This window comes from Eleutherodactylus coqui, chromosome 1 (genome assembly GCF_035609145.1).
Source record: "Eleutherodactylus coqui strain aEleCoq1 chromosome 1, aEleCoq1.hap1, whole genome shotgun sequence".
NCBI classification, from domain to species: domain Eukaryota; kingdom Metazoa; phylum Chordata; class Amphibia; order Anura; family Eleutherodactylidae; genus Eleutherodactylus; species Eleutherodactylus coqui.
This window is the reverse complement of record NC_089837.1, coordinates 78,143,791-78,215,879: the sequence shown is the minus strand read 5'-3', so window position 1 is coordinate 78,215,879 and position 72,089 is coordinate 78,143,791. Positions and strand designations below refer to the sequence as shown.

The 72,089-nt window shown below is 45.8% G+C and overlaps 2 protein-coding genes across 3 annotated transcripts; one reads left to right on the top strand and one right to left on the bottom strand.

Moving 5' to 3' along the window:
• Nucleotides 1-35,389: 35,389 nt before the first annotated feature.
• CMPK2 (cytidine/uridine monophosphate kinase 2) lies at nucleotides 35,390-42,677 on the bottom strand. Of its 2 annotated transcripts, XR_010791278.1 has the most exons (6): nucleotides 41,873-42,677; nucleotides 40,645-40,756; nucleotides 37,930-38,131; nucleotides 37,614-37,847; nucleotides 35,518-36,522; nucleotides 35,390-35,444 (listed from the first exon to the last, which is right to left on the bottom strand). XR_010791278.1 is itself a non-coding variant. In XM_066597587.1 (5 exons), the coding sequence occupies exons 1-5, from the start codon at nucleotides 42,617-42,619 to the stop codon at nucleotides 36,402-36,404; spliced, it is 1,416 nt and encodes a 471-aa protein (XP_066453684.1). In that variant the 5' UTR covers nucleotides 42,620-42,677; the 3' UTR covers nucleotides 35,513-36,401. The 2 variants fall into 2 exon arrangements, 1 of the variants encoding a protein (XP_066453684.1); XM_066597587.1 differs by lacking the exon at nucleotides 35,390-35,444 and having other exon boundaries at nucleotides 35,513-36,522.
• Nucleotides 42,678-46,301: 3,624 nt separating this feature from the next.
• Nucleotides 46,302-55,714, top strand: RSAD2 (radical S-adenosyl methionine domain containing 2). Its single transcript, XM_066589221.1, has 6 exons — nucleotides 46,302-46,667; nucleotides 48,672-48,833; nucleotides 49,494-49,723; nucleotides 50,410-50,559; nucleotides 52,306-52,338; nucleotides 54,411-55,714. Exons 1-6 carry the CDS (start codon nucleotides 46,361-46,363, stop codon nucleotides 54,573-54,575), a joined length of 1,047 nt encoding a protein of 348 aa, XP_066445318.1. The 5' UTR covers nucleotides 46,302-46,360; the 3' UTR covers nucleotides 54,576-55,714.
• The last annotated feature ends 16,375 nt before the right edge of the window (nucleotides 55,715-72,089 follow it).

Here is a 72,089-nt window from a genome sequence, read left to right as displayed (position 1 = left end):
ATCCGTCACTGTGTCATTCCCATCACTTTCCTGAATTGCCCAGATTTTCACACATGAAAACCTTAGCGAGCATCGGCGAAATACAAAAATGTTCTGGTCGCCCATTGACTTCAATGGGGTTCGTTGTTCGAAACGAACCCTCGAGCATCACGGGAAGTTCGTTACGAATAACGAACACCCGAACATTTTGGTGTTCGCTCATCTCTAATAAGGACATGTAAAAGAGGTGCAGTAACAACTTGGTTCAAAAGAAGTGTATCCCGCGTCTCACTATCACCAGTCTAACATTTGAAAAAGTAATTCATATTGTTTAACTAAGTTAGGCCTCCTTCCCACGAACGGATTTCTGCCGCGTGATACGCGGCGGAAATCCGCTGCGTTGCCCACAGCTATTAGGTTCTATTGAAGTCAATGGTAGCACAGCGGAAGATAGCATGAAACCGCTTCCCCGCCTACCGCCAGCCGCGTCATGTGAAGCTGTGGGCGTGTCATATGACGCGGCCGTCGCGTCACATGACGCTGCGGCGCGTCACGCGCTCTGTTGCGCATACGCGCCGAAGCATCATGCGGGACGTAGGGCGCTGGATCCGCAGGTAAGTATTGGGGTCTCTGGGGGCGCCGTGACCCGCCCATCACGGCCATGTGAAGCCGGCCTTAGGCCTCCTGCACACGGGCGGGTCGGACCCCGCATGCAGGATTCCTGCAGCAGAGTTCGACCTAGTGCCCGGCCGGTGACCCCTGCGTACCTGTCCGGCATCTTCTGCAGGCGCTGCGGATGTGCCTGCTGGCGCTCTGCAATGCTTCCTGCGATACTTCCACAGTGCTGATTGTGGAAGTGCGATGACGGATGGCTTCCACTGACTTCAATGAAATCCGGCCGTGCTGATCCCACACAAAATTGCAGCATGGTGCGATTTCTCACATGCGAGCGGAAAATCGCTATCGATTTCCGCTTGTGGGCTTGAAATCGCGTTTTGCTGTAGCATGCTATGGGCTGTATTTGCTGTAGAATCCAGAGGCGGAATCCTGCACCAGATTTCGCAATGCAAAAGCCGCCGTATGCAGGCGGCGTTAATGCACACAGTATTAACACCTTAACGGCTGATGGCGGCCTCAGGGCGATTTTGCGATTTTAACATTACAAGTCCCATAGACCCCTGCAGAAAAAAAAAAGGCTGCAAATGTTGCAGTGAAAAAAAACTGTAGTGGGCAGTCACCCTTAAGGGGCTTTATTCTTATGCAATCACCTTATTAGGCTGCCTGCCACTGGTCTTTCATGCCAGGAGGATTGGATATTCGGCTGTTGAATAATAGCCTGACACTTGCTCAAACAGCGGGGAGCGGAGAAACCTACAATCCCTGCTGTTTAACCCTTTACATGCCAAACGCAATGCAACCACAGCATTTCAAAGGGCTGACAAACGGGGTTCCCTCTCTCACCCATCAGAACCCGCGATGTGAATGTTGGGTCCTGATGGGTTGCTATGGCACTCGGAGGCTTAAATTAAAAAAACATGATAGGATTGCAGACTTTGTTAATCTTGCACAAATAATCAAAATGGTATATGTTCCAGAAAAATGGATAAATCAAGACTAGAGTTCATCCCGCAAGAAAAGAGGACCTCATCGAGCCATGTCGATGGAAAAATAAAAATGCTATGGCTTTTGGAATGTGGCAACACAAAAGCAAAAAAAAATGTTTTTAGTGTACAAAATAGCAAAACATAAAAAACTGTATAAACTTTGTATGACTAGAATTGTACTGACCAGAGAACAATCTTATCATCACACTGAACGCCGTAAAAATGAAATCCAATATACAAATAGCAGAATTTCTTAAAAAATGTTTTCTTTTTCCCCCAATACCCCTAAAAAAATTATAAAAATTAACAAACTTGTCTGCTACCGGTATCTTTTGGATTAATCCAATAAATAGTGTCCTGTACTCTTCCGCTCCTCACTCTGGTCCATGATACGGACCAGCGTACAACATGCTGTGATGGTCCGTGTGAAAAAATGCCTGTGTGTAAATAGCTCAATTGGCCGTAATGGGTCCGTGCGCCCTCCGTGGAATACACAGACGGTGTACAGATGAAGTATAGGTACGTCATGAGCCCTTACAGCTGGACTAGGCGTTCGGCAGATATAGCTGATCATCTGCTTGTGTGATCAGCTGTGTTTATTCAGCAAGACAGGGGCCGACCATTGAGGCAGTGAGGGCTGCGAGTGGCCTGTAGTCCGCAGGTTGTACATCCCTGGACTACATGAAGCCTCATTAGTGTGGATCAAAGTAGCCAAACCCAAACTGATCGTAAAAATATGGGCACCCAATGCTCGTCCTCCGTTTCGGCAGAGAAGCAGTTGTACATTAATCCTTTAAGGTCCAAATCCCACTAGTGAAAACACAACCATTGGTTATATGGTTTTGTTTTCATCAGCGGTCTACTCGCCTGTTAATACTGCCGAAAAAAGATAGGACTTGCAGGAAAGATAGGGCAGGACCCATCTTTTGCAGTTTTTTTTCGAACTAATGCACTATGGCGCAGAGTTTGAATGGGCCAAGAAAGAAAAAAAAAAAACATGAATGCGCAATTCTGCTCCATAGCGTTGAGCATGGTTTCGCACAAGCCTGTGTGTTTTCGCTCTCAATCGATTTACATGGCGTAAAATTCCATTGGTGGAAAGCCCCTTTAAGAGCAGAATGGAATAAAAAAAATACCTGTATACGTGTCTGTTTTGTCATATTTGTGTTATCTTTCACAGTAAAAAAATATGCAAATAAGGAAAGAAAAAGCGCCTCCACAGCACCACCTGCTGGAAAGTGACTTACCTATACGTCAATGGGCGCATTTCTAAAACTTCTTACAGCTGTTGTTGCGCAAGCGGGTGTTTGTGTCAAAATTTGCAACTTTTTAGCTGTTTGTGCAAGCCACAGCACCTTTCGAAAAAGTGGGTGGGGTTTGTCTGAAAAGGGAGTGGGCACCCAAGACCAACAGATTCATATAGAATTTACGCACAGAGGTGCCAGTATGCAGCTAGTACATGAAGAGGCCTGCGCCTCTCTGTGTATTCAATGCATCGTGCGCCGTGGGAAATTATACTGAGACCAAGTTGGAAACGTCAGTTTGGGTAAATTTCTTCCAACGTTCGATCTCTCAACAAGCCTTGACAACATGATTAAGGGCAGCTTCACACAGGCATATGCGCAATTGCGCAAATGCCTCAGCGTAAATGAGTCTTCTTTGTGCGCATATCAGCTAGTTTGCTGTAATTTTTGTGCCCCGGGCATGGCTTTTTACGCGCAATTGCGGCTGCAAATCCATCCTGTGTGAACCCAGCGTAATCTCTCTCTCTCTCTCTCTCTCTCTCTCTCTCTCTCTCTGCAGCCCCCTTTCCCAGGGAGCATGGCGGGGCCTATATAAGATGCCTTCCGACAACGTTGTGCTCCTCTCAAGGAGAAACTTTATTTCCCTGGAAAAATGTGAAATTGCAAAGTTTTGCCATGTCAAAAAACCACAAATCCCATGCAGCTGTATGTCCCTCTATGACTGCATGTAGCACATAAGGGGCACGTATACAGCAGCCGCATGGTGCACAACGCTGATGGGATGTTAAGAACAATGTAATAGTTACCTTTCATGCATTTTCTTCACCTAATCTCTGTGTCACGCTTCATCCACGCGCCATCTATCCCCGCCTGTCCTTTGTCTGCATATGCTGCCATGTAATTGATTTATGTCACTTCTCCCTCTGAATTACAGCGCTCCTTGTACCCTGGCAGCGTTACGCATCTACATGACATTACCTCCGATGACATCATCGGCCACAAACTATTTCTCCCTGTATCTCTTTAGAGTCTGATCCTACTGGAATTGTGTCATTTTGTAGTTTATCATTATTGTCCTGTTGTGTGTGGAAGAAATGTATTCTCTGTGGCCAGTGTTGTCTCGTAGGTAATTCTTCTCCATAAGGCCAGTTCTCCGGAGGGCCGCCCTACGGCCATTATTTGGGAGAAGACTTTTCTACATCTATTTTTTTCTTTTGCTGGTCTCTGAATATGGGTCGCTCATCTCTTAGTGCCAGACCACCCTCTGGTCAACTGGAATTTCCATTACACCCCTATCTTATGTGCTAAACCACTTCCCAGGCCTCTCACTAGCAAAGCCAGACTCCTACTGTACAATGATGAAGGGCAAATACCCTGAAACAGCTGTCTGTGCATGGAGTCTGGCTTAATCATTGTTACAAGGCTTGTATAAAGAGTCTGACTTTGGCTTGAAGGAATGCTGCCTTCCAATAGGTGGCACTGTGGAGGTATTATTCCGTCTCCCTTATTTACAGACCATTTCCGTAAATGTCAGTGTTGCGAATGTCCTAGCACAGGTTGTGGATCGGGTGGACAGGATTGGAACAACAGGCTGGCAGTCGAAAACTACTCTAGGCTAGCTTTGAAGTCACTATTCCTGAAGGTATCTCTAAGTACAGCCACTGATCAGGCCGACATAGGGAGATTTTAGTCCAGTCAGGCTCCAAACGAGGTCTGCTTGTTCTGCAGGGCGGCCTTCTCAGTGGCTGAGTGCTATCTTTGCATAGTAAATTTGCAGGTTCCAATCACTTGATCAGCAGGTCAGAGATCGGCTGCGTTCCCTTTGTAACAGATCTGCTTGACTGTGAGTTAGTTTAATGCATTACATATGCCGTATTTAACACTTCGATTCCCCTAGCTGCTTCCATGGCCGACCTAACTGCCAGCCTCACAAACAGCCAAACATAAGTGATACAACATTTTGATTTACTAATATTAATGTTGTACAAGTTAACATAGATAAATGGCACAGCTTTGCATATTGCAAGAGCACTTCCACCCCAACTAGAATGTGTGCTAGACCAGTCAGTAGACTTCGTCCTCAGCTAGGGCATGTGTCAGGCTACTCCTTGTCCAGCTGTCACATGTGTCTGACCACTTCCTCCCAATATAGAATGTGTGCTAGACTACTTTCTCCCAGCTATTAAATGCATCTAAACACTTTCTCCCTAGCTATATGTACTACACCACTTCCCACTTCCTCCCCAGCCATATTATGTGCCAGAACACTTCCTTCCCAGCTAATATGTGCCAGTCCACTTCCTCCTCAGCTTCCATGTGTCAGACCACTTCCTTCCTAGCTAAAATTAGTTCCAGCGCACTTCCTTCGCAGCTATCACATATACTTGACCATTTCCTCCTCAGCTGTTATATGTGCTAGAACACTTCCTTCTCAACTAGAATGTGTACTAGGATACTTTTTCCTGCTACTTTTTTTCAAATGCATCAGAACACTTCCACCCCACCTGTCATATAGCCCATGACACTTCCAGCCCAGGTATCGTATAGCCCATGACACTTCCACTCCAGCTATCTTATAGCCCATGACACTTCCACCCGTTATCGTATAGCCCATGACACTTCCACCCTTTATCGTAAAGCCCATGACACTTCCACCCCAGCTATCGCATAGCCCATGACACTTCCACCCCAGGTATCATATAGCCCATGACACTTCCACCCCAGCTATCGTATAGCCCCTGACACTTCCACGCCAGTTATCGTATAGCCCATGACACTTCCACCCCAGCTATCATATAGCCCATGACACTTCCACCCCAGCTATCGTATAGCATATGGCACTTCCACCCCAGCTATCGTATAGCTCATGACACTTCCACCCCAGCTATCGTATAACCTATGGCACTTCTACCGCAGCTATCATATAGCCTATGACACTTCCACCGCAGCTATCGTATAGCCCATGACACTTCCACCGCAGCTATGGTATAGCCTATGACACTTTCACCCCAGCTATCGTATAGCCTATGACACTTTCACCCCAGCTATCGTATAGCCTATGACACTTCAACCGCAGCTATCGTATAGCCTATGACACTTCAACAGCAGCTATCGTATAGCCCATGACACTTCCACCGCAGCTATGGTATAGCCTATGACACTTTCATCCCAGCTATCGTATAGCCTATGACACTTTCACCCCAGCTATCGTATAGCCTATGACACTTCAACCGCAGCTATCGTATAGCCTATGACACTTCAACCGCAGCTATCGTATAGCCTATGACACTTCAACCGCAGCTATCGTATAGCCTATGACACTTCCACTGCAGCTATCGTATAGCCTATGACACTTCCACTGCAGCTATCGTATAGCCTATGACACTTCCACCCTAGCTATCGTACAGCCCATGACACTTCCACCCCAGCTATCATATAGCCCATAACACTTCCACCCCAGCTATCGTATAACCCATGACACTTTCACCCCAGCTATCATATAGCTAATGACATTTCCATCCCAGTTATCGTACAGCCTATGACACTTCCACCCCAGCTATTGTATAGCTAATGACACTTCCACCTTAGCTATCGTACAGCCCTTAACACTTCCACCCCAGCTATCGTATAGCTCATGACACGTCCACCCCAGCTATCATATAGCCCATAACACTGCCACCCCAGCTATCATATAGCCCATGACACTTCCACCCCAGCTATCGTATAGCCCATGACACTTCCACCCCAGCTATCGTATAGCCCATGACATTTCCACCCCACCTATCGTATAGCCCATGACACTTCCACCCCACCTATCATATAGCCCATGACACTTCCACCCCACCTATCATATAGCCCATGACACTTCCACCCCAGCTATTGTGTAACCCATGACACTTCCACCCCAGCTATCATATAGCTAATGACATTTCCATCCCAGTTATCGTATAGCCTATGACACTTCCACCGTAGCTATCGTATAGCCTATGACACATCCACTGCAGCTATTGTATAGCCTATGACACTTCCACCCCAGCTATTGTATAGCTAATGACACTTCCACCCCAGCTATCGTATAGCCCATAACACTTCCACCCCAGCTATCGTATAGCTCATGACACTTCCACCCCAGCTATCATATAGCCCATAACACTTCCACCCCAGCTATCATATAGCCTATGACACTTTCACCCCAGCTACCATATAACCTATGACACTTCCACCCCAGCTACCATATAGCCCATAACACTTCCACCCCAGCTACCATATAGCCCATAACACTTCCACCCCAGCTATCATATAGCCCATGACACTTCCACCCCAGCTATCTTATAGCCCATGACACTTCCACCCCGGCTATCGTATAGACCATGACACTTCCACCCCAGCTATCATATAGCCCATGACACTTCCACCCCAGCTATCATATATGCCAGAATACTTCCTCCTCACCTATCCTCCTCCTTTGTCCAGGACGAGGACATCCCCAGCTTTCCTTTGTAATACTCGTTCCCCAGTTCCACAATTCACCCCTACTCCTACCCCTGCTTTATTGTCTGTGGCATCTGTTGCCAAACCAGCGTATGCTGTGGTAATCGTGAAGGGCTGAAGTCTCGACCATACCACACTTCAGTAGAGCATTAAAAAAAAGCACTTTCTTTTTTTCAATATGTGAATTTAACCCCTTAAGGTCCAAGCGCGGTAAACATGTAAAATATAAATATAGCAGATGTATAGAGCAGGATTAAAGCCTCCGTTTCTTCAATCAAGAAAGAGCTGGTTGGGTCCTCAGCTGTTGAGCACAGCAGAGAACTCATTGCAGAAGGGAGTAGCTTTTTTAACCACTTCTGCCTACTCCTTTCCCAGATACATAATGCTCAATGAGCTTTATTGCCTAAAGAGTGAAAGTGGAAGTATTACTATGCAACCTGGCGATCACATGACCACCATCTGCCCTCTGTTACAGCAGAGCTGCAGGGTCTTAGCAGATCCTGATCAGCTTTGCCAGTGACTATTGTCACTACAGAGAGATATTTTTCCCTGTAACTGGGGCTCCTATGGATGCCCCAGTTACAGTGAAAAACTATGAATGTCCCCCAGGGGTCTTATATGATGTCATGGGGGATGTAGATGGTAAAAAAAAAAATCTGGTTACAGAAAGAAGTTTAAAAATGTACAGAATAAAATAAAAATATATACATGAAAAAGAAAATGACCCAAAGCCGACGCCAAGCTACTATACAAATTACATATCGAATGTCCGAAACAAAATAAGAAACCCGTTCCTGTACTTTATTTTAGTGTAAGGCAGGGTTCACACAGGGCGGATTCCCGTCGGAAATCTCGCGGTTTGGCCGCAGCAAAAACCGCGAGATTTCCGCCGGGAGAACCGCCGCGGTTTAAGCCGCGGCGGCTTTGAAGCGGCTCGGCCGCATGCTTTTCCGTTGCGGCCGGCGCTCCCATAGAGGAGAGCGCGGCCGCGACGTAAATAAACAAAAAAGGAAAGGTAAACAGACCTGCTCAGTCTTTGGAAACCGCGGCTGCGGCGGCCGCAGCCGCGGTTTCAACCGGATTTACTGCAGCGGATTAGCCGTCCCGTGTGGACGAGATTTCAGAGAAATCTCATCCACATGGCTGGCTAATCCCGAGATTAGCGGACGCGGGCGGTTTTGCCACGGGCGGATCTGCTGCGGCAAAACCGCGGCAAATCCGCCCTGTGTGAACCCAGGCTAAATATACTAATTTTTGAAAAAATAAACAACTATAAATTAAAAAAATAATAATTGTTTTTAGCTTTTTACCCCTAACAAAACTAAAATAATGTGAAAGAATAAAAAAAAAATTCACCCTATATGTCCAGGGAAGAAAAGCGCAGCAAATATAGTTCGGGTAGCTGAAGAAAGAAAATAGAGCAGTAAAACCGCCATATGGGTAAAATCCCTAAAAAGTGTCTGGTCCTTAAGGTATAAAAGACCTCAGTCCTTAAGGGGTTAAATGACAGGCCTATTACTCCTGTAGTCCCAAATATCTCTGAAACACCTCCACTGCACCCGGAGAGGGATGCCACACACCATAATGGGTTTTTCCTTACTGGGGCTTGACTTTACAAACTCAGGTTGCAGAATGTGTTACGGAGATATTCCTGAGGCTTTTGGGGATATTTCAGCAGGATTTAAGTTTATGGTTTCCAAAAATTGTAATAACTCTAGAAGGTGTCAGAATGCGTCTTGTTATTGCAGATGGCTTCAGATGGAACAAAGAAGGGAATGAGATTACATTTTAAGGGATATTCCCATTAATGTCATATCACTAGGATATCACTTCCTGATCGGTGGGGGTCTTACTGTAGAGACCGCCAACAGTCCTAAATATGATCGCTGCAATGTGTATAGGGAATAGGTTGCAGCACTAGGGGCTCATTTACACAGGCGTGTTGGTGCAGCGTAATATGCAGTGAATAGAGCCCATTGATTTTAATGGGTTCGTTCACAAGAGCGTATTTTTTCATGCAACGAGGTGCTGATGATCACGGGTATGCGCAGTGTTTAGCGCATACCCGAGCATGCAGATGTGCGTGTTTGCGCACCTCCTATAGACCTCTATGGGGCTCTTGGGTGCGCAAATACGCATATATTAGATAGATAGATATCACTTTCTGTAGTGGAAATAGCCTTTAAAATAACTTGATCCTGTCTGTTAGGGCGACTTCACAGGAGCGTATGCGCGAATACGCTCACCTCAGTAAATGAGGTTGATGCGGTACATTGTACGCATGTCTGCGCTTAGTACTGGACTTCTTGCGCATGCAGGGCAAGTTCATACAGGTTTACAGTATAAGGCGAGTGAATGAGGTTTAGGCTGGGCTGGCCGGATTCCACATACGGGAGGCCGACAGCAAATTCCAGCTGTGAGCCTGACCGGCGACCTGTGTTACCTTCCTCTCTTGTATTGCAGATGACCGCAATACAAGGTTTATATTTCCTGTGACTTCGCTTAGCGATGATGTGTTTACCTGCGCAGCGGGCGATACGCAACGTTAATTACATATGAGCTGTGGGTTGGACTGCCTCCATTGACTTCAATAGAAGCCATCTGCGCAGAAAATTAGAGCATGCTGAGATTTTTCTTCCACTCACAAGATACGCAATTCGTATCCGTGAGTGTGAGCGAAAAAGCGATTTTACATGCTTTTCAATTCCCACATTTTGCTGTGGATCCTCCATGTGGATTCCGAGTGCAGATTCCGCAATTGGAATCCGTCTGTGAGCCCGGCCTTAACAAATCTGTTTCACACATCATGAATTTCTTCTGTTGCAGAAAAGCTGAAAATGTGAAAATACTGCGGTCTTGAAATCCGCAGCGCGTCTATTTATGCTGTGGAAACCGCGCATATCAGACGCCAATTTTCTTCATAGAGATCAATTGAGAAACATAAAATCTGCACCAAAATCTACGAATAATGTTACGGAAATGTCCTAAATCTACTTGGAAAACTGCGTTTGTTGACGTTTAAAAATATAGTTTGTCAGTGTGACCTCCGTGCGGGAACTACCGCTACCGGATCACAAAAATACAGCACATTCCGCAGCAGACAAAGGTAACTACATATACACAAATCCACAACACAAAACAGTCAATTCCGCAAAGTTCGGTAAAGGGTTTTAACGTTCCAGGCAAAAATACTATCTTCAGCATAGATCATCACTAGGTGATCAGCCGCCTCTCGAAACCCCAGTCAGTGAGCTAATCAGGCGCTGGGAATAAAGTAGAAGCTGATGCTCCGACCCTACGTAGTGGCCAGCACTTGTAACTGCAGGCTGGGATATCATTGATTTCAATGGAGGCTGCACCTGTAATTACAAGAGCCGGCCACTACATAGGGTCGGAGCAGCTGCTTCTGCTCCAACCCTGTGTCTCCAACCCTGTGTATCCTAGCACTAATAGCGGCACCTGATCAGCTGATCGGTTGTTTCACACATCCCCTTGTGTATTCACGCACTTCGCATAGATTTCTATGAAGGCCTTTGAAGCGCAAAATGCAGGAAGATAGAGCAAGGGCTAATTCGAGTGCAAGACACGTTCAACGGGTTCTATAGATTTATATTTGCCCAACAGAAAATAATATCAATGAATACAAAATACGGAGGCAAAAACAGATACATATAGGTTGTGCCATGAATTTCAAAAACATCCAAGAAAAACACCCGTGTGCAATGAATTCTGTTTGGAGTTTATGAAAAGGAAAAATCCTAATAGAGTCTATTATGGGGAGGATAAAAAGGAGAAACAAAAACACAGACAATATAGTAATAAAGTTGGTCGGTTGGTCACGCAGCAATGAACAATATTATAACAAAAGCCCCCAATTCCAATTCTATCCGTTCAGTCGTGTTCGACTCTTGGATACTCTGTAGTTACCTAATGTCCAATTTCTGTGTCCTTCTTGATGTGTCTTTTGTCTCCCCGTTTCCTTCCATTCCAAGTAGCATCTCTTCTCCAATGAATTCGCTTTCATCACGTGTCCAAATAAGTCAGTCTCCGTCTGGTGGTCTTGCCTTCCAGGGACACCTCTGGGTGATCCAAGCTGTCATAGGCAGGGGCGTACCTAAGAGCTCAGGGGCCAGGGTGCAAAAGTTCAGTTCGGGGTCCCCCCTGGACCTCTACCCCCCACTCCTCCATACCCATATCTAGATCGTGCTGGAAACATGATCTAGCCCCTTGGCCAGAGGCGTAACTTGAAGCTTCTGGGGCCCAATGCAAAAGTTGTAACAGGGCCCCCAACTATAATGCTTTATTCATACTACTAGGCTTACTATATGGAAAAGTTAGGCCTTATGGGGCCCCCTAAGGCTTCTGGGCCCGGGTGCAACCGCATCCCCTGCATCCCCTATAGTTACGCCCATGGTCATGGGGATTCACTGAAGTTCTTTCTAACACCACAACTTGAAAGCATTAATTTTCCTCTGTCTGTCATCCTCAACAACAAAAATCTAAATGGAGTTAAATCATCATAATTACAATCCTCTAAAACACAACTTCAAGAGTGGAAAGTTACCACTAGGGGGCCTTAACTCCATTTGGATTTAGGGCAGCTTCACGCGGACATATTTGCATGAGTGATACGCAGAGAACAGAGCCCATTGATTACAATTGGTTCGTACACATATCTGTATTTTGCACGCACATTTCGGTCGTGCAAGAAAAGATAGAACATGCTCTATCTTTCTGCGTATTTGCGCACCGAAGGTCGCCATAGAAGTCAATTGGTGTGCACAAAGAAGATGCGTGAAACACTGTGGAATTCTGATGGAAAAACATATCTGGAACTTATTAGACTAATTAGCCATTCGTCTTTGCAATTGTTTCGGACAGTACCAATAAACTTTCTGAAGATGCAGTGTTCTCGAGACCAGAGGAAAAGGCCTGTCGCCCAGTCCTTGGCTGGAAGCGTGACAGCAGCACGAAGGTAGCCTGCAATGTAGCCGTTGGTAAGACAGGCTACCCTGCTTCATAACAGTGTGCAAACAGAGAAAGCAGTGCAATGCTAGGCTACTTCCCACCCAAGTCCCAACTTTATGGTAACTTTTTGCCACCCCACCCGGATTGTTCAGACCTCGCAGACTCAAGAAAGGGCAGGCATGTCTCTCACAAAGTTTTCGGAGGCGCAGAACATTATCTGTTTAAAAATTGATTAAAAATGTGTTTTTTTTTATTAAAACAAAACCCATCCCCCCCATTGGCCCTTCCTAAAATAACAAATGAAGGCATACTCAACTCTCCTGTGATCCCAGGACTCAGTTGACAGCCGGTGGTGACATTGGCAGTGACTTCCAGGTTGACAGGCCGGGTGGAAGCATGTGACCACTGCAGCCAATCAGAGGCAGCAGCATCACCGTCAGCACTCCTGGCATCGTATGGTTGTCATGATGCTAAGTTTGGGGACTTGAAGCTGCAGCCTCTGATTGGCCGCAGCAGTTACTTGCATCCGCCCATCCATGTCCCCGGAAGTCAATGTCGGCTGACTACCGGGGCTCCAGGAGGGGTTAGTATGCCCTTGTTTGTTATTTCCCCCCCAGCTAGTTAGCTGTTCTAATGACGAAACCCCTTTAAGATACATCCAGGCACGAAGTTTTTGAAGGACTTTTGCATGCAGAATAAAAGACATGAGTGATACAATTATTTGTGTGTTACTACTTTAGTTACATTGTGTTTATTTATAATTGCTACTTAGATAGAAAACATTTATTAGTAATCAATGTAGAATTCCATATAATTCCTAAGGGTTCACTTACTTTTTCTTGCATCTATGAATGTTTCAGGAGGGAAAACCTCCTGTTACCTGTAAAGACCCCTCTGCTTTATGAGCCGGTCTGGAGAGCTGCTGGTCCACCTGCCCATCCATGCATGACCTGGTCGGTCATGCAGTCCTTCACTTGGCAGTGGCTACTGTATGGGAATTGCATTGCTAGACCTGATTTCTCCCTCAGGGTTAGACTTAGGCTGGCTTCACACAGTTGTATACGCAAAAACTCTTGCGACAGCATGAATTTACCTCTTCTTCCCTGCTCTATGCCCCAAGAGCTCCCACTTTTTGCAAACGCCATTCTGATAATTGTCTATCCTGTATATGCAGATTTAGAATTGTTTTTACCCTATTAAATACTAACATGTTCACAAAAATGAGGTTAGTCGCTCTACATCAAAGAAGGGAATTTTGCTACGCTCTGCTTACAGTGTTGTGTGTCTTGGCATCGTGCACCAGGAGGTTCTGACATGTTGGGTCATCTTTCTGAGACTTTTCTATGGATTTAATCCCGTATATTACATTTACTAACTTGTGGGAAAACTGTAGCTTTTTATCGCCATCTAGTGGTTATGTCAGTATACTGTATTCTTCATCAGTCCTAAGGAAAAACACAGATATCATGGTGTTACAACATGTCGGCAAACTGCTCTCCTTAACATCTTAAAGGGGTTGTCCGGCACTAAAATATGGATGACTTAGGCCGGCTTCACGCGTATTTGTGGGCTGAACAAGTCTTTTTTGTGCTTGTATCTGCGTATTTTACTGTACTTTTTCCGCCTGCAAGGCATGTTGCGGGAAACAAATACACAGCGCTGTGTACTTTTTCCTATGGAATTATGCCGTGTTTCACATCTCCTTGTGTAATGCGTACACATTTGCGCACCCTTCATTGACTTCTATTGGGACCCTTTGGCGCGCAAATACACAGAAAAACAGAACATGTTCTATTTTTTTTGCGCGCAACCGAAATGCACGTGCAAAATACAAAAATGGGAATAACTCATTGAAGTCAAGGAGCTCTATATTCTCTGCTTATTGTGTGCACAAATTTTGTGTATGCAACGTCTGTGTGAAGCTGGCCTTATCCTTAGCAGAGGTCATCAATATCAGTTTGGTGGGTGCTATGGCCTCTTCTCTGGCCACATCCATCCATCACATGACCTATGTGCAACTCAGTTCCATTCAGGTGAATAGGATTGGGCTGCCATAGCAGGCACTGCTGCAACAAAATATACGGAGGCAATGGCATAGCTATAGTAGTCGCAGTGGTCTCAATTGAACCGGCCACTAAGCAAGGGGGGCCCAAAGGCCACAGTGTCAGGCTGCTGTCCCTAGCACCCCAAAACTTTGTGCATCTGGAAATAACTTTACTACAAGCGTTGGGGCAGAGGGGCACAATACATACACAGAGGACCACAGCTACAGTGGGGGTATAGAGGGCTCTAATTATTCTGTGGGGGTACAATTACTGTCAGTGGCACTAGAGAGGGGGCACAATTATTCTGGGAGGGACACAAAAGGCAATAATTACGCTGGCCAGAGGCTGCAGAAGGCTAAAGTTACACTTTAGGAGGCCAACAAGAAAGTAAAAATATTTAGCATAAGGAGGTAAAAAAAGTGGTACAATTACTTTGTGTAGGGGCACAGAGGGGGCACAATTATTCTATGAGGGGCCGCAGAGGGTCACTGTTAATTTCTGGGAGCACAGATGGGGAAATGCGTGGCTAGCTATGGCCTCTCCTGAAAAAAAAATCAACCCTTTGGCAGGGTGGGAGAAGTGGGTTGGGTTCCTCATTCTGAAAGGACTTGTGTCAGAGGATATAACCCCTTCATGTTCTTGGGAACATAGCAGAGTCATGCACAAAGTGCCTTACAATCCCTATGGGTCCTTACAATGGATTACTAGGTATTTCTATAGCTTTCACTGCGTTCCCCGTGGCCGGATTATCCAGTGGACAGGCAGCCTTACAAATAAGTAGCGTGTCTATTAGTTCTTTACAACTGAATCTTGTCTATGCCTAGCCAATAATCTGGAATACGATATTTCAACTCCTATTATGTCCCATTGATGCCAGATGAAAGGAACCGAACAGTATATCTATGGAGTACTACCGTGTTTCCCTGAAAATAAGACCCTGTCTTATATTAATTTTTGCCTCAAAAGAGGCGCAAGCTCTAATTTTCAGGAGATGTCTTACTATACTTACTTAGCAGACTCGGTCCAGGGCCCTTCCACTGCTCTCCGGAGCTCTAAGGCGCTGAGCCGCGGCATTGATTGGCTAATTCAGAAATCCTGCTCCACAACGTGATGGCTCTCATTGGTTCATCCAGCGCTGCATTTATTGGCTGAGCAGAGCTCGAGAACCAATCAGAGCCATCGCTTCCTGGAGGTGGAATTTATGAATCCCATAACCAGGAAGTGATGTTTTGTGGGCTAATGAGGACTGCAAGACAAACGGCAGAGCTCCGGACAGCAGCTGGAGGACTGGGAACGAGCCTGCTAGGTAGTTTTTTTTATGTAATGCAACTAGGGCTTATTTTCGGGACAGGGCTTATATTTCAAACTTCCCAACCTCCAAACATTGTAATAGCCATACTAGTCATCCATGGACTACTAATGTATAGACCCTTATTGGTGACCGGTCCTCTACCGAGCTGCACAGTCCCAGAAGATCACATCTACTTTACAGCTCACGGATGAGACCTTGAGTAATTCTGATAAGGAGTCACCTCTGTTTCTCCTGCTATAGTTGCACCGACTAACTGCTTGATCCAACATTATGGGTGTAATTGCAATGTTGACCACTAATTGAAATGTTGCATCTTTTGTTGGGTCGGGAGGGGTATCATCTCTCCTTAAAGGGGTTCTGTCACTAAAAAGAAAAATGATCTACTTACCTATTCCTACCCCATCAGTCTACTTACCAGATCTTCACCTCCCTTATCTTCTCCTGTCTCCTGCAGTCCAGGGGGTCACTTCACCTCCACTTGCCTGATTCTGCTCCTTCCTGTGAGGTTAGTACATTAGGTTGGCAGTCTTCCAATGTACATTAGTCACAGCTCACAGGCCAGCAGGAGGACAGCCTATCTTCTTCAGAGATTGCTCATGCGAGTTGTCTCTGAAATAGATTACAATTCCTTCCTAGGCAGTGAAGCTACAGCACAGGGATGTGACCTTCACTGACCCAGCAGGAAGGAGTTTGTGATAAAGCAGCCTTCATAACAAGTTGGTCCCAGCCTGCAGTGAGCTGACCTGGGGCACTGGAGAAGCTCAACCAGGAGAAGATGTGATAAGGAGACTGACAGGGAAGGAATAGGTAAGTTTAGATAATTTTTCTTTTAATGACAAAACCCCTTTAAGGAGACACCTAGGAGGTGAATGAGAAGACTTATAAATCCATCCATGCTGCTCTGGGAAATATGCAAATAAGGAAGATGGTACAATACCTCTGCAGCGCCACCTGTTGGAAGGCAGCATTCCTGCAAGTCAATGTCAGATTTATAACAATGATCAAAGAATTGTGTATGGATTCTGGGTTTTGGTCAGACAACTGTTTTGGGGTATTGCTCCTCATCAGTGTGTAGTAGGCTTCTGGCTTGGCTAGTGAGAGACCTATGATGTGAGTTGGGAAGGGTATCCTTTCTCAGAAGACTTACAAGGCCATGCAAGCTCCTCTGGGAAATATATGCAAATAAGGAAGATGGAACAATACTGCTGCTTGCATCTTTTCCCCGACATTTCTGAGACCAGTAGAATGGAAGTAAGGCCAAACCTTATTCCTCATGTCCTAAAAACATATTATATTCACAAGAACACTTAATCTAATAGAAAGTAGCAGAAATTACAACCCGAGGAGCAGAGGAGCCCGGTGCACAATAAGAGGAGTGCATATAGGTTATGCAAATAGGGCGGTAATATTTATACGTTGGCCTATTTGCATGCAATCAATCTATATGCTGCAGGGTGACCTATGCTTCCGGTAAATCAATTTACAGTCTCTGGTGTAAAAAGATGAAAGTGCATTTAATTCCTACAACAAAGGGGACATTTATATGCTAACTCCTCAACTTATAGAAAATGATATCCGGCTAGGAGACACGCTCGTAAATCAATTATTAATACAAGTAAAACGCTTTCATATTCTAATGACATTGTAAACGGGAATGTCTTCTTTATAACAGTCTGTAAAGGGGAATTGAACACTGGTAGCCACTAAATAAAAGTTTGCAGACATACACAAAGTGGCCACTTTATTAGCAACACCCGTCTAGTAAGGTGGTGGACCTCATGAGACCTTCAGGACCATAGAAATTGATAGTGGCGTCCATCCACGGGTATCGGAGGACACAGGTGTGCCAAGGAAATATACCGCCACCAGCCTGGACTGTTGTCACCCAACAGGAAGGGTTCATCAGTTCATGCTGCTTGTGCCAAATTCTGACCTCCCATCAGCACAGTGCAGCAGAAATCAGGGTTCATCTGACCAGATGATGTTTTTCCACCGCTCAGTGATCACATTTTTGTGCTCTTTTGCCCACTTAGTTTTGTTTCTTCCAGGCTACATTCACACAACAGATTGAGTGGCAAGTGCTATGCAATCTTTTCCAAGGTCCCCTAGGAAACCACGGGTGATTCTGCAACAGGAACGCCCAAAGATAGAACACACTCATGTGAAGAAATCCAATCAAAAGAATGGATTTTTATTTTTGTGCGAGTTTTGTATAATCTCGTCTGCATCAACAAGCCCTTAGGCCTCCCCACACGAGTGTAATCCATGGAAGCACACTGCCCTATGCCATCTGTATGAGGACATTCGCTTTGACGTTTTTATTTTACGCGGACCCGGTGAACGTATGGCACGTCCTGTCTGTTTCACGAACAAGAAATGAGACATGCCAAAGTGTATCAATGTGCTGCGTAAATCAGTAAAGTCTCACCGGCGTTGGATTGGAGCCCCGGTGTAGTAGCCAAGCCGGACTGGAGAGTAGTCGGGAGGAAGCCGGGTCGTTGGCAGGTGCCCATGGTTGCAGTACTAAGGATGAGGAAGGAAGCGTAGTCAAGTGGAAGCCGAGTCGTTAGCAGGTGGTCATGGTTGTAGTAGCAGAGGAGCAGGCAGCAGTGGAGCTTGATTACAAGCTGGGAGCTTAATAATCACGCACTGAAGGAGTGACAGGACTAGGCTTATATAGGGAGTGCAATCAGGAAAAAAGATGGGGTCAGGATCAAGAGGCAGAAACTAGGTGACTGGGAAATACAAAACAAGAATGGGTATCAGTACTTGAACTGTCTATGTCCTGATAGCCTAGTGGAGAAAACTCTTGACTAGCGTGCAAGAGCTCAGGGTTCGAGCCCTGAGCCTCTTAGGCGCAACTCGAACATATGCTAGTGTCACCTAGCCTTATACAATAATGCAGGCCTAGGACTAAAACGCATCCTATAACTATAGGGGATCCTGTTGTACCCAAGAGCCTTAGGGAGCCCATAGGGGCCTCTCTTCTCCATATAGGGAGCCCAGTACTATGAATAAAGCATTATAGTTGGGGGCCCTGTTACAGGTTTTTCACTAGGGCCCAGGAACTTCAAGTTACACCTCTTTCACCAGCCTAACTACTATATGATAACCCCCCCCCCCCCCCCTCACCCTCCATATTGCATGAATACAGTGGTGTGGGGTGTATTCTGCAACGAATTTTGCTTTACTATTTGGGCTAAAAGTATCATTAGCTCTTATCTTTTGGGTAAGTCAGGACGTCCCAAAGTTTTTCTACTCACCAGCCTGTATTGAAGACCCCGATGCCGGCCGGTGTGAGGACTATTCAGAGGAGGCACTTGCAGGGGTGGGATTCAAAGTCTTAACCTGACTAAATTATGTGTGCAAGGTGCATGACATGTAGAACTCTGCAGGAACATATCCCTGAACTAATAGTCAAACCAAACATTTCAATAAGCCAAATATAATCTAATCATTAATACTAGAACACCGTTCATTGTCACATACATAACCAGGCCCAACATTGAAACATAATAAACACCCTGATTGCTACAGGAGTGTGTACGCACGCTCCATATGGATTATTGCGACTGACAGTGCTGGAACTGGAAGATGGATAAGAATAATAAATCCCCCCCGCGGACTCTGGTGAACCTGCAGTATGAGCACTATAACTTAGTGAATGAGGCTCATACTTGATGACAGGTTCCCTTTAAGTCAGTTTCATAGTCTGTGTGATGCTATTATGTGACCCTACCTGCAGGGGGAGTCTCCTGTCACAGTTACTGATGATGATCCCACAGCTCCTGTCACACAGTTATAATAAAGGAGATCACAGCTCATCCTCCTAACTGTATACTTAGGCTAATTTCACATGGATGAGTTAGATATCGGGCCGTGAAACTCCCTGTGATGTCCCTGCAAATGCGAGGCATTTTATTTTAAAACCGCCTCGCATCACTTCAGGAAAGTAGCGATCCTCCGCCACAATAGGTGATGCAATGCATTCCGAGGGAACGCACAAAGGTAGGGCATGTCGGGATTTCTTTCTGCATGTTGATGCAATGCGGGGGGAAAAAAAAATAAAAATCGCTCATGTGTATGACCCTATTCAAAACAATGGGGTTCATATTCGTGAGAGATTTGTGCGTCTCACGATTTTCTTGGCCGTGCAAAAGCAGACTAATGGTCTATAGCTTATTTAGGTGAATAAGAAAAGGTCATAATTAAATGGTCGCCCCCAACAGAAAGAACTAGTATAGCACTGGTATAGCTGTGCTGATGCATCATGGGATAGATGTGAAAGTCAAATACAATCACACTCTGAAGATGCTGCGTGATAAGCATCAGACAGGGGCTGCACTTCATGGAAGTGGCTGCAATACACAGAGGAGACCTCCAGAGTGTAACCGGCAATCAGGTGAGGGGGTAAGGATGGAGAAATTTGTTTTCATCGCAGCGGTCCGTTAATGAAAAGGCAAAAGGGGGAATTTTTACTGCCCAATGGCATAAGGGAGGTATTCTGAGTGAGTGATGGGGAGCATAAAGAAGGCATTATTTACTGGTATGGTGTGGTATACTAGTATTGGTAGCTGTCTATGACCTTGTTATTCAGTACTAATGAAAAGCCGGTCCCAGGACAGCCTCTGCAGACTATTCTTTATTTCTTAGCGGATCTAATTAACCCTTTCCAATCCAATTTGTATCCTGGTTTTCCTAGGGGGCTTACTCTTTTTTTGCCATTAACAATGGCGCTATCTGCTGGGTAAACGCAGTACTGCATGAGGTGACACATTGGATAGGCTCTGACAGCAGAGAGGCTGGCAATATACAGTAAGAGAACCCCGATGGACGTCTTCCAACATCGGAGCTGTACAGCCTTAAATAATAATGTCTATAGACGTCAGACAGTGGATTGGAAAGGGTTAAAATATTTCCTGGTAAATAATATTTCAGTTCAGTTTCAGCTTTCATAACAGTGTGGTGCCACGTTACTTCTCCAAGGCCCACTCTGTAGATGCTATGGTGATGATGAGTGAGTGCAAGGTATAGCGTGTAGTTACATAATGCATCCACATGAGGGCAGAGTTGTTTGGATAACAAACTGCACCACATCAGGCTAAGATAATGTATATATTATGTCCAGCCTTACGTCCAATGCACACGGGCGTATTTGCATTGTGGAATCCAAAGTAGGCGTCCGCCTCCGGATTCCGCAGCAATTACCGCCCATAGCATGCTATAGAAAATCGCTATTTCCTGTCCACGAGCAGAAATCAATTGCGATTTTCCACTTGTGGAGAGAAAATCGCAGCATGTTCTATTTCAGTGCGGATTCTGGCCGGTGGCTTATATTGAAGTCAATGGAAGCCATCCGATCCACGGCCCGTCCGCAGCTGTCACTGCGGACGGGCCCTGGAATCCGCGTCATCTGTACTATGAAAAAATGCGGACGCAGGGGTTACCGGGTCGGATTCCACTGCAGGATCCGACACCTCCGTGTGCATTCAGCCTTAGGCCAGCTTCTCACGGATGTCTTTGCATGCACAATATGCAGAGAATAGAACCCATTGATTTTAATGGGTTCGTTCACATGCGCATATTTTGGTATGCGCATTTCGGACATGCAAAAAATTATATACCGTAAAATATGCCGACACATGAGCAAAAAGAAAAGAAACTCGTTCATAGCGCAAAAAAAGTTGCACTAAGGCATGCGCAATCGTGAACATACTCATGTGAAGCCGGCCTTAGACACTTCATCCTACAACTAGTATGAGGCTGCACCACCTAAGAATCAAGCACATTCATGTTTTAGAACCATTAAAAAAAAAAAAAAACACAGTCCAAAATGAGAAGCCGCAGTAATAACAAATATCCACTGGAGGGCAGCAGAGTACACATTAAGAAATCATAACCCTCAAGTGTGAATAGAGCTCCCACTGCTGGACAGGTGTATGCACTACAGCTGCTTCAGTTTTCACTGGGGGAGACTTCAGGTCACATTCACATTTTAGCATGGCACTGCACCAATGGCGTAAATAGCTCAGATATATACTAAGTGGCCCCTTTATTAGAGACCCCGGCCCTTTCACGATGGGAGCTTCCCTGTATGGAAATTAGACCAGTGATCCTGAAGTGTAGTGGAAAACCATGGGACAAGTTTTCCATGGATCAGTGTCAGTGTGAATCCACATAAGATGGCAAAATCCAGCGATCTGAGCGACTTCCAACAAGTCCCGGTCATCTGCGTTAGGCCAGCATTCATAAACAGAAGGACAAGCACCCATGAGAGGGTGAGGTCGGCTTATCCCTCAGCTTCTATGCTTCCTACTACCGACCTCCCTTCTCTGTTGGTACGTCTGCACTACTGATCCCAGCCATCCCTCAGCTTCCATGCTTTCCACCCCCACCTCTCCTCTCTGTTGGTACGTCTGCACTACTGATCCCAGCCATCCCTCAGCTTCCATGCTTTCCACCCCCACCTCCCCTCTCTGTTGGTACGTCTGCACTACTGATCCCAGCCATCCCTCAGCTTCTATGCTTTCTACTACCAACCCCCCTTCTCTGTTGGTACGTCTGCACTACTGATCCCAGCCATCCCTCGGCTTCTATGCTTTCTACTACCAACCCCCCCTTCTCTGTTGGTACATCTGCACTACTGATCCCAGCCATACCTCAGCTTCTATGCTTTATAATACTAACCCCCCCCCCCCTCTCTGTTGGTACGTCTGCACTATTGATCCCAGCCATCCCTCAGCTTCTATGCTCTCTACTACAGACCCCCCCTTTTCTGTTGGTACGTCTGCACTACAGATCCCAGCCATCCCTTAGCTTCTATGCTTTTTACTACCAACCCCCCCTTCTCTGTTGGTACGTCTGCACTACTGATCCCAGCCATCCCTCGGCTTCTATGCTTTTACTACCGACCTCCCTTCTCTGTTGGTATGTCTGCACTACTGATCCCAGCCATCCCTCAGCTTCTATGCTTTTTACTACTGACCGCCCTTCTCTGGTGGTACCTCTGCACCACTGATCCCAGCCATCCCTCAGCTTCTATGCCTTCTACTACCGACCCCCCTTCTCTGTTGGTACGTCTGCACTACTGATCCCAGCCATCCCTCAGCTTCTATGCTTTCTACTACCCCCCCCCCTTTCTCTGTTGGTACGTCTGCACTACTGATCCCAGCCATCCCTCGGCTTCTACGCTTTCTACTATGGACCCCGCCTTCTGGGTTGGTATGTCTGCACTACTGATCCCAGCCAACCCTCAGCTTCTATGCTTTCTACTACTGACCCCCCCTTCTCTGTTGGTACGTCTGCACTACTGATCCCAGCCATCCCTCAGTTTCTATGCTTTCTACTACCAACCCCCCTTCTCTGTTAGTACGTCTGCACTACTGATCCCAGCCATCCCTCAGCTTCTATGCTTTCTACTAACAACCCCCCCTTCTCTGTTGGTACGTCTGTACTACTGATCCCAGGCATCCCTCAGCTTCTATGCTTTCTACTACCAACCTCCCTTCTCTGTTGGTATGTCTGCACTACTGATCCCAGCCATCCCTCAGCTTCTATGCTTTCTACTACCGACCCCCCTTCTCTGTTGGTAAGTCTGCACTACTGATCCCAGCCATCCCTCAGCTTCTATGCTTCCTAGTACCGACCCCCCTTCTCTGTTGTTATGTCTGCACTACTGATCCCAGCCATCCCTTGGCTTCTATCCTTTCTACTACCTGTGGTGCACCGGGGATTAATACAACAGGCTAGCAAGGGCTATAGTTCTGTCACGTGGCAGGGTGGCTTCACTAACGTGATGGTCCCGGGTTCCACACCATGCCCTTTTGTCAAGGGAGCTGCTTCAGTTATATGGAGTGCAGGATGGACTTCTGACACTGGGATTTTGTGAAACAGCTTTAACTTTACTACAATTGCTTATGTACATTCCAGGTTACGAGTCAATCAAAGTATAACATGCGGTATTACAAATAAGCAGTAGATGGATGATCATTTGGTTATCACGACTTTAAAGGTGACCGCTTCAGCAGAGATATTGATGATACAGTCTATGATGCTCTTGGGAATGTCTCTTACTTTGCTTGTAGCAGGAATATCTTTGCTAACAGTTAGATTCAATTCTCGATATACACAGTCCAGTTTAGATTAACCTCTGCTGTGGGGCTCCATTCACATTGCATTACAATATTCACTTGGTACTCGCAATTCCGTTCCGTCACGCGGTACCTGGAAGGACGCATGCGGGGACAATTTCATCAGCGTGCTAGCTGACCAATACCGCTCTCCACCAAAAGTTACAAACAGCATACGCAGGGAGGTCCTTGTACAACTTATCCTCTCTGTCTTTAGCTCCAGCTCTGTCTCACTTCCTCAGAGCTCATCACACAATAATCCCCTTTACAGCGCAGACTGGCACAAAAATGGCAGAGTGGGTTAAGATCCCAGGAGCTCTCTCTCTCTGTCTGCCCTTTGTTCTTGGCTCACATGTTACTCTACCTTTGCTGTCGGGTCCCTCCCACCTTCTTGGTGGATGTGGAACTCTGCAACATCTGCTGAGGGTCCGCTTGATAACCAAAATCACATCTCATCTGTACAATTTAACCCTTATATCTCTGCATAGCCTGAGCTAATGCAAGGTTCTGCAAACATAAGGCAGCGCAGAGCAAAATACAACCAATATATATTATTATGCATTGTGAAAAATATACTTTATGCAACCACACGACAACTTTGCACTGGGGTGTAACACGGACTCTGGTTCTGGGACACTACAAACTCCTCCTCTTAAAATAAGCCATCCTCGACGATATTGTTGGAGGGTGGTGCGGAGTTTCAGAAATGCGAATATTTACAAATATTTTTCATTTACAGGTAATAAGTATCACAGTTTATGAAACAACATAAAGGCAATAGTCCACATAGCCAAGTACTAAGACTTGCGCTAGATTTTGCAGTTGGTATGAACTTAGATGCAAACAAACATATGTACATTTAACAATTTAAGGTATCGTAAGAAAAGGTTATTAGTTGTTTACTCTCTGTATCGTGCTGGAGGCACTCCTCTGGTCGCTCGTTCGGATCTGCATAAGAATGGACATTCTGCTGTAGCAGAGATCATACCATCTCCGAAATCTGTTGGTATCAGTTTTGTACTCGCTACAGTAGGCATTACTGGTGAAGGTATTGGAATAGCAGCAGGTACCCATTGGTATAGTCCTGGTTCAAATACTGGTGTAGCAAACATTGGTTCTTCAGTAACAGTTAGTCTTTCTACAGGATCTGGTAAAAAGGAGTAGGAACTTGTAATCTCCTGCGGTGTGTAAAAGTTGGGATGTTTTCTTTAGCACATAATTTCACAACTTAGGGGACCCTGTCTGTTTTCTGGACTTCATATACATCTGTATCTGGATAGGGTATAGCTGTGATGGTATAGGGTTCTGGTTCCCATAAAGGATCAAGTTTTCCGGAGCGCTGGAACTTTTTAAGCCATACTTTGTCTCCAATTTGAAGAGGTTTGGCTCGTGCATGAAGATTGTAATCATCCTGTTGTCTCTGACGAACTTCATCCATGAGCTGACCTACTATTTCTTGAGCTTCAATTCTTCTTCTTTGTTGTTCTGCAACCCTATCGGTTTTTGGAAAGGGGTTGATGGTGTCCGGTACTTGAATTCCTAAGGCTCGGTCCCTTGGAAGTTGTCCTTGTCTTCCGAACATGAGATAGTAAGGCGAATAACCAGTAGAACAATGTGTTGTATTGTTATAGATCTCAAAGAGTTCACGAAGTAGTTCAGGCCATTCCGCTTGTTGATTTACTGAAGCGGTCCTGAGTAGAGATGAGCGAGCATACTCGTTCGAGCTTGATGCTCGTTCGAGTATTAGGGTGCTCGAGATGCTCGTTACTCGAGACGAGCACCACGCGGTACTCGTCTCGATTAAACGAGCACTGACCATTGAATTCAATGGAGCCGGCAATACAGCCGGCTCTATTGAAAGCAATGGGCTGCCGGCGTATGCGGGATGAATTGTCGGGAAGGGCTTAAATATATAAGCCCTTCCCTACAATTCATCCAGAAATGTGTAAAAATAAAAAATATATATATACTTACCTGGTCCCGGCAGAACGATGTTAGCCCATTGAATTCAATGGAGCCGGCAATACAGCCGACTCCATTGAAAGCAATTGGCTGCCGGCGATCGCGGGATGAATTGTCGGGAAGGGGTTAAATATATAAGCCCTTCCCTGCAATTCATCCAGAAATGTGTAAAAATAAAAAATATATATATACTTACCTGGTCCCGGCAGACGGAGTTCAGCACGGCTGCAGTTCTCCTGAACTGCTCTGAACAGCTGTGAGTAGTATTCAGCAGCCGGGGATTTAAAATCCCCGCCTGCTGAATAAGATGCCTCTGATTGGTCACAGCCTGACCAATTAGAGGCATCCCTCACTCACACCCATTCATGAATTCATGAATGGGTGAGTGAGGGCTGCCTCTGATTGGCTCAGGGGCAGCTCTCAGCTGTCCCTGCGCTGAGCCAATCAGAGGCAGCCCTCACTCACCCATTCATGAATTCATGAATGGGTGTGAGTGAGGGATGCCTCTAATTGGTCAGGCTGTGACCAATCAGAGGCATCTTATTCAGCAGGCGGGGATTTTAAATCCCCGGCTGCTGAATACTACTCACAGCTGTTCAGAGCAGTTCAGGAGAACTGCAGCCTGCCGCGCTGAACTCCGTCTGCCGGGACCAGGTAAGTATATATATATTTTTTATTTTTACACATTTCTGGATGAATTGCAGGGAAGGGCTTATATATTTAACCCCTTCCCGACAATTCATCCCGCGATCGCCGGCAGCCCATTGCTTTCAATGGAGTCGGCTGTATTGCTGGCTCCATTGAATTCAATGGGCTAACATCGTTCTGCCGGGACCAGGTAAGTATATATATATTTTTTATTTTTACACATTTCTGGATGAATTGTAGGGAAGGGCTTATATATTTAAGCCCTTCCCGACAATTCATCCCGCGCACGCCGGCAGCCCATTGCATTCAATAGAGCCGGCTGTATTGCCGGCTCCATTGAATTCAATGGGCTAACATCGTTCTTCTCTGCCACAGCTGTTACAGCTGTGGCAGAGGAGAACGATCTTTACGCTGACAGTGTGTGGGGGGGTCTCACTCTTGCCGCTATTGTGGCTTAATAGTGGGACCTGGGAACTTGAGATGCAGCCCAAAATGTAGCTCCTCGCCTGCCCTATTCGTTTCTGTGTTGTTTCCATCACTTTCTTGTGTTTTGCAGATTTTCACAAATGAAAACCTTAGCGAGCATCGGCGATATACAAAAATGCTCGAGTCACCCATTGACTTCAATGGGGTTCATTACTCGAAACGAACTCTCGAGCATCACTGAAAGTTCGACTCGAGTAACGAGCACCCGAGCATTTTGGTGCTCGCTCATCTCTAGTCCTGAGCATATTGATGAAGACTTGATTCACTCTTTCGCAAAGGCCGTTACCTTGAGGATGATAAGCTGTTGTCCTCAGCTTTCTGCATTCATGAAATTGACACAATTCTTTGAACAGTTGTGATTCGAATGCTGATCCACGATCGGTTAACACAGCATCTGGGCATCCATAACAGCTTACATACTTGTCATAGAACATGACGGCAGTGGTTCTTACTGTAAGGTCTCTAACAGGTACCACAACGACCCATTTGGAATAATGATCAACCATAGTTAAAGGGGTTGTCCCGCGGCAGCAAGTGGGTCTATACACTTCTGTATGGCCATATTAATGCACTTTGTAATATACATTGTGCATTAATTATGAGCCATACAGAAGTTATCAAAAGTTTTTCACTTACCTGTTCCGTTGCTGGCGTCCTCGTCTCCATGGTTGCCATCTAATTTTCGCCGTCTAATGGCCAAATTAGACGCGCTTGCGCAGTCCGGGTCTTCTTATCTTCTCAATGGGGCTCCGTGTAGCTCCGTGTAGCTCCGCTCCGTCACGTGCCGATTCCAGCCAATCAGGAGGCTGGAATCGGCAATGGACCGCACAGAAGCCCTGCGGTCCACGGAGGGAGAAGATGCCGGCGGCCATCTTCACCGGGTAAGTAAGAAGTCACCGGAGCGCGGGGATTCAGGTAAGCGCTGTCCGGTGTTCTTTTTTAACCCCTGCATCGGGGTTGTCTCGCGCCGAACGGGGGGGGGGGGGGGGGAAACCGTTTCGGCGCGGGACAACCCCTTTAAGGCATATGAGTAGCCGGAACATGTTGGGGCAAGCTTCACGTGATCAAGGGCTACTAACTGGTTTGGCCTGTGAGTTTCGATTGGGTGAAGTGGTGCTCTAGCATCTTTACTTCCATTTTTGGTGATTTGGCATGCAGAACATTCATTACACCATTTCTCAATGTCTCCTCTCATTCCGATCCAATAGAAGCGTTTACGTACGGTAGCCTCTGTCTTGTGTATGCCAAAATGTCCTGACTGGTCGTGGTATGCATCTAAGACCATGTAGGCATCTCTTCTTGGGATCAGGATTTGATGTAGCCTCTCGCCAGAGACTGGATCAAGTGAGTTGCGCATGATCACACCTTTTTGAAGGAATAGACGTTTTCTCTGTCTCCACAGGCGGACAAGTTCAACATCTGGATGAGCACGACGTAGTCGTGTTGGTACTCTACCAGCAGTAATGTAGTCACAAATCTCTCCAAGAACACAACTTTAACTCTGGATTGACTTCCACATAGAAGGATCCGGTAAGGGGTCAGATGCTTTGTTAGGCAGTTGGTCACTATCTGCGGGTGCAGTGATAGCATTCTGTAGGGCAAACCTGTTGTAAAAGGAAGGCATTTCCACCTCTTCCCAGTTATCATCTTGTGGGGGTTCTTCTCCAACTTGTAGGCGGGATAAAGCATCTGCATTGACGTTGGACTTGCCACTTCTGTATTTAACAGTGAATGAGTAGTTTGCCAATCTGGAAGCCCATCTTTGCTCCAAGGCGCCTAGTTTCGCAGTATCAAGATGCGCCAGGGGGTTGTTATCAGTATACACTGTGAATGGTGTAGCTGCAAGGTAATCTTTGAATTTTTCAGTGACGGCCCACACAAGAGCGAGCAGCTCTAACTTGAAGGAACTGTAGTTTCCATCATTCCTTTCAGCATCTCGTAAACCATATGCGATGACTCTCTCTTTGTTATCTTGAACTTGAGACAACACGGCTCCAAGACCCTGATAGCTGGCATCAGTATAGAAACAGAATGGTTGGCTATAGTCTGGATATGCCAATATCGGAGGTTGGGTCAAGAGGGTTTTCAGCATCTGAAAAGCAGTTTCTTGTCTTTCTGACCAATCGACAGGAAGCTTACGGTTGTAACTTTCTTTTGGACATCCCCGTAATAGTTCATTTAGTGGTTCAGCCACTTGGGCAAAGTGTGGAATAAAGCAGCGGTAATAACTAGCGAATCCCAAGAAACTTCGTACTTCCTTAATAGTTGCTGGTGTCGGCCAGTTTTTCACAGCAGCAATCTTCTCTGGGTCTGGTTGTATTCCTTCCGCACTGACTACATGTCCAAGGTAGCTGACTTTTGCTTTCAGCAGGTGACATTTGGAAGGTTTAATCTTTAATCCATGTTTGATAAGCACTCCAAAAACTTCTGCCAAGTGATGCAAGTGTTCTTGATACGTCCGGGAGTAGACAATGACGTCATCGAGGTACAGCAAAACGCTCTGGAAATTCACATGACCTAAGCACCTCTCCATGAGTCGCTGGAATGTTGCGGGAGCATTACAGAGTCCAAATGGCATTCCATTAAATTCGAAAAGTCCCATGGGAGTAGTGAATGCAGTTTTCTCCCTGTCTTCAGGTGCCATAGGTACTTGCCAATAGCCACTGGTCAAGTCCAGGGTGGAAAAATAGGCAACTGAGCCGAGGGCAGTGAGTGACTCTTCGATACACGGCAACGGGTACGCATCCTTATGCATAATATTGTTAAGTTTCCGATAGTCCACACAGAAGCAGATTGATCCATCTTTCTTCTTAACAAGAACCAATGGGGCAGCCCAGGGGCTTTCACTTTCAAAGATGTCGTCGGCTTCCTTCATCTCTCACAGCATTTTCTTCACATCCTGGTACATTGCTGGAGGAATTGGTCGATGTCTTTCTTTAAGGCCTCCTTCCCACGAACGGATTTCCGCCGCGTAATTCGCGGCGAAAATCCGCTGCGTTGCCCGCAGCTATTAGGTTCTATTGAACCTAATAGCACAATGCTCACGATGCGTAATTCCAGCGCGGAATTACGCACCGCGATTTCTCCCGTCCTCACCCGCAGCATGCTCTATTTTCTGCGGGTGAGGACGGGCTGTACGCACTGACGGCTTCCATTGCAGTCAATGGAAGCCGTCCGTTCACGCTATCTCCCGCTGTAACCAGCGGGAGATAGCGTGAAAAAACGCTTTCCCGCCCACCGCCGCGCGTCATCTGACGCCAAATGACGCGGCCGGCCGCGTCACGTGACACGCTCGGTGACGCGGCGGTGGTGGGCGGTGACGGGCGGTGACGCGGCGGTGGTGGGCGGGGAAGCGATTTCACGCTATCTCCCGCAGGTAAGTATAGGGGCTCTGGGGGGCGCCGTGACGGGCTTCACTGCGTAATATTACGCGGCGGACCCCGTCACGCTCGTGGGAAGGAGGCCTTACAGGAGGATGATCACCAGTGGCTATGCGATGTTGGATAAGGGTAGTCTTTCCAAAATCCAAGGGGTGTTTGCTGAAAGCCTGATGATACCGCTTGGCAACGTTCAGAGCTCCATTTACTCTATCAGCAGGAGTACTGGTGTCCACCACGTGGAGTTCTGTCCACCAAGGACTTGAAGTTGATTTGCCTTTATCTCTAGTGGCTCCTATCGACTGTTGAGTGGCAGCGGGGCTATTCTTCACCACATCCTCAGGATGAAATTGATGCAAGTGAGCCACTGGGTGAAATTTGTGCAGAACTACTGGTGCGTCACCTAAATTCACTAACTGTACTGGTACTCTACCGTTTGAGACAGTGACAAGACTTCTGGCTGTTTCACCAGTGGTTGTCCATCTAGCTGAATAGCTTCTAGCAAGGCTGGATAGTCTTTATTTGCAATACCCGGTCGGGCACGACACCAGATCATAGTTTCTGCATTAGGTGGTAGTGTCACTGGTCTAGCATCTTGAACTCTGACGTGGCAGATTTCACCTTTCTGGTTTACAAACCTCTGGTGAGCAGTAAGAGCTTTGATATGATGCTGTAGAACTTTCTGATATGAAAAAGAAGCAGTAGGGAGAGAAGCACGCAAGGCATCCAACATTTCAACAAAACAATGACACATTATATTCATGCCTAAAATAAACTCAGCAGCACCTTCATCTTCTACATCTGTGACTACTACACCCTGATCAGGCAATCTCATATCACCCACTTGCACATTAGGTTCCCAGTAACCCACTAATAGTATAACTTGACCATTACTTGCATATAGAGTCAAATCATTAATATCAGGTGTTCGCAAATCATTACAGTCCCAATGTTTTAAAAACGTTTTCTTACATATAGTGGACACTTGTGATCCTGTGTCCACTAATGCTTCCAGTGGTAGACCATCAATACGAATAGTTATATAGGGGCAGGACGAGACATAGTGTGAGGCTCCTGCTTTGGAGGCTCTTCAGGTCGGAACTTCTTTCGTTATTCCTGAGGGGCGGTCCGCAACCTCAGGGGCAGCCCGTTTAACTGCCAACATTGAGCTTTAGTGTGACCTGGCTTATTACAGTAGAAACAGATGGGCCTCTCGCCCCTAACGTTTTTAGCAGGAGGGGGTCGTACAGGAGGTAGATGGCGTGAGCGATGCTCTGGTGGAAAGGCTCTGTGAAGTGGTGGTTTACTAGCTGCGGATGTGGACCGGGCAGCGAGCTCTTGCAAGGTTTTAGTCATTTCTAACATCATCTCAGTCATTATGTCCACCTGCTTTGGGGTTAGGGCTTCAGGAGCAGCGGTAGAAATTTGCGCAGCTTGTGTAATCTGCGGAACACTATATATTGACCTTTCAGGGGCAACAAAAGTCCCTCCCGTGACTTGTGATGGAAATGCACAGGTAGGGGCACTCTCGGGAGGGCTTTCAGTTCTTAACACCTGTTGCACCAGGGACTTAAAAGCTGAGAAGGATATGCCCGGGTGCTGGGCAGCCAACCTGCGCAGCTGCGTCTGGGTCAGCTTAGAGTCTATGCCCTCAATGAATCTGTCCATCAGTATTTTGTCAACGTCCGCTGCAGCAATAGTGTCTATTTCTTGAACAGCCAAAAATGCAGTTTGCAGGGCCACTGCGTAGGCCCGAATAGTCTGACCTGGTCTCTGACACCTTTTATAGAAACGTAGTCTGACCTCTGTTGGTGACTGGATCTCAAACTCCTTCTTGAGCTTAGCCAATATCTGCTCAACGTTGCTCTTTTCAGAAGCTGGCCAGGTGCGAACTTCTTCCAGAGCAGGTCCCTGAAGTTGTCCCAGCAGCAACTGCACCTGTTGAACGGGAGAAAGAGAGACAAACTGGAACACGCCAAAGAGTTTCTCGTGGAAGACCCTAAGAGTGTTAGGGTCCCCACGATAGGTTGGTAGCGTTGGAGTCCCGAAGAAAACAGGCATTCCCGTCATGGTAGCAGCCGGCAAGGTTGGTGGGTTTGCGCTTGTTGCCAAAGTAAAAATCGCACTGTCAGTAGATGGCAGTGTGGCGCTGGTGCCTGATTGCTCACTTGTGCTGGGATCAGACATGCTGGCAATTTTGAATATACTGTCTCTTTAAGGCAATTGATGATTTTGTGCAGCAGCAGTGAAATGAGGCTCAGTCTCTTTATAGCTGCACTTCAACTTAAAGGGCTCATCCTCTTTAACACAGACACTGTTGGAGAAATCACTGATATGGCCACAAAGGGGCGCTGTACTTTGGATTTTGCACAATAAGCACACAGTCTCAAATCATCCTGTTCCTGTGACGCCAGAAAAAGGGGAGTGTTGTAGTGCACCGGGGGTTAATACAACAGGCTAGCAAGGGCAATAGTTCTCATGTCACATGGCAGGGTGGCTTCACTAACCTGATGGTCCTGGGTTCCACACCATACCCTTTTGTCAAGGGAGCTGCTTCATTTATACGGAGTGCAGGATGGACTTCTGACACTGGGATTTCGTGAAACAGCTTTAACTTTACTACAATTGCTTATGTACATTCCAGGTTACGAGTCAATCAAAGTATAACATGCGGTATTACAAATAAGCAGTAGATGGATGATCATTTGGTTATCACGACTTTAAAGGTGGCTCCTTCAGCAGAGATATTGGCGATACAGTCTATGATGCTCTTGGGAATGTCTCTTACTTTGCTTGTAGCAGGAATATCTTTGCTAACAGTTAGATTCAATTCTCGATATACATAGTCCAGTTTAGATTAACCTCTGCTGTGGGGCTCCATTCACATTGCATTACAATTTTCACTTGGTACTCACAATTCCGTTCCGTCACGGGGTACCTGGAAGGACGCATGCGGGGACACTTTCATCAGCATGCTAGCTGACCAATACTGCTCTCCACCAGAAGTTAGAAACAGCATATGCAGGGAGGTCCTCGTACAACTTATCCTCTCTGTCTTTAGCTCCAGATCTGTCTCGCTTCCTCAGAGCTCATCACACAATAATCCCCTTTACAGTGTGGACTGGCACAAAAATGGCAGAGTGGGTTAAGGTCCCAGGAGCTCTCTCTCTGTCTGCCCTTTGTTCTTGGCTCACATGTTACTCTACCCCCTTCCCCCTCCAAGAGACAACTGACTCCCTTTGCTGTCGGGTCCCTCCCACCTTCTTGGTGGATGTGGAACTCTGCAACATCTGCTGAGGGTCCGCTTGATAACCAAAATCACATCTCATCTGTACAATTTAACCCTTATATCTCTGCATAGCCTGAGCTAATGCAAGGTTCTGCAAATATAAGGCAGCGCAGTGCAAAATACAACCAATATATATTATAATGCATTGTGAAAAATATACTTTATGCAACCACACGACAACTTTGCACTGGGGTGTAACACGGACTCTGGTTCTGGGACACTACACTACCGACTGCCCTTCTCTGGTGGTACGTCTGCACTACTGATCCCAGCCATCCCTCGGCTTCTATGCTTTCTACTACCGACCTCCCTTCTCTGGTGGTACATCTGCACTACTGATCCCAGCCATCCCTCAGCTTTATGCTTACTACTACCGACACTCCTTCTCTGTTGGTACGTCTGCACTACTGATCCCAGCCATCCCTCAGCTTCTATGCTTTCTACTACCGACCTCCCTTCTCTGTTGGTACGTCTGCACTACTGATCCCAGCCATCCCTCAGCTGCTATACTTTCCACTACCAACCCCCCTTCTCTGTTGGCACGTCTGCACTACTGATCCCAGCGATCCCTCAGCTTCTATGCTTCCTACTACCGACCCCCCTTCTCTGTTGGTACGTCTGCACTACTGATCCCAGCCATCCCTCAGCTTCTATGCTTTCTACTGCCAACTCCCCTTCTCTGTTGGTACGTCTGCACTACTGATCCCAGCCATCCCTCAGCTTCTATGCTTTATACTACCAACTCCCCATCTCTGTTGGTACGTCTGCACTACTGATCCCAGCCATCCCTCAGCTTCTATGCTTTCTACTACCAACCCCCCTTCTCTGTTGGTACATCTGCACTACTGATCCCAGCCATCCCTCAGCTTCAATGCTTTCCACTAACGATCCCCCTTCTCTGTTGGTACATCTGTACTACTGATCCCAGCCATCCCTCAGTTTCTATGCTTCCTACTACCGACCCCCTTTCTCTGTTGGTACGTCTGCATTACTGATCCCAGCCATCCCTCAGCTTCTATGCTTCTCGCTACCGACCCCCCTTCTCTGTTGGTACGTCTGCACTACTGATCCCAGCCATCCCTCAGCTTCTATGCTTTTCACTACCGACCTCCCTTCTCTGTTGGTACGTCTGCACTACTGATCCCAGCCATCCCTCAGCTTCTATGCTTTATACTACCAACTCCCCATCTCTGTTGGTAGGTCTGCACTACTGATCCCAGCCATCCCTCAGCTTCTATGCTTTCTACTACCGACCCCCCTTCTCTGTTGGTACGTCTGTACTACTGATCCCAGCCATCCCTCAGTTTCTATGCTTCCTACTACCGACCCCCTTTCTCTGTTGGTATGTCTGTACTACTGATCCCAGCCATCCCTCAGCTTCTATGCTTCCTACTACCGACCCCCCTTCTCTGTTGGTACGTCTGTACTACTGATCCCAGCCATCCCTCGGCTTCTATGCTTTCTACTACCGACCCCCCTTCTCTGTTGGTACGTCTGTACTACTGATCCCAGCCATCCCTCGGCTTCTATGCTTTCTACTACCGACCCACCTTCTCTGTTGGTACGTCTGTACTACTGATCCCAGCCATCCCTCAGCTTCTATGCTTCCTACTACCGACCCCCCTTCTCTGTTGGTACGTCTGTACTACTGATCCCAGCCATCCCTCGGCTTCTATGCTTTCTACTACCGACCCCCCTTCTCTGTTGGTACGTCTGTACTACTGATCCCAGCCATCCCTCGGCTTCTATGCTTTCTACTACCGACCCACCTTCTCTGTTGGTACGTCTGTACTACTGATCCCAGCCATCCCTTAGCTTCCATGCTTTCCACCCCCACCCCACCCTCTCTGTTGGTACGTCTGCACTACTGATCCCAGCCATCCCTCAGCTTCCATGCTTTCCACCCCCACCTCCCCTCTCTGTTGGTACGTCTGCACTACTGATCCCAGCCATCCCTCGGCTTCTTTGCTTTCTACTACCGACCTCCCCTCTCTGTTGGTACGTCTCCACTACTGATCCCAGAGGGCCTGGAGGGGCAGCAAGGAACTGTCGGTAATTCCCCACTTCTCCTGTGATGTTATTTTGACAGCAATCCAGAGGGGTTTTGTTTTTTAATTTTCATCCTTATGGAAGAAAAAGCACTAAGGTTTTTATTTCTTTTTAATTAGCTTATTATCTTTTGTCTTCATCCAAGTAGCAGCCTCCCTCCTCCTCTGGCGCTGTGTACTCGGTGTTAAGATTACAATGAAAAGTAACAGCTATGTAATAAAGATGTAAATAGGATGATGGAAGACGCCAACAGCGGATCACACTTATACCGCCGGCGTCACAGGGGCATACTTGTGCGCACAACATGTAGAGGATAAAAGCCGTTCATTTAGTTGGGTTTGTTCACATTTGTATATTTTTACTGCACATTGTAGTCGCATGATAAAAAAGCGCAGCATGCTCTTCTTGTTGTTCATTTACACACCAAATGTCCCCATAGAAGTCAATGGGGATGCGCAAATGCTCGCAAAATATTGTAGAAAACACATGAAACAGTCCGTAATTGTGCCTGCAAAAAGAACACCTCTAGAACTCATTAGCCATTTCATTTGGCGTATTTCTCTTCTTTACGGCGCACAAATGCAGCTCAGCTCCTCCCTCCTCCCTCTCCCAGCACAGTGATTACTGCACATATCACGAAGCGCATCTCATAAAAGGCGAACACATTTACTTGTTGTTTTGTCAAGGTGCCTGCCGTAAAGCAAATCATTGGTGCTGATAATGCTGCAAATTATAATGGCCGCCACAATGATAAATTAACTAATTTACAATTAAACAGATTGGAAGCGACGGTCAGTTTCAGGTGTTCACATTCACAATTAGATGTCACAGTGCTTCTTTATCAGAGCTAGCACCTCCTGTAAAACCACCGCCATCGGGGGGCTGGCATCAATGATAAGGCAAGCGGGGTTCTCCATTCTCTTGTATGCTTCTTCCACCCTAGAACAATAAAGAAAGGAGTCAGTATTTGTGGGTGGCCCCCACTGCTGGCTAGATGGAGTCACAAGGCCAAATACAGGCGCTATTTCCCAGGATCTTTCACTATTGATGACCTATCCAATAGTTGATCGGTGGGGTTCCATCACTTGCAGCCCCCACCAATCAGCTAATTGCTGGGCCAGGGCTGGAAGCCGATAGGACTGTCAATATTGTAGCCGCCTGGTTTGGTACTGCAGGCGCAACTCCTGTTGAATTCAATGCGAGCTGTGCTTGCAATACCAAACCGATCCACTGCAATATGGACAGCAGTATCTGTACTGTGCTGTGGGCCCAGCAATTAGCTGATTAGCAGACCCCTGTCAATGAACGAGTGATGATCTATCTTGAGGATAGGTTATCATAGGAAAAGTCTAATTTGTGGGCAGGGCCTCCTTAGCTTACAGAAAAGTTTGCCCTCCCAACTTCTTTGGTCTAATTAACTTTACCTTTTTTTTTCTTTTTTTTTTTTTTTGCAAAAAAAGTAATTTGCAATTAGCTGTGGAAATATGCACAAGTACTGTAGCTGTAGACCATTGGGCATCATTTTGTTGCCAGGTGGTGGCAAGGTGGTGCTTGTGGGACGGATACTGTGGTCATTCCTTTCTGTATTGGATCACTAATAGAGTCTCTTCCGGCCGCCCTCTTCCTTTCAGAGTAAACAGGCAGTCATTCCTAGATGGACAACTGCCTGTTTATACGGGCCGGCAGTCGCTTGGTTTCAAATGAGCTAAAAACTAATGCAACAAATGAGCGACTCTCACTCACTTGCCTTATCAGCTCCTGTGTCTACATGGGACAACGGGTGCCCGTAATCGCTCTTTTGGGCAATTACTCTGGAGACTATCAGAGTTTGGAAAGGTAGTTTTTCAATGCATCATCTGTGCACCAAATGGTACCCTTAAATACGTGACCCATCCTGCATCAGCAAACCCCCATATAACTACTGTACCATGACAGGGAAATATTACGAGTTATGGCTCTTGGAAGAGGTGCATCTAGGTAGTGTAAGATGGGGTCAGTCCTCTGCTATAATGGGTAATGAGTGCACCTACCTTTGTCTGAACATACTGTTAGCTTCTAACTCCCGTTCTTCTTTCGTCTCCTGAAGTCCTCGTTTGCGGATACGATGGATTCTCTCCTCATCACTAACAGTCAACAGAATGACAAGGTCCGGCCGAAGAAGATCTTCTGGCCAATGGTAGACGTCATGGTGGTGGTCTGGTAAGTTGTGGATGCCACCTCCCATCTCTGTGGCAATAGTGTAGGCGGCTGTACTATGCCAGAACCTATACAAAACAGATATTTATTTATTTAACCCTTTACTCCTTGGAATCTTCTCTTTACATCTGAATGCCATTTTCCACTGACCTGTCCACAATAACTGGAGATGTTTTTGATGCTTTTGCTATTTCCGCAGCTCCTATGTAATTGCCTATGGCATAGTATGCTCTCTTTATTAGCGCTGACTCGGAATCAAAGATTGTCCTCCACTGACTAATGCAATCAGGGGGTGATTTAAGTAATGCAGCATTCAGGTGACTTCTGAGAGACTCCGTCAGAGTGGATTTACCTTCCAGAAAGTGGTGACAAGTAATGATAATCAGTGACTGAAGTCCATGGAGAAACAAAGCAAAGCTCTAGAAATACTTAGAGCCTAATAAGCATTTGTTAGTATATAAACGATTCCTTTTAAAACCTTGAGCAATTGATAATATCACTTAAAGGGATTGTCCATTTTTCACAATCTGCATGTATTAGAAGGGTCGTCTGACATTATATGGAATAGAGGACATTCAGGTGCAAAGACCCTCAGCAACCATCTGTAATCTGTGTAAGGCCTCTTTCACACGGACGTATGCGTTTTTTTCAGCTCTCATAGAAGGCTATGGGAGCTTCCACCATATCTTGGCAAAAGATAGGGCTAGACCTATCTTTTCATGCGTCATATAAAATCAGTCGCTGTTTAATGGTCGCTGATGTGCTATTTTTCCCAGCGTGATTTTTTTTTAAGTGACCAAAAATCGCTCATCTAAATGAATACATTAGAACCCAATGCCTCACATGGTCGCAATTTTTGGACGCAGCTAAATTATCTGCCTATATATGGTCGAGTAAATAAGGCCTTAGGCCAAGGTCAGACGAGTGTGGTTTACATGCTGCTAAGCAACGTGTAAACCATGCTGCTGACATGCAGGGAATTCTGCACGTGAATGGGCTGCGCCTAGCTCCGTGAAGCAGCCTGGTCACACATCTGTGCTGCGGGCTGCGGGCTTTTACGGCTCCTATAGTTGCCTATAGTCAGCACCCTGGACAGCGCGCACCACAGAGCTGACAGGCGAGTCAGCACTCGCTCTGCGTTCATTTTTAGAAGCGTCAGATGTTTTTTTCATCCCCGCGAGGAATAAAGAATTCCCTGCTGCACCTGCCACATCTGTGACGGATGCAGCAAAGGAATTTAAATCCCTGCAGGGAATAAAGAATTCCCTACCGCAGCTGTCACAGATGACAGCTGCAGTAGGGGATCCATCTGCCAGCATCCTGAAATTGTTTCTCAGGAAAGGGCTTTATATATAAGCCCTTCCCTGAAAAACAAGGCAAAGTAGTGTTAAAAATAATAAAAACCACATACTCACCTTCCTTCAGCTGCCGGGGCTCAGCCGTGTCCTGTCTGCGCTGTCCCCGGCTCTGCAATGTAGTTCTTACAGCAGACAGGGAATTAAAATCCCCGCCTGCTGAAAGAGCTGCCTGTGATTGGCTGAGCGCCTCATGAATGGGTTTTTTTCACATGCGAAAAACATGCATGGAAAGAGCATGAAAAATCACTTTAAAAATAGTCAGTTTTACTGACCAAAATCGCACTCGCCTGTGTGCATACAGACTCAGAAAGCTAGTGCTTACTTCCCCTGCAGCGCCACCACAAGGAATGAAGAATTGGAGAATTATCATTGATTTGAATGGGGTGTACATGTTGAGAGATTCTTTCATTTACAGGGCCACTCGAGTTATTTATTTTTATTTTTTTACATTTAATTATGTAACTAGATGCCAGTATATACAAGTCAGCTAGTATTACCTTGCTTAGTTATTCCCTTCTATCTCTTTCTCCTCAGGTGGTCATGTGGTCTCATTCTGACCACCTAAGAATTACTTCATGTCCTCTCATCAAGTCAGTTTTTCAGTCAACATTATTCCTATGTGATGGTATTATATGGACTCTACCACACAAGCTCTTCATGGGGGGACAGAAAGTCCTATCAGGCTAGCTTCAGACAGGTGTATAAAGGAAGCATGTGCGTAATACGGATTTATATTACGGACGGGTTTCAAAAGATATTACACAATTTTAAATCCATATTTGCCCCCATATTTTTATTATTCTCTATTGGGCAAATACTGATCTGTATTTGCCCGGTAGAAAAGAATACAGATACGAAGGCAATAGAGATGAGCGAGCGTACTCGGATAAACACTACTCGCTCGAGTAATTTGCTTTATCCGAGTATCGCTGTGCTCGTCCCTGAAGATTCGGGTGCCGGCACGGAGCGGGGAGCTGCAGGGGAGAGCGGGGAGGAACGGAGGTAAGATCTTTCTCTCCCTCTCTCCCGCCCGCTCTCCCCTGCTCCCCGCTGCGACTCACCTGTCAGCCGCAGCGGCACCCGAATCTTCAGACCCGAGCACAGCGATACTCGGATAAAGCACATTACTCGAGCGAGTAGTGCTTATCCGAGTACGCTCGCTCATCTCTAGAAGGCAACCACTTTTATGTGTTCTCCCCAATGTTTTCTTCAGGTCAGAGGGGGCTCTCTGGGAATGCATACCCCCGTCACAACTTTGTCTGTGGAGTTACTATGTAGTGATAATGTTATAGTAGATATTCAGCAAGATGTATATTATGTGCTCTACTAACCTGTCGGCACACTGCCTGTTCGGGCCTGAGGGATGGATGGCTGTAATACTAGGAGATAATCAGTATCTAGTGACCATCACAAGAGCCTTTTGCCCTCATAGGAATATACTGAAATCCCACTTGTGGTAATCCCATAACTCATGTGCAGCTAAGTGAACCTGCGGAGTCTTTCTTACCAGTGGCATCAAGTCCCTCGATGACAATGACAGGGAAGCGTCCTTCATCCAGGGGTCGGTGTGGTTGCACTGAGGCCAAAACCTCCTTAGCTTCAGGGATAACTGAAGAACACTGCAAACAAGAAATAAGGGCTGCAATCATCATCAGTCAGATGTTAATATAGCTACTGTAACAACTACACACAATACAGCTCAAAGGCCAGTGCACTCAAACACCGAGAGGCAGCAGACAGCTCCGTTCCCATTGCAGTGGACAGGTTACATATTGCAGGCAAAGTTCCCACTGAAGTAAATGGGAACTTGGCCTGCAATACCAAGCCTGGCCACTGCAGTGGGAACAGAGCTGTCTGCTTTCAGTAGAAATCAGCATAGTGCAAAATTACACTGGCCTGGCGTGCAATCGGACAATGGATCCACACTGATCTACTATTGATGAACTATTGCGAGGATAGGCCATCAGTACTTTACAACTGGACAACTTGTTTATTATTCTTTATAATTTACAGTAGGGAGTGCATTATTTATCATATACAGTACACCTCAATTGCAGCATTTGTAGTGTGTATTATGATGATCTGCATCAGCTGAGATGTGTATTATGATGTTCTGCAGCAGCTAAAGGGTGCAGTATGATGTTCTGCAGCAGCTAAAGGGTGCAGTATGATGTTCTGCAGCAGCTGAAGGATGCAATATAATGTTCTGCATCAGCTGAGGTGTGTATTATGATGTTCTGCATCAGCTGAAGGGTGCATTATGATGCTCTGCAGCAGCTGAAGGGTGCAGTATGATGTTCTGCAGCAGCTGAGATGTGTAGTATGATGTTCTGCAGCAGCTGAGATGTGTATTATGTGGGTGCAGTGAAGAGGACAGGGACACAGAACCACCCCACCAATCAGCAACTTATTCCCTTTCCTGTGGAAAAGAAAAACACTGATGCAGAAATATATAATACACAATGAAGCTGCTGCAGAACCTCTTTAACCATATATATATATATATATATATATATATATATATATATATATATATGTGTGTGTGTGTGTGTGTGTGTGTGTGTGTGTGTGTGTGCAGGAGCAGTACATGTCAGTCCATCCGTGGTTGATTTCTAGCAAAAGTGATTAGAGACGGACTGCTTCTGCAGGAGGAGATAAGCAGCGCCCATGTAGTGCTGCTCATCTCTATATCATAATTATATTCTATACTACGGTATATGGAATCTATCTCTCACCTCCTCCAATACATCACAGGCATCTTCTAAGGAGTAGAACATGGCAGAACCTTTGATGCTGTCCACAAACGGAGATGACACTGGTTCCTCCACTCTAAGTACTCGGGACCTTGCTGTCTCCTTCGCTCCTCCGTTCAGCTCCCATAGGCATTGCCAAATCTCATGCTCTTCTCCCTTACTGTAGCTGCACAGCTGAATGCCCTGCGGGTACTTCATGAGGACCTTACATAGTCTCTTCTGAGCATCAGGGCAGCTGTGAGGGGGCAAAATAAAAAACCCCTTCTCGAGAGACCCAGGTAGGTTCTCTGGACTATAGGAGATCAGTCTTAAGATCTCGCTGTCTGGAAGCTGTTGAGATAGTTCTTGTCCTAATGACTTGTGTAGGCTTGCAGTTTTAACCCTACCTCCCTTAGCTATACAGACAGAAAAGGCGAGACCTCCCTGATCCAGCATTGGCCAGTCTTTAGGGGTCATAAATGGAGCCGAAGGTCCACGACTGCATGTAAAATAGAAGGGATTAGGGGAATATCTATTTGGTTCCACAGCAAAGATCCGAGATTTTGAGTCCGGGGAAGAACTGGCCATCCTTTTGCTGTTTGCAAGTCCAGATCTTGCGTAAAAGTAAACTTGCAGAAGAAGTTTGTGTCCTCTGCAGCCTGGAGTCAGGAGCATCTGAGATAAGGCGCCTACTGATGCCAGAACCTTCATGGTATTCCTGGAGGGAGAAGAAACGAAAGCTAAATCCATTATTGAGGAGAATAGAAACTCCCATGTTCAGCCGCCTAGTGTTTTCCTCCCGGCTTAGTTTCTGTTTCCTGACTGATGACGACGTCCTGCAGACTTTCATTTCCCTGCTGACGGCTTCTGTTTGCAGCTGCTTGTCTGAAAGCAAATGATTACATGGAGGAAATAAAACCTGTTCGTAGGATGGTTAGACTAGAACTGCCCAAAGCTGAGTGCCTTACGGTTCTTTCTAAGAATGGTTTTGTTTCTGCAAGTCATGGCGGACCTACACTTAACCCCTTTCTGCCCCATGATGTACATTTATATCATAGAAGGGAAGTGGCTCACATAAAATGCCATATACGCATGGTATGTACATGGAGTAGGCTCAAGAACTGAGCCTGCGCCATCCGTAAATGTAACTGATAGCCAGAAACTCGGTCCCCCCCCCCATTAACCCCATATAATGCGCAATGTTGATCGCGGGACATAAGCAGTTAACAGAGGGAGGTGAGCTCCCTATATGACACCATCACATCTCTGTGCCATCCAATTGCGGAGAGTCGATGGTTTGCCATGGCAATCAAACGCCAGACAATGGCCTGGTCTTGTGAAAGATAACATATAATACATTGCAATACAGAAGGACTGCGGTGTATTATTTGAGCAATCATAGGATCGCAGGTACAAGTCTTCTACAAGGGCATAGAAAAAATGAAAATAGCACAAAAAACATGTAAAAAGCATTTAAAAAACCTATTCCACTTTTAATATATTTGGTAACGAAATACACGAATGAGGAGTACTCAGTTTAATGTTCTCTCCACAATAGCACACCAGCCAGGCACAGTTATATACAGAATTGGTGATTAATAACAATATTAAAACATACCCTTTGTTATATTAAATATTGGTACCTAATGAGTACCATTGCAGCAGCAAAACATAATCACGATGTCAAACCAAGCCTGACTTATAACACCAATGATCATCAATGGTTAACATTGAAACAGTCTAACAATCCAGAATTGGCTAGGTCCAGAAACTTGTTCATGGTTTGTAATGGTGTCCATAGAATCTGATTAGAAGTGTTGATATTGGCATCCAAATCCAAAGCGGGAGGGACCAATTGCTATGCCTATTAAACTCTGGTAGCCTAGCATACCCTAGAATGAAAAAGACGGAGCTACCACCCCGACAAAAGCAACCCCACACTATCCCTATTATCAATGCCCTAATTAATCCGTGTAAGGTGAAGGTCCAATATTAACATTCCACACTTTTTGTCTGGATGATCTCTTTAACAGACTTCATTAAATTATAGTGCCCCCTCTATAGCTCCACTTAATTATAGTGCTCTCTTTGTGGCCCCACTTAATAGTAGCCCCCCAACCCACTGCTGGGCCTAAGCTTCTGAACATCAGTCCATTAGTTGCAGTAACCATCTTCTTTCTACATCCCTCACACAGGACTGCATAGCTAATGGGGGTCCAGCAGTTGGGTGCCTAAAAGGGGCGGTACGCGACTTCAGCTACTGGGGAAAGTGGGACAGCCCCCAAAATACGAAACTCTCCCGCTGACTCCAGGACAACTGGGAGGCATTGGGGATAATTTTATGGCTGAGTTGGTTCTTTGGGAGGGTATTTTCTACAAACATTCCTGTTTTTAAATGAATTTCTTTTCCCCTATTAAAAAAAAAAAAAAAAAAAACCATTCTACCCCTAGATGTATATTACGGCAGCGGGTTCTCATGATTCCTCTGCACAAATAACCCTGTTCCAGGAAATGTATATTTATCAAAATGGGCAACTTTTAATTGCTCTGTCATCCAGAAAACATATCAGGCATCGCCATACACCAGAGAAGCAGCAGAATGTCACTCAGCATTACTTTTATCAGAGGGTCATATGGTCTCCAAACCAGCTGAAGAAACATGACACATTTGTGAAAAAAAAATGCAATTTTTACTTGTTTGGGTCAAGACTGGATAAATAGCGCAGTACCTCAAATGATTTCTAGTTTGAAAGGCCTCCAAAATTCCACGTATGCCCAGGAAAACACATTGCAGTATGGGGGAATATTGAATATATTGCTGTAGGATCTATGCCCCCAACTGTCCTGGATTTGGAGGGACAGTCCCAGATTTTGGAGACTGTCCCACTGTCATGGGCGGCAGGAGATATTTCATACTCCTCCATGCTATACCACTGCAACCCACTCCCAAACCTTGGTTCATTAACAGCAGTAACCTTTTTCTTTCTTCCTCACTCACAGGATTGCCACACAATAAGTAAAGTCACATAGGGTCACCATAACTCAGTAGGGCCACAAAGGGACACTATAATTATGTGGAGTTGCAGAGGTGGCACTATAAGTAAGTGGAACCACGGAGTGGGCACTAGGGGCCCTGGAAGACACACTATAACTAGAAGAAGTGAGTAATGCTTTTTATTCTTTGCTCCACTGTATTGCCGGCGTATAAGGTGACAGTTGGGGGGTCGTCTTATACGCCCCGTCGCCTTATACGCCGGTATATATTTTTATTGTAACACATTTCTGGATGAATTGCAGGGAAGGGCTTATATATTTAAGCAGAAATTAGAGATGGAGGGGAGCTACTACCGTTAAAAATTTTCTTCTTTATTGAATAAAACAAAGCATACTGTGCTGTTGACAAAGGCTTTTTGCCGAAACGCGTTCAGCGTGTACCTGTGAGCTGTATGCTTTGTTTTATTCAATAAAGAAGAAAATTTTTAACGGTAGTAGCTCCCCTCCATCTCTATTTTCTGCTCATATGGAATCTGGCCGTTTGCTGTCGGCTACTTGAGGATGGAGCTCCTGTTGGATTTCAGATCTTCCTGCAACACTGAAAGTTACTGCTGGTGAGGTGAGCCCATATCTCTCTTTTTTTGGCTTATATATTTAACCCCTTCCCGACAATTCATCCCGCGCTCGCCCGCAGCCCATTGCTTTCAGTGGAACCTGCTGTATTGCTGGCTCCATTGAATTCAATGGGCTAACATCGTTCTTCTCTGCCACAGCTGTTACAGCTGTGGCAGAGAAGAAGGATTTGTCTTCTATATGTTCTCAATGGGGTCGGCGCTGCTGCCGCCGGCCCCATTGAGCGCATATAGAGAAGATTTATGGCCTTAAGAAGGACCGTTGGGGTTCTTGAAACCTAAAATACTCCTAACACTCTCCCTATAGCAGCTCCGGCATCAACAACACTTTCCCTGAACTAATGTCAGAATGCATCTGTGGCGAGCCGCGGGAGGGGCAGATTTTAATACTCGGGTGACACCTAATCTCGCCAGCCACTCACTGCAGGGGGGTGGTATAGGGCTTGAACGTTGCAGGGGGAAGTTGTAATCCCTTCCCTGTCTTTCTATTGGCCAGAAAAGCGCACAAATTTCTCAGGGAAGAAAATGAAAGTAACCCGAACACCGCGTGGTACTCGTTACGAGTAACGAGCATCTCGAACACCCTAATACTCGAACGAGTATCAAGCTCGGATGAGTATGCTCGCTCATCTCTAAATACAAGTTATATAAGAGAGAAAAAAAAACAGTTGAAGGAAAAAAAAAAAAAAAGATTTTAAGGTGTAATTATAAAGTCTGTCACTAGAGGCGCTGGCGAGCAGTTTTCAGATTTATTTCTAATGAATGGAAACTGAAACTTCACCGTATCCTATGACAGGAGGCTAGAAAGCAGCATATATAGGGACTCGGGATAGAGAGCTGCATTAGGCATTGCAGAGTTTCCAAGATGTTCCTGGCTTTGCTCCCTGCTATGGAGATGCTGACAGCGGTCTGGAGGAATATGACCTTCCTTCTGGAATGTGTAAAGATGCTTTCACCCTGGTGCTGGCTGGAAGTTTTTGGGACAAGGAAAGTTTCCTCTTCCAAAACCAATGCACCCCAAGATGCCGGCCAGGTAAAGCCGATCAGTGTGAATTATCACTTCACCAGGCAGTGCAATTATAAGTGTGGCTTCTGCTTCCACACCGCAAAGACTTCTTTCGTGTTACCCATAGAAGAAGCCAAGAAAGGTCTGGCGATGTTAAGAGATGCAGGTGAGTCGGTCAGGGATGGAGAATTGTCACATGTATGTAAAATGCGCGATGTAGATTTTGTGCAGTTTTCTTGGTTTTTACCACCGAAACTCCAGGGCGTTGCTGTTTATTATTTTTTTGCTGCAACCTTTCAACTCCTCATGGGGAGTTCAAAAGTTGGAGAATGTTTGTCTTTTGGAGGAGGGATGTTTATTTATTTTTTTTATTTTGCTGTTTTTGAGTATTCTACTGCACCAGAATTTGCGCCGCTGCAATACTTCAGGGGTGTCACAAAGAATGTATGCAGACTTCAAAAATATGAAAAATATCTGCATAAGGTCTCATGCACACAGATAGTCGGATTCCATATACATGAGCCTGCAGAGAGAATTCTACCCTGTGCCTGGCCGGTGTCTGCGCGTACCTGTATTTTCTAATTCTTTCTGTCCTGCGCATTGCCCGCACGCCTCGACGTCGGAAATGCGCAGTACAGATTTTTTTCAAAACTCCTGCTTACCTGCGGATCCCGCAATGTCAATTGCGAACGGGTCGCAGGTCGGATGGATTCCATTAACTTCAATGGAAGCCGTCCATGCATAATCCGCAGGAAAATGGAGCATGCTGCGATTTTTCATCTGCGAGTGGAAGCCGGAATTGGTTTCTGCTCGTGTGCATGAAAAATCATTTTTGCATTGCATGCTATGGGCAGTACTTGCTGCGGAATCCGGAGGCGGGCGCCTTTTCTGGATTTTGCAATTCAAATCTGCCCGTGTGCATTCACCCTTAAGTTTACAGTTAACTAAAACCCGCAAGTCCTCTTCCATGTCAGTGTTTCCCATTTAGTATGTAATGCTGACATGCGTTTCCTCTGCCCATGTACATAACCTTACATTTAAAGGGAACCTGTCACGAGGTTCAAGTTGCCCAAACCACAAGCTGCATGATCCCGGGAGAGCTGTAATATATAAAATTGCCAAATGCTAAGACTGGCAATTAGCTTATCTCAAACATACATAAACACATCCATTGCTAGAGCCTCACCCACCGATGACTTTCTGTTTTTGGCTGCTTTTACAAATTAGTTATGACCCTGAAATAAAATCATCTGTAAAACACTATTACCGGTTACTCTTACAATCCTCCTGACTCTAATCTGGCAATCAGAATAATCTCCGCATCACCGCCCCTTCTGAAGTTATTAAAATTGAACTAGTCAGAAGTTTCAGATGGAAAGGAAGAACTAACCAAGGTGATCGTAGCCAATTATATATAGTGGGTAGATAGCTACATGCAATGAATGTATAAAAACTTTTCACCGTAGTGGCCCTTTAAGGAGTCAGCGTTGGCTGCCACCGCCACACGCACCGTGTTCCCCTGCCTGTGACACCTTGTCTTATGGTCTCCTTTGCTGTGGGATCATCTTAAAGGGGTTGTCCTGCGCCGAAACGTTTTTTTTTTTTTTTTCAATAGGGGGGTTCGGCGCGAGACAAACCCAATGCATGTGAAAAAAAAAAAACGTTTCGTACTTACCCGAATCCCCGCGCTGCGGCGACTTTTTCCTTACCTTAGCAAGATGGCCGCCGGGATCTTCACCCACGATGCACCGCGGCTCTTCTCCCATGGTGCACCGTGGGCTCTGTGCGGTCCATTGCTGATTCCAGCCTCCTGATTGGCTGGAATCGGCACACGTGATGGGGCGGAGCTACGAGGACCAGCTCTCCGGTACGAGCGGCCCCATTCACCACGGAGAAGACCGGACTGCGCAAGCGCGTCTAATCGGGCGATTAGACGCTGAAATTAGACGGCGCCATGGAGACGGGGACGCCAGCAACGGAACAGGTAAGTGAATAACTTCTGTATGGCTCATAATTAATGCACAATGTACATTACAAAGTGCATTAATATGGCCATACAGAAGTGTATAGACCCACTTTGTTTCGCGGGACAACCCCTTTAAGTGGATGCATTGTTACGTGGGCATTTTCCACTATTGTATATAAAGTTCTCTTCTTTCATTCTTTCTAGGAATGGAGAAAATAAACTTTTCTGGGGGTGAACCATTTCTGCAGGATAGAGGAAACTTTGTAGGACAACTGGTTGAGTACTGCAAAAAGGAGCTGAAGTTGCCCAGTGTCAGTATTGTGAGCAACGGCAGCCTGATCACCGAGAGGTGGTTCAAGAACTACGGTAAGTGGCTGGCATGAAGATGTTCAGGGCTTTACTAGCAGAGACCACATCGAATGTACTCGTACCAGTAAACTTTTTGATAAGAAAGTTTTCCAATATAGGACGTTTTCTAAGGCTTCATTCACGAATGTATATCGACCGGGCGTGAATGCGATACGCTGCCCATCTGATGCATTGGTTTACAATGCATCAGTTCAGATAGGTGTATTCCCACGGCGTAAAAGTACCTGGCCGGCCAAGACAGCGCATACAGTGCGACAGAAAAGATAGTTCAGGAACTATCTTCCTGGCTAAAATATGGCGGCAGCTCCCATAGACTCCTATGGGAGCTGCCGGAGAAGGGAGGTGGGATGGAGCTTTTGCTGTGTAGGATAAATGAGGTGCCCAATTTACTGTACAGGTTGTTACGGATACGATGATACCAGATATGTGGGTTCTTTTTTTGTACTGGGAGTTCGGCTATCAGTCACAGCTGACTTCTGCTGTGGGATGGTGCGGGCTCCACTTCTGAGCCCGTCCTGTCCACAGGACGTAAGTTTACATCCCTTAGTGTTAATTACTAGACATTCGGGACTTATGTCCTATGACAGAAAACGGTTAAAGAAAAAAAAAAAGCTGATTCCTGAACACAAACACATAATTAAATACCGTGTTTTCCAGGAAAACATTTGGATATACTCGCCGTGTCCTGCGACAGTTTTAATGAAGAAGTCAATAAACTGATTGGCCGAGGACAAGGCAAGAAGAATCACGTGGAGAAACTGATGAAGATCAGACAGTGGTGCTGTGACTACAACGTGGCCTTTAAGATAAATTCGGTCATCAACAGTTACAACGTGGATGAGGACATGAGAGACGAACTTAACCGGATTAATCCCATACGGTGGAAGGTGGGCTGCTGGTTACTAAGAGGGGACATCCCAAGACTGACCCCATCACCTATCTATAAGGCAGATGATAACAGTGTAACTAGTGAGGATCTTACCGCTGAGACCCCCACAATCCTGAGGGGGTCCCATGTCCTCCTTCGCCTCACTGTGGGCTTACTGCACCCTCTCTAGTGACCTGGAGATTGAATGGAGGTGTGGATGGCCATGCACAGCGCTGCTCCATTCATTTCAATGGGGCTCATAAAAAAATTGGCCAAGTACAAGATCTCATCTATCTCCGACCGTCTTACTGAAGAGAGGGACACTGCATATATTCGTCCGCCTCTCTTCACACTTGTGTGCATTTAGCATGCAGTGCGATGCTGCTGCTGGCCCCATTGAAAGCAATGGAAGATGCGAGAGCACGCCCAAAGATAGAACATGCCATGGTAATCTCGCAGCGCACAAATCTGGTGCAAGATTCTTGGCCATGTGAACATGGCCTAACTCTGTTAACAAGGACATAGGGAAGAGTGTATTGATATGCTGTATGCCTCCAGTTATCTCTTCGAGGAGGCTTTGGTCATCAGCGGTTGTGGTCAGCGCACAGACAACGCTGTACATGCATACATGATGATATTGTACAGGGTACGTGGGGGAGCCGCAGCAGTCAGAGTTCTCCTAATGTAATTCTTATTACTTCTTAGGTCTTTCAGTGTCTCATTATTGACGGGGAGAATTCTGGAGAAGAAGCGTTGAGACAAGCTGAAAAGTTTGTCATTACCGATGATGAATTTAAGGGTTTTCTGAATCGGCATAAGGACATCAAGTGTTTGGTTCCAGAATCCAACCAACAGGTATTTGTTCTCACACCCAACATCACCTCTTATTTATCTCCATTACATTCCAGATTAACCACGGATGCCAGTTGTTATAATTTGAAGGGCTTTTCTGGAACTTAACCCCTTAGTGACCACCCTATAGTGTTTTTACGTCCTGCAGCTGCAGGACGTGTATGGAGGGAGGTAGCGCCGCTATCTCCCTCCATACAGCGCAAGGGTCAGCTGTTTATTACAGCTGACACCCGCGGGCAATAGCCGCGCTCGGCCGTTCGGCCGATCGCGGCTATTAACCCTTTAAATGCCCTGAGCGCTGTTTGGGGGTCCCGCACGGCCCCCCCCGCGGTGAGATCGGGGGAGCCGGGCAGGTGTCATGGCAGCCGGGGGCCTAATGAATGGCCCCAGGGCTGCCTTAGCAGACTGCCTATCAAGCTATCCACACAGGGTGGCTTGATATACTGCCTGTAAAAAAGCAGTATGACGTAATGCTATAGCATTACGTCATACTGCAGGAGCGATCAAAGCATCGCATGTTGTAGTCCCCCAGGGAGACTTCAAAGTAAAGTTAAAAAAAAAATCAATAAAGTTTTTTAAATTGTAAAAAAAAAAAAAGTTATAAAACTTTAAATCACCACCCTTTTGCCATATCAATTACTAAAAAATCTAAATCATAAAATAAAAATATGTATTTGGTATCGCCGCGTCCGTAAAAGTCCGATCTATCAAAGTAGTGCATTATTTTCTCTGCACGGTGAACGTCGTCCGAAAAAAAAATAAAGAATGCCAGAAATACACTTTTTTAGTTACCCTGTCTTCCAGAAAAATGCAATAAAAAGCGATCAAAAAGTTGTATGTATTCCAAATTGACACTATCGGAAACTACAGGACATCCCGCAAAAATTTAGCCCTTGCACAACTACGTCGACAGAAAAATAAAAAAGTTATTGCGCGCACAAAATGACCGCAGAAAATAATTGAAAAAAATTAAATATCTTAAAAAAAAAATACAAGTACTACAGCAAAAAAAAAACTATATAAGTTTGGTATCGTAGTAATCATACTGACCCATAGAATAAAAATATCAGGTCGTTTTTGTTGCAGTTTGTGCGCCGTAGAAACAGGATGCACCGAAATATGGTGGAATGTCGTTTTTTTTCCATTTCTCTCCGCTAAGAATTTTTAAAAAGTTTTTCAGTACATTATATGGTACAATAAATAGTGCCGTTGAAAAATACAACTCGTCCCGCAAAAAACAAGTTCTCATACAGCGACGTCGATGGATAAATAAAGGAGCTACGATTTTTTAAAAGGGAGTAGGAAAAAACAAAAATGGAAAAAAGCAAAAAAGCCTGGTCACTAAGGGGTTAAAAGGATTGTCCTATGTGGACTTTTTGGAAGGCTCCCCTCACAGTAAGCATGTAGCCAAGTGTTCCCCTGCCGGGACCTCCAATGATCAGCTTTAACCTGTTGGGAAACCTAGCAGTAAGGTTTTTAGACAAGCCGATTCTGGTATGCAAGAGGTTCCCAATTCCCAACAAGCAGGCTGCACGAGCGCGAGCGAGCTGCTGATGATGTCACAACTCGTTAGCTCGGGTAACGGAGAATCGTGAGGTTCTCATTCAGTGTAAAAGGTCCATATAAGCCTATGTGCCAAATGACCTTTACTTCCCATGCTGTATGTGATATGTTACAAGCATAGGGCCTTAGTGCTGACTCTGCGGATGTGACTATCTGACATCTCCTTTTCTGCTCGTTCTCCTATAGATGCGGGACTCCTATCTCATTCTGGATGAATATGTAAGTTCATACAATTTCTGTATATAATCTGATGTAATAGAGATGTTCTTGTTATTATACTTAGCATTGTCTTTGATAGAATAAGGGTAACTTTACACGGGGTGATTATCTCCTGAATACTCGTTGGAAGCAGCAAATTTGGGCAATAGCGTACATGTGGCCGCCGGCGGGTCACTGAGTGATAATTCGCTCACTAGACATTCATTTTCAGCTCACCTAAAAATTGGCGTTGGTTGATGATAACAGAATTGAGCTGAAAATGAACAGCAAAGCACCAACTTGGTGGAAGGTGTATAGTTGTTCAGCATGCACCTCCCACAAAACACTGATTGGCTCCTGATGTTTCTCTCCGCCTACTGAATCTTCCCAATGTCCAATGAGAATGTAGCAATGAGTGTTTAGTCGATGATTCCTTGGTCATGCAAAGCGGGCGGGCGGTCAACAGATGACCCATTCACCATGTGTGTAAGGAGTGTAGAAATACCTAATCCACGCCCACCAAAGAACAGAAAATGCCCCTAACAAGTGGGTGAACGGTAATTCGGCCTGTGTAAATACTCCTGATAGTTTATTCAACTGTGAATCACTCAGAGTAAATCCTTTCTAACAACTGCCATGTCTAGCGACTGTTTGAGTGGTAATTGCCTCATCTAAAGGGAGCTTAAGACTTTTTAAAGGAGTTGTCTGGTTTGGACAATCTTTTCTGTTAGAAAGGTCTTCCCATGATAACTTGATCAAACAGGGTGAGCTGCTACTGGATCTTCAATCTAGAAGACCACTTGGTAGTCAATGTTAAATTTCCCTGCAGCACTCCTACAGGGAAAAGAAAGCATTACACAGTTCTAATTGAACTCAATGGACTGTTGGCATAATGGGCATGAATGTGAGATTCCTCACTCTTTGAAGCTACTCTCCATTTTGGTTAACAGCTAAAGGACCCCCTTCTATTACAGTTGAACTCCCTGTTTACAAGGCATATGGAGGATAGAGAAGATGTTTAACGCAGAAGGAAAGAACAATGAATATAACACAGTATAATAATAATAATCCTTATTTCTATCGCACCAGCTTATTCCGCAGTGCTTAATAACCACAGTATAAATAACCACAGGAAATTATATGACAGGAGTTCGCTGCTTCACCAGACACTTCAGGCAGGACAATAACCAGTGCCCATTAGGGGCGAGCCTGGAAGAAATACACTTCTATTATGGCTGATTGGTTGACTAGGGGAAACGCCTCCTTGTTGGCTAATCAGTCCATCCACCAGAAAAGATGTTGTAGCAGGGTTGTCAAAAAGAGCACATTATAAACTCAGGGACCTTCTGCAGTGTCACAAAGATGGGACCCCTCTACGCCAAATGACAGTGAGCTTGCATCAAAGGCATGGTCACATGGGCCAAGGGGCTGACGATGTGACGTCACCCCAACACCACTTCCTGATTGCAGCCGGTGTGCTTAAACACACAGTTCTGGTACAGAATCTACGTCGGGCGGCTACATATGGATCTGTGCCATTGTCTGGGGCTAAATCTACTTGTGGATCCACTGAAGTCTAGGAGTAAAGTGTCAGATGTACATCGGAAAAATCCACATGACCGTTCTGTAAACGAGACCTAATAGGGTAATAGAAAATGTGTTCCCAAAACCTGATTACCCCTGGAATGTAGAACTAAGGCACATATAATAATGAATAAAACTGTAAATACATTGCCTTATCTGGTGCTTCTATACATGGTTTTGTACTGTGATATCATGTGTGCAGTACAATATCTGCATTCACAGTTATACAACCTTTAGAGCTCACATTTCCCAGCATTCCCGGCTGGATCATTGTCTGAACAGAGATGATGAGATGGTGTTTGCATTTATTTATTGAGCAAACTGATCCAGTGCAACATGTCTGTGAGAGCGAAAAGTATGTGAACCTTTAAATTTAGCAGATAATTTGAAGGTGAAATTAGAGTCGGGCGTGAGTGGGCGACCGGTTTTGATTTAAAGAACAGGAATCTATCGAAGTCTGCTCTGAGATTCTCCCCCAACTCATTATTTTAACTTTACCTTTATTCTAGATGCGTTTCCTTGACTGCAGAAATGGCCGCAAAGACCCATCAAAGTCAATCTTGGATGTTGGTGTGGAAAATGCTGTAATGTTCAGTGGTTTTGATGAGAAGATGTTTTTTAAAAGGGGAGGAAAATACGTGTGGAGCAAAGCAGATCTGAAACTGGACTGGTGACCGGTGCCTTCTAAAGTGGTTCAAGTATGGCAGCTATACATTAAGGAGTGACATTTCCTGAGAATACTTTCATGTTCCTTAATGCCCAGTCCTCTTATTATCTAGAACAGTGTTTCTCAGCTTACTACTCATACAAAGAAAATACATCTAAGTACACTAAAGGCTTTGGTCATAGACCCTACAGACATGACATGTGCCTTTAGGGCACCAAGGACGCCCAGCCTTATTGTAAGGAGGGTACTGTACTATCCCACCAATGAACTGTCTACAAAATTTTCCATCCTATTTACTCAAATTTGTTTATGAATGGAACATGAGTACCAGGCAAGATGAAGTTCGAGGATAATGAATTCTATGCTCCACGAAGTGTAACTTTCATTGGACTGCAACAAAACCACAATAGCAAACCATCATCCTTCCCTTTTTACCGTTGATGGTCCCTAAATGTCCAGTATTATTTATGTTGAATGAGGTCTTCATTTTAAGGCTACCACCAGCAATTCACATTTGTTGACTCTTTTAGATCATGTCTTCCTTTTCCAGCTATGTACATACGCTGGATTTATACTCTGCCAATAATGTTCTGTTTGTTTCTTGTTGGCTGTATAGATAGAAAATGTAAAACCCAGAATCCTCATCTTAATATGTCTTCATTAACTTTTTGCTGTTTGCACTTTTTAAGTTATTCATTGGTCCAGGAAACCATCAACAAGTAGCTTAGATTCAGTTGACAGATTCTACTATGACTTTATTTAATTTCCAATCATAACTTGTGAAAATCCGATTTTGATACATTGTTTCCATATCTCCCATACACTTCAATGAGTGCTCATGGCTGCCGTGCTCGGCTGCTTCTAGTACACCCATCGAGGTGCTCGGGAAACCAACTGCAGGTTTCTCATCTCAGCGACTAAACGCTATGGTGGGAATACCCCTTTAATTATTATTAACCCAATCAGAGCTGCAGCCAATTCACAGCAGAATTAGGAGGAGCTTGCTGATGGTTTCCAAGTAGCAACCGAATATTCTTTTCATCCCTGCACAGAGACAGGGTTTATTCATGCAGGCATTAGTGAATTCAGGCCGTATGAATCATTCCGATTTTTACAAACAATTGTAGGATTTTCGTGTGCACTTGCCATTTTCCCACGCAATGGACCAACAACATTAGTACGAAATTGGACAGAAACAAGGCCTATTATTCTCGATAGTGATATCCACATTTGTAATTTTGTAATCACACGAACATTCCAAGGAAGAGATAATGCCGCAAGAAAGGGGTTCTTTACTGTAAGAGCAGTTAGACTGTGGAACTCTCTGCCTGAGGAAGTGGTGATGGCAAAATCCATAGAGGAGATTAAAAGGGGACTTGATGTCTTTCTGGTAAGGAAGGACATTATAGGATATAAATCTTAGGTTAATTGTTAATCCAGGTATACAGGCAGGTAGGAACTATTAGGGATTGATCCAGGGATTAGTCTGATTGCCATTAGGGAGTCGGGAAGGAATTTTCCCCCAAAAGGGCTAATTGGCTTCTGCTCTTGGGGGGGGGTTTGCCTTCCTCTGGATCAACAACACAGGAGGATAACAGGCTGAACTAGATGGACATTGTCTTCATTCGGCCTTACATACTATGTTACTATGTCCTATTCTGCTGCGATTTTCAAACGGAAGTTGTCCGTGGCTGCGTTTAAAAAAAAAAAATCAAATGGCGCCTGCATGATGTGAGTGCGATTCGGTTTTAACGCAGGTAACCATAAAAATAAATACATTTGAAAAAAAGAAGAAAAATGTTTTATTTATTAAATATGTGCCTGAAAAACGCATGCAGCAAAGAGAATATTGGGCAGAAAAATCGCAAGAGCGCATGAAAATCGTAAGAAAATTGTTTGCAAATTCTGACCGTTTAAATTGATCCAATTTTACAAACGCCGCTGCGAATAAACCCGAAATGCGAACATATATTACAATAAACGTCAGCCTTTTTAGAAATGTGCGTGATGGAGTTAAAGCGAACAAAAAATGTAAATAAAAGTTAATGTAAGTATTTATAACAAAAAAATGGAGATTTCCTATTTTTATCACAGCAGCTTTAGGGTGCAGGCACATGGGCGGATTGTGGGTTTTGGTTGCGTAAATAAGCTGCGTAGAAATGCAGTCATATATGCACAAGTGTGTGTGTGTTTGCACAGAGTATTTACATGCTCCATATATTTAAGGGCTTTGATAGACGAGCGCACGTTTTTGCTCATTTTTGCACGCGGGAGTTTCTTGCTCGCATAAAACCCATTGATTTCAATAGAATCCTTTATTTTTTACGCCCGATGTTTTCGCGGGTGCAAAAAAAAATAGATCCTGCCCTATCTTTTGCAGGTTTGCATACAAAAGGGGTCTATGGGTGGTGCGCAAACACGCACATCTGCGAGCGTATCACGGTGTGTGTCAAAGCCGTTGTAAAGTATTTTGGCGCGTAATGACATACAAAGTTAGGACATGCTGCGTTTTTTTTTTTACGCAACCAAAATATGCTATGAAAATAGGGAAACGTGAATGAACCCACGGGTTCTATTCACGGGAATTGTCCGCGCCAAAAAAATGTGCGTAAATCCGCTGGTGTGAATGATTCCCTCTGGCCGTGTTCTGTCTCTATAGGATAACCTTCCTGCCTGCACTTTACAAGGAGTTTGTATATTTTTGTAAATGTATTTGAACTTGCTGTTATGTAGAATAAAGTCCTCCCATTTGTTCTATTCTTGGTGTTGTGTTATTATTCTAGTAGCCTTCGCTCAGCTCTGGAGGATATTTGGGGGGGGGACACCTAAAGTTTGCTACAAAGTCTAGTTCAACACATGTGGGTGTATCATTGTTAAAAAGTCACATTGATTTGAAGGAATGCTGCCATCCAATAGATGGCGCCGCAGAGGTATTATTCCAATTTCCTTATTTGCATAAATTACCCAGAGGAGCTTGCATGGCAATATAAGTCTCCTCACTCACCTTGTAGGTGTTCCCATACCCCTTTTGGGTGCTCTTCTTGGGGAGAGACGATGCCATCCCCCGACCCACTCACCCCCTAGGTGTCTGCACACACTTTTTGGGTCCTCTCCTTAAGGAGACACGACACCGCTCCTGATCCAAGATCCCATTCACACGCAGTGAAATAAAATCTGCCCAGACTTTTGGGGAATGCTGCAGCCCTCCTCTATTTTTTCTTTATATATTTTTCTCTAATTAAGACCAGATAATGAATCCTTTTTCAAAAAGGCTTTATTTTCTTATTGTAGTTTTTTTAAATTCTCCTACCTGTACATCACTCTGGGGGCGGCCATCTTGCCTGAGTTGCAGTTATAGTTTTACAGAAGAACTGCTGGTCCACAGACACAATGGAGAGGAGGCGACTCATTGACTTCTATGGAAGGATATTGTGGGCATTCTCTGTGACCTGTGCAGAAGTCATTATACAGGGCATGGGAGGAGGTGAACTGTGACTATCGCTTAGGCTAGATTCACATGAACGTATTTGCACACACAACATTTACGCCTGTGATATGTAGAAAATAAAACCTGTTGATTTCAATGGGTGTGTATATTTTTTCCTGCGCATTGCGGTCACAAAAAAGCAGCATGTTATATTTTCCTGCGCCCCAAATGTCTCCATAGGATGCGCAAATGTGCGCGCAATACACAAGGAGATGCGTAATATGCTGCCTAATTCCACTAAAAAAAAGAACACATCTGCACAAATTGTGCATGGAACTGTGCGATTTCACAGGGTTAAACGATGCCACCTGGGCATACAAGTTAGCTGACCCGCTTGCCAAATCAGCTGACCCACCTACTTAAACAAGGCGCTGCGGGACCGCGTTGATGTGAGCGGTGCCGGCAGCGCAATAAAGTACAGTAAAATACTCAGATCCGGACGCAATAGCCTGCGATTGTGCTCTCTGCATAGCACATATATGCCACATGAGTGTGAGGGTATATACACTTACGCCCATCTGAGTCTGCCCTAAAGGCCCTTTTACATGGAACGATCATCGCTCAAAAATATTGTTGCACGTGCGAATTTGAGTGCTAATTATTCTGTGTAAACGCAGCCAATGATTGAACAACAAGCAAGAATTTGTTTGCTTCTTGTTTGTTGTTCATTTTATGCAGACATAACAATAATCGCTTGTTTGCATGTCGCTGTGTGAACAGCGGTCATTTAGTCATTCGCTGATACAGTCAATACGAATGACTGAATAATATGCACGCGCAATTCCAAACGAAGCTACGAGCGACTTATCCAACACCTAGGAGTTTGAAAAGCGGCGAAGGGGAAGTGATTTCCCTCATTCAGGCGCACCTACACTCTGTGACGCCGTGCCTACAGCAGTCTGAATACGCCCTTGGGCTGACACTATTCTATGTCCTTCGGCTGGGACCTGCGATGACATTGCTGTGCGCAGCGGTGACATCATCCAGCCTGGACTGGTGGAACCGGGCAGCAAAAGTCAAAAGTGGCTTTAGCCAAAGTTCTATCTTGATTATGGTTACTGTGTGCACAAAGCACCATCAAGCTAAAAACTGTTCTACCGAACAGGTCTCTGATGTACCAGTCCGCCTCATGTGAATGTAGCATATAAATAAGGCTTAGGTTACGTTTAGAACTGCAATCATTTACGCACCAGTGAAGTACATTAGTTCGATTACTGAACTTGTAACACTTATGGACCCCATTGAAGCTTTTTTTCCCCCCAGGACTCGTCCTTTCATGGACTCTCTTGTGACTGCTAATACTTCTTTCGCCACCAGGTGGTGCAATGACAGCAAGAAATGCTTGTCACATGAAAAGTATAATTGCATTCCACCCCACCATAAACCTGACATTAAGTTACTGTATACTGAAATGAACTTTTTGGACGCCACCATAAAACAACTCAATACAGAAATCCCTATACCGAAAACCAATTGATCGGCCCACATACCTCAGATGCGACAGTTCCCATCCTAAGCACATCAAAAAGTCCATTGTCTACAGCCAGACCATCAGATACAACCCAATCTGCTCCAACCCAACGGACAGAGAGGAACATCTATACCATCTTAAAAGGACATTTTTAAATCTGGGCTACCATCCCACCTCAATTGATGACCAAATCACCAGGGCCACCAGGATACCCAGAAATCAACTACTCCAATACAAGGAGAAGGAAAGAAACAACCGTGTGCCTCTAGTAGTGACCTACAATTCACAGCTATAGGTACTAAGGAAAACTGCAAAGAAACTCCACCATACCCTATACAAGGATGACCGTCTGAAAACCATATTCCCGGACCCTCCGCTTCTGAGTTACAGGCAACCTCCTAACTTGAGGAACTTTATAATCAGGAATGCATTACCCTCTGACACACAAAAAGGACTTTATCCCTGTAATGTAAGGAGCTGTAAGACCTGCTCACATGTACTGGCCGCAGACAGGATACAAATCCCAACACACAGCAGGACTATAAGATCCCAGGGACAATTCACATGTTCTACGTCTGATGTTGTGTACCTGATCCGCTGCAGTAAATGTCCTGTTGGGGGCCTTTATGTTGGAGAAACAGGACAAAAACTTGAAGCGAGGATGCGGTCTCATCGCCACACAATTAAATTGAGAAAGACAGAATTACCTGTGTCCAAGCACATTTCTAGTCACAACATAGAACACATGAAAGTTCTTAAAGGCAGTTTCAAATTACAGAGCAACAGAAGAATTTGGGAGTACAAACTTATAACAACTTTTGACCATTTCAACAGAGTTAAATTCTTCATGAGGATTTACGTGTGAATGGGAAGTATGAGACATCTATAGCACAGATAACACTCTGGCCTGGTGCCCCCTAACACAAATTCAGGGACCATAAAACCTTCACATCTTGATCAGTGGCTATTTATGTTTGTATTTCTTTGGTAGGATTATTTTAAGTGCAAACTAATCTCATCCATGCATGTACCTTGCCATAAGTATGTGTGTATATATATGCATGCCTCTTCGGATCCATTTCATGATGCTTGAGGAAGAACCCTGAGAGGTCCGAAAGCTCGCTATAACATCATGTCTTTTTGTTAGCCATTAAAAGGTATCACATCTACAAGATGACTTGGCTTCTCTTGCTGGGAAGAATCACATTCTGAAAAGTATCGGAATAGGAAGAAGAGGTCTCTATTCAGTTGTGCCAGTTTCTTCGTAGGTTTTTAAGGTCCATCTGGGTACGGTACATTGCGCTATCTTCTCTAATCACAATATGCAGCAAAAATAACTATTTTACAAAACTGAAGGGAATTTTATACATCCCAAAAGAATGTTCAATGAAATACTATCACTGTCCTACAACCTAACCGCCATTATACTTCTGCAGCGGTTTAGTATTGGATTATGCACAATGCAAAGAATTTTTCAGACTTTGATCCTACTATAGCCGTACACAATAATCCCACCGACTATGCAATACCTGCAATCACTTCAATCATGTTTCCAGCATATTCAGGGTGCAGTGAAAAAGCCGGATCCAGCGCTATAGCTCAGTACTGGTGTCCTATATTGGAAGAACAATAGTGTACTAGAATAGGAAGGCATGGATGTGCTACAAGATCGTACAAGCCCCTGGGGGCCCCGGAACATGGATGTCTATTTATATTGTGGTCTCTGTAGGAGAGAGAAACCCAATTGCAAAGTTAAAGAGTAGCGTGTGAGGATCCACTTTCCCCATCTCTCTAAGTCCAGTGGGACCGCCGCTATGGCTGAAGTAAGGAGATTGTACTTGAAGTAGCCTCCTTCTGCTACGATACATGCATGGAGTTGTTCCACAGTGCAGTCCAGGGCTTTGATTAAGTGCAGTTGTAATGCCAATTGCTAGCAAGAGCAGCACCCAATCAGACTACAATACCATTTTCGGTGTGAACATTTGGGTTAGAATTTGGAGTGATCGCCTCGGTGGACCTGTGTTCCCTCAAGGGACTCCTAATGCGGATCAATACCTTAATCCCCTACAGACAGTAGATGACTTCCCGGATGATCTGTCCCTATCATAGCAGAAGGAGGCTACTTCGACTACACTTTTCTTACTTCAGTCATAGCAGCGATCCCACAGAATTTAGGCCAGCTGCACACGAACGGGTTGGATCCCGCATGAGGGAGCCCACAGTGGAATCCGACCCTGTACCCAGCTGGCCTCCGCATGTAGCCGTAATCTCTTTCTTTTTTCTCTGTACTGCGGATGGTTACGGTGAGACACTATCAGAGTCATGCATAGTGCAGATTATTTTTTAAAATCTTTTTTTTTTCCTGCGCTGTCGCTAGATGATCATGTGGAGCCCGCAACCTATCTGCAATGTCAATTGCAGATGGGCTGCAGGTCGGATGGCCTCCATTAACCTCAATGAAAGCCTTCTGTGTGGGTACCACAAAAAAATAAGGCATGCTGCGATTTTTCTTCCGCTTGCGGAAACCGCAATTGGTGATAGGTTAGACTGGTGTGGAGAGTTTACTTTACCACTCTGGATTGCATCTGACATTTCATTTTCCTCTATGAATACACTGGAGAGAAAAAACTATTTAATAGATTTGCTTTCTCCTCCTCATCCTCTACAATTTCTCCTACATTATTTATTAAAGGGCCAACACTTTCAGCATTCATCTGCTTACTATTTAAATAATTGAAGAACAGTTTAGGGTTAGTTTTACTCTCTTTGGCAATAATTCTGTCTGTCTCCATCTTTTCTGGTTTTATCTGATTTTCACATAATTTATTTTTTTCCTTACAAGCTTTTAGTGCTTCTTCACTGCCTTCTTATTCAGGAGTTTAAACACTTTCTTTTTACTGCTTATTGCCCCCTTTGCATCTTTATGGAGCCGCATTGGTTTTCCCTATTGTTAACCCTTTTATTCATGTAAGATATGAACCTCTCACAGTAAGTATTTAGGATGTTTTTAAACGTTTCCCATTTATTGCCTGTACTCTTATTTTTAAGGACATTGTCCCAGCCAATAAAGTTAGGGGCATCACTAAGCTAATGGAACGTGGCCTTCTTAAAGTTTGGTATTTTCTTAGCTGCCCTATAAAACTCTCTCTGAGGGACAAGTTGAAACGTATTATATTATGGTCACTATTTCCAAGGTGCCCCCAGTCTGCACCCCTGTTATTCTGTCAGGCATGTTGGTTCGTATTAGGTCCAATATGGCTGTCCCCCTAGCCGGTCCTGTACAAGTTGGGTGAGGTTAATATCTTTAGTTAATGACAGAAAGTTGTTACCTTTATGAGATCCGCAAGTTTCGGCTTCCCAGTTTATATCTGCATAGCTAAAGTCTCCCAAAATAATGACCCCATTGAGATTTCCTACTTCATCCATTTGCTTCAATAGATTTTCAGTGGCTTCTGTTATATTTGGTGGTCTAAAGCAAACCCCTATGAGGATTTTATTGTTGTTTTTCCATCTATGTTTCTCTACCATAGAGACTCCATGTGTTCATCTCTCATATATATATATATATATATATATATATTCCCATAGTGTGGCTTTAACCCCTTAATGACACAGGGCATAGTTACATCCTGCGCGTTTGGGGTTTGTATGGAAGGGGATTGAAGCCGATCCCACTTTGTACAATATAGTTGCCGGCTTTTTCATACAGCTAACACCCGCTAGAAACAGCTGTAATCATGCTGATCGCGTCTTTTAACCCTTTAAATGCCGCTGTCAATTCTGACAGTGGCATTTAAATGCTCCAATCAGTTGCCATTTGGTTTCCATAACAGCCAGAGGTCTTGTGAAAGCCCCCAGGGCTGACGTTGCAGATTGCCTATCAAGGCATGCCTGTGGTGTGTATTGATAGATTGCCTGTCAGATTTCAGTGTAATGTAATACTATGGTATTACATTATACTGCAGGAGCGATCAAACCATCGCAAGTTCTTCTCCCCTATGTGGACTAAAAAAAAATATAGAAAATTAGTTTCAAAAAGTTTTATTAATGATTAAAATAAAATTGGATCACTGAGCAGCAGAAAAACATCGCCTGGTCAGACGAATCCAGATTTTTGTTCCACCATGAAAATGGAAAGATTAGAATTTGGTACAAGCAGCATGAATCCATGAACCTTTCCTGTAACCTGTTCAGAGCATGTCAGTAACCTCCATCATATTTTTGGAAACTACAAGAAGCTTCCTGTCCGCATGGGCCGATATTCCTGCCGATTGATTTTAACATCCAGTAGATGATGAATTGCTGCAGTTCTGAAGGCCAAAGGAGGTCCAACGTGCTATTGGTGGGGGGAGTTGGGGGTCTCTAACAAAGTGGCCATTTAATGTATAAAGTAAATCCAAATATCTGCAACAGATTCTGAACAGCAGGTCTTGGATGAAGTTGGAGAACAGAGGCCGTTGCTATCAGCCACTGACAAAAAAAAATTATTTAAGCAGATGTGGGATTCTTGGAAAACGATCTGGAGGGAAATATTTGGCTTTGCCTTATATAGATTTCTGTATGAGTCACCGTTATAACCGTTCTCAAAATTCTTCTCCCCTCATGATCTACGGCTGACGGCTGGAAGCTCACCACCGCAGCACTGCCATTTCTACAATATCCTATTTTCAGCTTTCAGTCTCTCTGAAATCACAGGGAAAGTGAACTTTTTTTTTACCAGTAATTTCAGCGGGAGGAGAAAGCTAGCAACTACCGTTTATAGAAAACCAGTTATTTTTGTAAACCGTCCAGCGCTGCGGTCTCTTTCATGCAGCCGTAATCTGTCATTTCCCTCAAAACCATTGCACGGAAATAGAGGTGAAGAAAGACTGAACATCACGTTCTACTTTGTTTAAGGGCAAAACTTTTGCTATTATTACTTTTCTTTTAATATTTATTGTAACTTTTATTTTTTCGTAATCCGTTTGTAGTTTTTGTATATTTTGTATATTTTTGCTTTACAGCAGGCACTGGGATGTAAGAAACTAAGCCGGAGATTCTCTCGTTAAGAAACCTATCAGGTAAACCGATATAGATCTCTTTCGCCGGCGACACACCGGATTTGCGTTGGTCTAAAGCGGCAGCATAAGGGGAACCCTGTTTTTCATGCTTAACACCTCCAAGTGGGAAAGCAGCTTTGCTGCGGGGTCCCCAAGCCATTACACTCACAGATAGTTCTCGTTGTGTGGCTGCTGATGCCACATTGGGCCGAGGCACGGTACCTGAAAGTCTAAGCAGATGCGTAGTAAAGAGACAAGCTTGAGTCAAGGTTGGTGTGTAAATGGTCCAGGCTGTAGGTCAGAGCGAGCAGCAGAGGCCAATATACAGAGGTCAGGGAGCACAAAAGTCAAGAAAGTCAGAACTAGCACCGGTTAAAGCCCAGAACACCAAGAACGGGGGCATTGTCACGGTGGTAGATAGACCAATTGCTTGGGCATCCTCCAAAAGGGGAGGATGCTTAACCCGTTAATGATGCAGTCCTTTTTTTTTTCCCATTTTCATTTTTCCCTCCCCCCTTTTAAAAAATCATAACGCCTTTATTTATCCATCAACGTCGCTGCATGAGGGCTTGTTTCTTGCGGGACGAGTTGTACTTTTCACGGCGTACAAACTTCAAAAATAATGACACGATAAGTTTATTCAATTGGTCAGTATGATTACTACAAATTTATACAGTTTTTTTTTTTTTTTGCTGTACTACTTTTATTTTTTTTCAAAGACATTTAATTTTTAAAAATTATTTTCTGCCGCCATCTTCTGTGCGCAATAACTTTTTTATTTTTCCATCGACATAGTTGTGTGAGGGCTCATTTTTTGAGGGATGTCCTGTAGTTTGCGTTGGTATCTAGAGATGAGCGAGCATCAAAATGCTCGGGTGCTCGTTACTCGGGACGAAATTATCGCGATGCTCGAGGGTTCGTTTCGAGTAACGAACCCCATTGAAGTCAATGGGCGACCCGAGCATTTTTGTATATCGCCGATGCTCGCTAAGGTTTTCATTTGTGAAAATCTGGGCAATTCAAGAAAGTGATGGGAACGACACAGCAACGGATAGGGCAGGCGAGGGGCTACATGTTGGGCTGCATCTCAAGTTCCCAGGTCCCACTATTAAGCCACAATAGCGGCAAGAGTTGCTCCCCCCCCCCTCCCAACAACTTTTACTTCTGAAAAGCCCTCATGAGCAATGCATACCTTAGCTAAGCACCACACTACCTCCAACAAAGCACAATCACTGCCTGCATGACACTCCGCTGCCACTTCTCCTGGGTTACATGCTGCCCAACCCCCCCCCCCCTGCACGACCCAGTGTCCACAGCGCACACCAAACTGTCCCTGCGCAGCCTTCAGCTGCCCTCATGCCACGCCACACTCATGTCTATTTATAAGTGCGTCTGCCATGAGGAGGAACCGCAGGCACACACTGCAGAGGGTTGGCACGGCTAGGCAGCGACCCTCTTTAAAAGGGGCGGGGCGATAGCCCACAATGCTGTACAGAAGCAATGAGAAATCCAATCCTGTGCCACCTCCATCAGGAGCTGCACATGTGGGCATAGCAATGGGGAACCTATGTGCCACACACTATTCATTCTGTCAAGGTGTCTGCATGCCCCAGTCAGACCGCGTTTTTTTATAAATAGTCACAGGCAGGTACAACTCCGCAATGGGAATTCCGTGTGCACCCACAGCATGGGTGGCTCCCTGGAACCCACCGGCGGTACATAAATATATCCCATTGCAGTGCCCAACACAGCTGATGTAACGTCAGCTTTTATGCAGGTGGGCAAAAAATTAATTGAATTACACTGTAGGCGAGGGCCCCAAAAAATTGGTGTACCAACAGTACTAATGTACATCAGAAAAATTGCCCATGCCCAACCAAGAGGGCAGGTGAAACCCATTAATCGCTTTGGTTAATGTGGCTTAATTTGTAAATAGGCCTGGAGGCAGCCCAGTTAAAATAAAAATTGGTGCAGGTGAAAGTTTCAACGCTTTAATGAGCATTGAAACGTATAAAAATAGTTTACAAAAATTATATGACTGAGCCTTGTGGGCCTAAGAAAAATTGCCCGTTCGGCGTGATTACGTCAGGTTTCAGGAGGAGGAGCAGGAGGAGGAGGATGAATATTATACACAGAATGATGAAGCTAAAAAAGGTCCACGTTTTTGATGGTGATAGAGAACAATGCTTCCATCCGCGGATGCAGCTTACATATTGTTTAGGTATCGCTGCTGTCCGCTGGTGGAGAAGAGAAGTCTGGTGAAATCCAGGCTTTGTTCATCTTGATGAGTGTTAGCCTGTCGGCACTATCGGTTGACAGGCGGGTACGCTTATCTGTGATGATTCCCCCAGCCGCACTAAACACCCTCTCTGACAAGACGCTAGCCGCAGGACAAGCAAGCACCTCCAGGGCATACAGCGCAAGTTCAGGCCACGTGTCCAGCTTCGACACCCAGTAGTTGTAGGGGGCAGAGGCGTCACGGAGGACGGTCGTGCGATCGGCTACGTACTCCCTCACCATCCTTTTACAGTGCTCACGCCGACTCAGCCTTGACTGCGGAGCAGTGACACAGTCTTGCTGGGGAGCCATAAAGCTGTCAAAGGACTTAGAGAGTGTTCCCCTGCCTGTGCTGTACATGCTGCCTGATCTCTGTGCCTTCCCTGCTACCTGGCCCTCGGAACTGCGCCTTCGGCCACTAGCGCTGTCGGATGGGAATTTTACCATCAGCTTGTCCGCCAGGGTCCTGTGGTATAGCATCACTCTTGAACCCCTTTCCTCTTCAGGTATGAGAGTGGAAAGGTTCTCCTTATACCGTGGGTCGAGCAGTGTGTACACCCAGTAATCCGTAGTGGCCAGAATGCGTGTAACGCGAGGGTCCCGAGAAAGGCATCCTAACATGAAGTCAGCCATGTGTGCCAGGGTACCTGTATGCAACACATGGCTGTCCTCACTAGGAAGATCACTTTCAGGATCCTCCTCCTCCTCGTCCTCCTCAGGCCATACACGCTGAAAGGAAGACAGGCAAGCAGCATGGGTACCGTCAGCAGTGGGCCAAGCTGTCTCTTCCCCCTCCTCCTCATCCTCCTCATGCTCCTCCTCCTCCTCAACGCGCTGAGATATAGACAGGAGGGTGCTCTGACTATCCAGCGACATACTGTCTTCCCCCGGCTCTGTTTCCGAGCGCAAAGCGTCTGCCTTTATGCTTTGCAGGGAACTTCTCAAGAGGCATAGCAGAGGAATGGTGACGCTAATGATTGCAGCATCGCCACTCACCATCTGGGTAGACTCCTCAAAGTTTCCAAGGACCTGGCAAATGTCTGCCAACCAGGCCCACTCTTCTGTAAAGAATTGAGGAGGCTGACTCCCACTGCGCCGCCCATGTTGGAGTTGGTATTCCACTATAGCTCTACGCTGCTCATAGAGCCTGGCCAACATGTGAAGCGTAGAGTTCCACCATGTGGGCACGTCGCACAGCAGTCGGTGCACTGGCAGATTAAACCGATGTTGCAGGGTGCGCAGGGTGGCAGCGTCCGTGTGGGACTTGCGGAAATGTGCGCAGAGCCGGCGCACCTTTCCGAGCAGGTCTGACAAGCATGGGTAGCTTTTCAGAAAGCGCTGAACCACCAAATTAAAGACGTGGGCCAGGCATGGCACGTGCGTGAGGCTGCCGAGCTGCAGAGCCGCCACCAGGTTACGGCCGTTGTCACACACGACCATGCCCGGTTGGAGGCTCAGCGGCGCAAGCCAGCGGTCGATCTGCTCTGTCAGACCCTGCAGCAGTTTGTGGGCCATGTGCCTCTTATCTCCTAAGCTGAGTAGTTTCAGCATGGCCTGCTGATGCTTGCCCACCGCTGTGCTGCCATGCCGCGCGACACCGACTGCTGGCGTCTTGCTGCTGCTGACACATCTTGATTGTGAGACAGAGGTTGCGTAGGAGGAGGACGAGGAGGAGGAGGGTGGTTTAGTGGAGGAAGCATACACCGCCGCAGATACCACCACCGAGCTGGGGCCCGCAATTCTGGGGGTGGGTAGGACGTGAGCGGTCCCAGGCTCTGACTCTGTCCCAGCCTCCACTAAATTCACCCAATGTGCCGTCAGGGAGATATAGTGGCCCTGCCCGCCTGTGCTTGTCCACGTGTCCGTTGTTAAGTTGACCTTGCCAGTAACCGCGTTGGTGAGGGCGCGTACAATGTTGCGGGAGACGTGGTCGTGCAGGGCTGGGACAGCACATCAGGAAAAGTAGTGGCGACTGGGAACTGAGTAGCGCGGGGCCGCCGCCGCCATCATACTTTTGAAAGCCTCCGTTTCCACAAGCCTATACGGCAGCATCTCCAGGCTGATAAATTTGGCTATGTGCACGTTTAACGCTTGAGCGTGCGGGTGCGTGGCGGCGTACTTGCGCTCCAACACTTGCGCTAGCGACGGCTGGATGGTGCGCTGAGAGACATTGGTGGATGGGGCCGAGGACAGCGGAGGTGAGGGTGTGGGTGCAGGCCAGGAGACGGTAGTGCCTGTGCCCTGAGAGGGGGGTTGGATCTCAGTGGCAGGTTGGGGCACAGGGGGAGAGGCAGCGGTGCAAACCGGAGGCGGTGAACGGCCTTCGTCCCACCTTGTGGGGTCCTTGGCCATCATATGTCTGCGCATGCTGGTGGTGGTGAGGCTGGTGGTGGTGGCTCCCCGGCTGATCTTGGCGCGACAAAGGTTGCACACCACTGTTCGTCGGTCATCTGCACTCTCAGTGAAAAACTGCCAGACCTTTGAGCACCTCGGCCTCTGCAGGGAGGCATGGCGCGAGGGGGCGCTTTGGGAAACAGTTGGTGGATTATTCGGTCTGGCCCTGCCTCTACCCCTGGACACCGCACTGCCTCTTGCAACCTGCCCTGCTGCTGCCCTTGCCTCCCCCTCTAAAGACCTGTCCTCAGTAGGCGTAGCAAACCAGGTGGGGTCAGTCACCTCATCATCCTGCTGCTCTTCCTCCGAATCCTCTGTGCGCTCCTCCCTCGGACTTACTGCCCTTACTACTACCTCACTGGTAGACAACTGTGTCTCATCGTCATCGTCCTCCTCACCAACTGAATGGTCTTGAGACAGTTGCCGGAAGTCCCCAGCCTCATCCCCCGGACCCCAGGAACTTTCCAAAGGTTGGGCATCAGTCACGATAAACTCCTCCGGTGGGAGAGGAACCATTGCTGCCCAATCTGAGCAAGGGCCCGAGAACAGTTCCTGGGAGTCTGCCCGCTCCTCAGAATGTGTCATTTTCATGTAGTGAGGAGGCTGGGAGGAAGGAGGAGCAGCAGCCAGAGGATTCAGAGTTGCAGCAGTGGACGGCGCAGAACTCTGGGTGGACGATAGATTGCTGGATGCACTTTCTGCCATCAACGACAGGACCTGCTTACACTGCTCATTTTCTAATAAAGGTCTACCGCGTGGACCCATTAATTGTGCGATGAATGTGGGGACGCCAGAAACGTGCCTCTCTCCTAATCCCGCAGCAGTCGGCTGCGAAACACCTGGATCAGGAGCTCGGCCTGTGCCCACACCCTGACTTGGGCCTCCGCGTCCTCGCCTGCGTCCACGTCCTCTAGGCCTACCCCTACCCCTCAGCATGGTGTATTACCAGTAGTGCAGAAACAGAACGCTGTAATTAAATGTGCCGCTTATTGGCCTGTGGTTGGAGGCTGACTTCGCTTACGGAACGCCAGGAAATAATTTTGCGCAAGCCTGCTGTAACCCTTAGCTGGCTGCGTATGAATTAGGAGGACAACTACCCCCAGCCGAGACCCAGTACACTGAGGACAGTCATAGGCAGCCCAAATAGATTTTTTTCCCCAAATGTTTTTGGAAAGGCCCCCTGCCTATATACAGTGTATATGTCTTCTGTCCCTGCATCACCACTACTGGCCCTGGAGTATGTAAAATAACTGCACACTGTTGCACTGTGGACTGGAATACAGCAGTGATTTAACAGCCAACACAGAGCCAGGAAATAATTTTGCGCAAGCCTGCTGTAAGACTTAGCTGGCTGCGTATGAATTAGGAGGACAACTACCCCCAGCAGAGACCCAGTACACTGAGGACAGTCACAGTCAGCCCAAATAGATTTTTTCCACAAATGTTTTTGGAAAGGCCCACTGCCTATATACAGTGTATATGTCTTCTGTCCCTGCCTCACCACTACTGGCCCTGGAGTATGTGAAATAACTGCAGACTGTTGCACTGTGGACTGGAATACAGCGGTGATTTAACAGCCAACACAGCGCCAGGAAATAATTTTGCGCAAGCCTGCTGTAACACTTAGCTGGCTGCGTATGAATTAGGAGGACAACTACCCCCAGCAGAGACCCAGTACACTGAGGACAGTCACAGGCAGCCCAAATAGCTTTTTTTCCCCAAATGTTTTTGGAAAGGCCCACTGCCTATATACAGTGTATATGTCTTCTGTCCCTGCATCACCACTACTGGCCCTGGAGTATGTAAAATAACTGCACACTGTTGCACTGTGGACTGGAATACAGCGGTGATTAACAGCCAACACAGCGCCAGGAAATAATTTTGCGCAAGCCTGCCGTAACACTTAGCTGGCTGCGTATGAATCAGGAGGACAACTACCCCCAGCAGAGACCCAGTACACTGAGGACAGTCACAGGCAGCCCAAATAGATTTTTTTCCACAAATGTTTTTGGAAAGGCCCACTGCCTATATACACTGTATATGTCTTCTGTCCCTGCGTCACCACTACTGGCCCTGGAGTATGTAAAATAACTGCACACTGTTGCACTGTGGACTGGAATACAGTGGTGATTTAACAGCCAACACAGAGCCAGGAAATAATTTTGCGCAAGCCTGCTGTAACACTTAGCTGGCTGCGTATGAATTAGGAGGGCAACTACCCCCAGCAGAGACCCAGTACACTAAGGACAGTCACAGGCAGCCCAAATAGATTTTTTTCCACAAATGTTTTTGCTAAGGCCCACTGCCTATATACAGTGTATATGTCTTCTGTCCCTGCGTCACCACTACTGGCCCTGGAATATGTAAAATAACTGCACACTGTTGCACTGTGGACTGGAATACAGTGGTGATTTAACAGCCAACACAGAGCCAGGAAATAATGTTGCGCAAGCCTGCTGTAACACTTAGCTGGCTGCGTATGAATTAGGAGGACAACTACCCCCAGCAGAGACCCAGTACACTGAGGACAGTCACAGGCAGCTCAAATAGATTTTTTTCCCCAAATGTTTTTGGAAAGGCCCACTGCCTATATACAGTGTATATGTCTTCTGTCCCTGCGTCACCACTACTGGCCCTGGAGTATGTAAAATAACTGCACACTGTTGCACTGTGGACTGGAATACAGCGGTGAATTAACAGCCAACACAGAGCCAGGAAATAATTTTGCGCAAGCCTGCTGTAACACTTAGCTGGCTGCGTATGAATTAGGAGGACAACTACACCCTGCACAGACCCAGTACACTGAGGACAGTCACAGGCAGCCCAAATAGATTTTTTTTCCCAAATGTTTTT

Bases quoted from the DNA above. Each gene is read 5' to 3' on its own strand.
- RSAD2 (XM_066589221.1), top strand. From the start codon at position 46,361: ATGTTCCTGGCTTTGCTCCCTGCTATGGAGATGCTGACAGCGGTCTGG. The intron at 48,834-49,493 runs GTAAGTGGCTGG...CGTGTTTTCCAG, and splicing joins GAGGTGGTTCAAGAACTACG to GAAAACATTTGGATATACTC. The intron at 50,560-52,305 runs GTATTTGTTCTC...GTTCTCCTATAG, and splicing joins TTCCAGAATCCAACCAACAG to ATGCGGGACTCCTATCTCAT.
- CMPK2 (XM_066597587.1), bottom strand. From the start codon at position 42,619: ATGGATTTAGCTTTCGTTTCTTCTCCCTCCAGGAATACCATGAAGGTT. The intron at 38,132-40,644 runs GTAAGAAAGACT...ACTTTCTGGAAG, and splicing joins CGAGGGACTTGATGCCACTG to GTAAATCCACTCTGACGGAG. The intron at 37,848-37,929 runs GTCAGTGGAAAA...TGTTTTGTATAG, and splicing joins TCTCCAGTTATTGTGGACAG to GTTCTGGCATAGTACAGCCG.